General features: G+C 37.5%; 4 protein-coding genes across 6 annotated transcripts; 3 read left to right on the top strand and 1 right to left on the bottom strand.

Annotated features, from left to right (window-relative positions):
• The first annotated feature begins 31,286 nt into the window (after window positions 1–31,286).
• On the top strand, window positions 31,287–35,260 carry LOC133815907 (probable bifunctional methylthioribulose-1-phosphate dehydratase/enolase-phosphatase E1 2). The gene is made up of 10 exons (XM_062248674.1): window positions 31,287–31,807; window positions 31,902–32,025; window positions 32,352–32,441; window positions 32,797–32,979; window positions 33,172–33,327; window positions 33,529–33,678; window positions 33,746–33,847; window positions 34,309–34,418; window positions 34,516–34,630; window positions 35,029–35,260. The coding sequence occupies exons 2-9, from the start codon at window positions 31,939–31,941 to the stop codon at window positions 34,538–34,540; spliced, it is 903 nt and encodes a 300-aa protein (XP_062104658.1). The 5' UTR covers window positions 31,287–31,807; window positions 31,902–31,938; the 3' UTR covers window positions 34,541–34,630; window positions 35,029–35,260.
• A 15,219-nt stretch (window positions 35,261–50,479) lies between these two features.
• On the top strand, window positions 50,480–51,213 carry LOC133814026 (early nodulin-like protein 3). Its single transcript, XM_062247045.1, has 2 exons — window positions 50,480–50,663; window positions 50,750–51,213. The coding sequence occupies exons 1-2, from the start codon at window positions 50,480–50,482 to the stop codon at window positions 51,211–51,213; spliced, it is 648 nt and encodes a 215-aa protein (XP_062103029.1).
• Window positions 51,214–51,818: 605 nt separating this feature from the next.
• LOC133817469 (switch 2) lies at window positions 51,819–56,732 on the top strand. The gene is made up of 8 exons (XM_062249998.1): window positions 51,819–52,286; window positions 52,408–52,514; window positions 52,766–53,693; window positions 54,176–54,423; window positions 55,083–55,209; window positions 55,283–55,558; window positions 55,638–55,881; window positions 56,155–56,732. The coding sequence occupies exons 1-8, from the start codon at window positions 51,897–51,899 to the stop codon at window positions 56,496–56,498; spliced, it is 2,664 nt and encodes an 887-aa protein (XP_062105982.1). The 5' UTR covers window positions 51,819–51,896; the 3' UTR covers window positions 56,499–56,732.
• Window positions 56,733–57,058: 326 nt separating this feature from the next.
• Window positions 57,059–60,804, bottom strand: LOC133817470 (uncharacterized). 3 transcript variants are annotated; one of them, XM_062250001.1, is made up of 11 exons: window positions 60,330–60,802; window positions 60,180–60,239; window positions 59,918–60,085; window positions 59,706–59,772; window positions 59,113–59,318; window positions 58,908–59,015; window positions 58,780–58,813; window positions 58,292–58,407; window positions 57,765–57,806; window positions 57,494–57,565; window positions 57,059–57,399 (listed from the first exon to the last, which is right to left on the bottom strand). In XM_062250001.1, the coding sequence occupies exons 1-11, from the start codon at window positions 60,531–60,533 to the stop codon at window positions 57,358–57,360; spliced, it is 1,119 nt and encodes a 372-aa protein (XP_062105985.1). In that variant the 5' UTR covers window positions 60,534–60,802; the 3' UTR covers window positions 57,059–57,357. The 3 variants fall into 3 exon arrangements, with proteins under 3 accessions (XP_062105985.1, XP_062105983.1, XP_062105986.1); XM_062249999.1 differs by having other exon boundaries at window positions 59,113–59,321; window positions 60,330–60,800; XM_062250002.1 differs by lacking the exon at window positions 58,908–59,015 and having other exon boundaries at window positions 59,113–59,321; window positions 60,330–60,804.
• Between the last annotated feature and the right edge of the window lie 11,285 nt (window positions 60,805–72,089).

Below are 72,089 nucleotides of genomic sequence, written 5' to 3'. Positions count from 1 at the left end.
CCCCACTTGAATTATTTAAAAAATATTTTTCATCGAGCAGTAACCTAAGAACAATAAGATTGAGCATAAATAAAGGTATCTTTCGACTTGAACCTTTGCATAGTGAATGCAATTTAGAATATACTAGAGTGACATGTAGTCTTGAACTCTATCTCTAACATTGAACCACACACAATCTTTCTAGGGTGTAGTCCAAAAGCCCATGCTTTAATGTCCATGCACGTCTATCCCAGTATAGTGAACGCTCTAGAAATTTGCCCAAAATTTCATAGGAAGCGGCCCCACTTCCACATTCACGTAGGTGAGTCTATCAAGAGTACTTCTGTAGCTCGGTACTCCACTCCACATAGAGTATAGATCTCATTAAGAGTTTCTATTAACTCATCCTTATGTCGCTTCAGAAATTCATGCTTCAAGTTAACTTTAAGTAATAGCATGATCTATCTCATATCACATCATAACTTGTTATTACCCATTGAACCTATTTCTTGGGATCTCCAGTCTATAGGTCGGGTTACCATAACATGTGATTAATCATTCTAAGGGAAATAGTCCCATTCCTTTTGATGTTTTAAGGACTTTCTCTCTAGCTAATCCTTTCGTCAAAGGATCAGCTAAATTTTCATCAGTGCGTATATGATCCACTCTTACAGCTCCAGTAGAGAGGAACTCTCTAACAGTACTGTGCTTACGTCGTATCTGACGTCTTTTACCGTTGTAATAACGATTCTGAATTTTTTCAATAGCCGTGGTACTATCACAATGGATCAACACAGCTGGTATCGGTTTTTCCCATAAAGGGATCTCAGTTAGCAGGCCTCTCAACCATCCTGCTTCTTCACTAGCAGAAGCTAGTGCTATCATTTCTGACTCCATTGTAGAATGAGCCAGAATAGTCTGTTTTTTAGACTTCCATGAAACAGTTCCACCAACTATGCTAAAAATATAGCCGCTGGTTGCCTTGGAGTCATCTGACAAGGTGTTCCAGTCAGCATCGTTGTATCCTTCAAGGACAGCAGGAAACTTATGATAATGCAATCCAAGGTTCATAGTTCTCTTAAGGTACCTGTACGCCCTGATTTTCCACGGGCTGATTAGCAGGCCGAGCTTTGGACTAATCATGGTTAGTCCATAGGCATCCCCTAGGTCGGAGCTCCTGTCTTGAGATCGCCCCCAATTGCTCGAGGAATCCTCAAGGACTCGCCAAGACTCCCAAGACTGGAGCAAGGAATCAGAAGGCCGAAGGTCAGGTCAGATGCACAGCTCATGGTACGAGCTAGATATGGAGGCTACGGCCCCTTGTAAAGTCAACACACGCAAGATAAACGTGCATATATCTGACATCACGTGTCCGATATCTCCCTGACTTCTCGGACACGCTGCAGGAACGTGCGCATTCAGACACCCACGGCTGGGTTGGGCCGTGCGGCCCATTATCTCCTTACCTATCGATTTGACCATACTTATGTGTCAGGTTTAGGAATTAATCATGAATGTCACAGAGTTGATATGACAAATAAGAAGGTCACGGGATGACCTCCTTACCAACTTCCAGGTGCCTTCTCCTATAAATATGGAGACCCTGGGAGTTGATAAGGGTTGGAAAACAATAGTCTCTAGAGAGATATACTTTGTAACCAAATACCCAGAATATATCAATAATATTGACTAGTGGAGTAGAAGGATTTTAACCTTTGAACCACTTAAAAATGTGCCTTGAGTCACCTATTTCATCCTCTAAGATCTTATATCTTTTACGGTTCTACATTCAGCACTAATCCCCTTCTCTCCTTCTCTTAATTACCTGTTGGCGAAGAACCGCGTCAACAATTTGGTGCTTTCATCGAGAGCAAGTTCGATTAGTGCTGCTACAAACATCCAACTATGGTGACTACTCGATCCAGGCATGGCAACGAGACAGAACAACATGATGGGCAGGAGGCTCATCATACCACCATCCCTGATGAACAAATTCCTGAAGTCCAGCAGCGGCCAGGAAAGCAGCCGGTGGGCCAAGACGATACTGGTAGTTCGGCGCCCCGGCCATCTAATCCGAACCCGTGTTATTATACTGCGGTGGAGATGGAGAACGCTCAGCTGAGGAGCCAGTTAGCAACTACTAGTCGGCAAATCCAAGATATCTTGGCCCGATTACCCCCTCTCACAACCAACGTTAACGTTGGAGAGAGGCAAGGTGAGGCTCCTAACTCTCGTCGGGGTAGTCGGTCCAGGCATAGCCGTTCAGGTAGACTTCCAGCAGCCAACTCCACCCCTTCATCGCACCATCGAGACGCAAACTTCGGGGAAATGCATGGGACCAGACAACAGCAATACAACCATTCGGTTAGGACGTCGACTCCTAGCTCTCAGCCATCCACGAGGACGCCCAGGAGAGCTCGAGGAAATTCCCGGAGGAGATCCGAGGAGGGCCCAAGACGTCAGCCCATCCCCGAAGACCGTCCTGCGCCTCGTCCAGATCGCCCGGCACAGGACCAGCAAGCTGGCAGGGCCGAAAGGCCCCCACCAAATTTGATCCGTCCAGACGGAACCAGGATCGCTTCTCCAGTCAGGCATCCTCCATCTCCGATCAGATATCCGTCTCCTCCTCGGCCCGTCCGAGACATCCCAGCTTACGGGAGTAGTAGGAGAAACCCACCATCAGCGGGACCTTCCCGGCGTAGTAGGGTGCCGGAAGAAAGCCCAGGTCCTCACCACCAAAGACGGACTCCAAGTCTATCCGGCAGGAGTCATTGGACCGGTAGTCGCCGGAGTGATCTCTCTGGAGGAGACCTACGTCAGCGACTAAGTTTGGCACAAAGCCACCAGACCACCCAGGGAGGCGACCTTCGAGATCACCTCAACTCTCACAGAGAGGATCGGGCTAGAGATGGTAGTCAGGCTCGCTCGAGGGGGGCCCGATCTGAAGTACGTAACAGAGGGAATGTCCCAAATAACCTATCTCAAGATAGGAGGGGCAATAACCTACCTAATATGTACAATGGATCCGGAGCTGTTAAACAGCCCCGGAATAACCAAGGATCTCAGGATCAAACCCTCGAGCGCCTAACTCAGATGGAGGAACTGATGAGGAAGCTCCTGTCAGAAAAGGAAAAAGACGAATATGATTCGGGAGAAGAGATGGAACTCTTCGCCCCCAACATAGCAGTGACGGCATACCCATCTGGTTTCCGTATGCCTCACTTATCAAAGTTCAACGGGGACGGAGATCCGTCGGACCATTTAGGGATGTTCAACTGTTGGAAAAAACTTATACAGGATCTTTATTTATTTTCATGTATATCTAATATTAAACAAATTAATACGAGATAGCCTAAAACATGTTTCTAAAATTGAATTCAAAGAGAAACAAATAATATAATACTTACAGTATACGCAGCGGAATTAAGAGTCCTTCCTTCAGTTTCTCTAACTCTTGTATCCTCTCTGTCGCTGAGTATTATCAAGAAACTGAACCGATCTTCTATTTTCTTCACGATCTTCCAATGTATCCTTAGAACCACCTAGACTAGTGTGGGCAATTCTCAACACATGAGATAGATATAGAGAGAAGAAGAGAAAATAACAAAGTGGCTTAGAAAAGGACTTGTGTTTAGAGAGAATATAAAACTATCAGAAAATCTGACTTGTGACTTATCTGTCGTCTCTAAAATCTTCTCTCTAAGCACTCCTTTTATAGACTCAATTAGGCCATTTAATTTAATTAAATAATCAATAAAATAACAGCCATTTTGAAGCCCTAGGTCGAAATTATCATGGGCTATAGGCCCGTGAAATTTCCAATTTGATTATAAGCCCATTGAACTTAAAATCAAGGCCTGTATTATTTTCTATTGATTTAATTAATTAAATAATTATTTAAATCCTTTATCAAATTAATTATTTCTAATTTGAACCTTGATTTAAATTTATTTATTAATTTAGATACCAATTTATCTTAATTAATAAATCTGCCATAATTTCTCTTTTCTTCTCAAAATTACACAACTCTGTGAAACTATCCAAAATTGACCTGGTCAACTTTGATAATTCTAATTGATAATTAAATCAATTAATTGAGACTATCTAGATGATTTTATCCAAGGTACAATGGGGACCATGGGCCTATGAAATCAAGCTCTAATAAGTTATCATAAATCTAACAAATAAATTTACTAACTTATTAATTCCTCGTGACTCCACTATAGACTCGGAATTGCACTCTTGAATTCATAGAACGCTCTATAACAAATATAGATACGCTATTAATTATCCATTGTTACAACCATAATTGTCACTCAATCCTCTATAGACGGTCTACAATGAGATAGGACTAAAATACCGTTTTACCCCTCATTGTATTTTATCCTTAAAACACTTAGTTCCTTGTAAATGATATTTCAGTAAACTAATTTAATTACTGAAATGAGATCTCTATCATTTAACACCTTGAACCAAACTAAAAGGAAACCATCGTTTCACTTCTTCATCAGAAGCTATAGATGTTCATATCTATGATTAACACTCCCACTCAATTATACTACCGAGTTCCCAAGATGTAAGTATGGGCTAGTCCGTAGGGTAAGCTGGTAACGAACAAGTCAAAGAACTCAAATAATACAATCAGTTAGAATACTAACCACTCAGAATTGAGATTGAATTGACCTATGGTCAACTATATGATATGACTAGAATAGATAATAACGGTATGTTTACTTATCTTATCAACTGTCAATATCGGTCCTGTCCGATGTAACAAATACATCCGATCTTATCTACTTTGCTAATGTTCTGGAAAGAACATAACACTGTAATGTGTAAGTAGATCATATCGTAGATTGGCAAGTCAGTGTAAATCCGGTGCACTGACTAATCTTAGGACTAACTTATTTTTGAATATATAATCATATTTATATTCCACTGTGATTACGTCACTATAAATAAGATTAGATATATGCTTGGGATTTAATAGAGATTTATATTAAACAAATAATCATGAAAATAAAACATGTGAGCAAAGTGATTGACCAAGTCAAAAAATGATTTTTATTCTTTTATTGATAATAAAATGAGATTACAAAGAATTTGGGTTTTAATTAGGGCATAAAACCCCAACATCAACACCCTAATGATGGCCCATAACATTGGCCCGGAGCTGAGATGCTTGATCTTCCCTTCCACACTGACCGGACCTGCCAAACAGTGGTTCAAGCAAAGTAAAAGACAGTCAATCAGCTCCTGGAAGACCTTCTCAGCTGACTTCAAAAGGGCATTCAGCGCCTCCCAGGCCGCCCGTGTTCAGGCCGACTCCCTGGCCAATGTGAGACAGCAGCCCGGCGAGACGCTGAAGGCCTACCTGAGCAGATTCGCGAACTTCGCTGCCCGAGCTAGGGACGCGGATGATAGCTCCAAGCTCATGGCCATGAGAACCGGAATCCTTGTCGGAGGAGACCTATGGAAGGATATACAGAGGAAGGGAGTCAGCTCGGTTAACGAATTCCTTAACAGAGCCCAAGAATGGATAAACTTGGAAGAAGCAGAAGCCTCAGCCGCAGGAACCAGCCAGGTTCCCGAGCAGCCCGCTGGAGTAGGGACGGAGGTCGTGGCAGCGACCCCAGGCGTCATACAGAACAACCAGCCGGGTGGAGGCAAAAGAAAGGGTAATGGCGAAAACAATCAGCACGACCAAAAGAAGAATAAGTCTGTAGACAAGTTCAAGCCCGTGTTCGCTACATATACCGAACTCACCCAGTCCAGGGAAAGTATCTTCCTGGCCAACTCTACTCGGGTCCCCTGGAAGAGGCCGGAACCATTGAAACACCACAAGGGAAAGAGAGACACTTCCAAGTTCTGCCGTTTTCATAACGACGTCGGCCACAATACCGACGATTGCAGGCATCTCAAAGATGAGATAGAGACTCTCATCCGAGCAGGCCCCTTGGCTCAATACTCACGGAACAGGGTCCCAGCGAGTCGGCCTGCTCCAGACGTCCCAGCCAGTCAGCCCGGGACTCGGATAGATCAGGACGTCCCTCCTCCCATGATCGGAGGAGAGATATCCACCATCTCTGGAGGTCCGCACATGGCTGGCACGAGCAGAGGCACCCAGAAGAGATACATGAACGAACTAAAAGTTCACAATGGAGTGGAGTTCGTCCCGGAGTAGCGTCAGTCAAAACAGCAGCGATTAGAGAAGCAACCGATCACTTTTACGGAGGAAGATGCAGGCCATGTCCAGTTCCCTCATAATGACCCCTTGGTTGTAGCAGTCCAGCTTGCCAACCGGAAAGTAAGAAGGGTGCTGGTGGACAACGGGAGTTCGGTGAACCTTTTATTCCGATCCACCTTAGAGAAGATGGGTCTGACTGTCGCCGATCTAAAGGCAACCTCCATGATTATAATGCCCCAAATTTCCTAATAAGGTTTAGGACCTTGATTAGGAGGCCAAGAGGGCCATAATTGATTTATTATAATATTTAATGATTACATGCATATTTACGTGAATTATATTATTATATGATGGTGAATGCATGCATATGGGAGAATTTATTATTGTGAGGGTATTTTGGTAATTTGGCCACTGTGGGCGTAATTGTATATCTTGGGTGCATGATTGTGATTAATTAATATAGCCACATTATAAGGTGGATTGGTTCGAGCTATTCGACATGAGACGATCATGAGATGTAAGTGTTCGGTCTAGTCATAACGGGTTTAAGCTCGAGGCTCGGGGTGAGTCTCGGGGTGATATTAATGATTAAAGCGTTACCGGGGACTTTAGGGTGACGGGATATGAATTATTGGTGTTTGAGGATATTGAGATTAGCGGGAATTGGGAAGCGTTAATTATGATTAACGGGTTAAGCCAAAAGTACCAATTTTACCCCTAGAATGGTTTTAGAGGCTTAAGATGACACAAGGGTAATTTGGTCATTTTAGGGGTGGATATATATGGTTTTAGATGGCTGTAAAACAGAACCAAAAACAGAGTTCTCCTCCTCTTCAACCCGTACACCATCCTTCACCATCTTCTCTTTGGTGTTCTTGAGGCCATCTTGGGGTTTTGAGCTAGGAAATCAAAGGTGGTAGCTAGGGGACTTATTACAACCATTAAAGGGGGTTCAAAGCTGTGTTTGAGGTGAGTTTTAGCCTTTGAACTCAGGTGATACTCTGTTTTCTTCTCTGGTTTTCAGCTTTGATTTCTTACTAAAAGTTTGGATTCAAAGGGGTTTTGATGGATTATAAGATTGGGTTTTGATGAGGGGAGGTTATGGGTGTTGTCTAGGGGTTTAATTGTATGTTAGGAGGAGGTTTTATGAAGGTTTGAAGGACTGGTTTGAGAAGATATCGCATAGGGGAAAACTGGTTCGTTCATGGTCGGTTGCTGGTTTGGGCTGAGCGCCGCGGCGCAGCAGGGGAGCGCCGCGGCCCTTGGCGTCTGACAGAGGGGGAGCCCTCTCTGTTTGAGGGCGCGCCGTGGCGCAGCAGGGGAGGGCCGTGACCCTTAAGGCCATTTTGACCAAAAACATGTTTTCTAGCTTGGGGATTCAAGCCATAGGCCTCGGGGTTGAACCTAGTACCCGGTTAAGTGGGGATTGGTGTTCCGGAGGATAGATATTGATTGGGGAACTTATATTGATCATTTTTATTGATGATACCTTATATTTGGTTATGACTAGGTGACCGCTAAAGGACTAAAAGTTGATCGTTCTCAAGGGTCGTTCTTTTAATCGTTCTAGCTCAAATTTGAGGTAAGAAAACTGCACCCTGTGTATATGTGACATGCATGGCTATTAATGATGCATGTTGGTTGATTATTGAGTATGACATGCATAGCTATTATTGATGCATGTCGGTTGATTATTATGTATGACATGCATGGCTATTCTTGATGCATGCTGGTTGACTATTATACGTGACATGCATGGCTGTTATTGGTGCATGTTGGATTGCTGGATATATTGCATATGATGCTTGATGAACATGTGGTTAGGACTTGCTTTGTATACTAGGTATGGCATTGTTCAGAGCTTGAGCCTCTGTGGTTGTATATGGTCTTAATTGTACTGGCATCTGTTTAGAAAGCATGCTAAATACCTTGTCTATGGATATTGGACATATGATATATGTTTGGTGGCATGGCTTACCTGTGTATGGCGCTGACTTATTAGTCAGAATTGACAATGGTGTCAGATCCGTCTGTGAAGCTGTGACTTATTAGTTAAGTTCACCACGGGCTGAGCACTGGTCGTGTTTTACCGACCCAAGGGTCAGAAGTGGCAGTGCGTTGTGAACGTCGGGCCGATTAAAGATTAGATCTAATCGAGGTCGGCATTGAATGACTCATATGGGGTATTAATGCTGGACCGACCGGAAGGATCAAACTTATGAGAGGATCACTTGTTAGTTAAGCCCTGGTGACCCTATCGTCACATGGCGCTAGAAGGAGCGATGCTCATTATTGTGACTTTTGGCTATTGTCACCTATTTGCTTGGACTGATAGTCCTGAATGGTTATTATGATCGTTGTTGAGACCATGTCACGCTTTATTGTGTTTTCTTGCTGGGCTTTGGCTCACGGGTGCTACGTGGTGCAGGTAAAGGCAAGAGGAAGCTGGACCATCCTTGAGTTGTGATAACTCTATAAAATATAGTTATTTTACCACTTTTTATGTGCTAATTGTTGCTTAATTCTTGAGTTTTTAATTGATTTATTAAGTTTTTAAGTAATGTTGAAATTATTAGGTTTATTTTAATTTTATAGATTTTTGTGTATTTTTATTGTTATATTATTGTAAAATGTTATGGCTTAATTGTTTAAAATTAATATTGTTAAGTTAGAGTAAAAAGATGCAATTTTGAGATGTTTAAGTAAATTAAATTTTAATTAATATTTTCATTGAACTTTTGTTGTATATTTTCATTATTGAAAATATTTAATTTATATTTATTTTGTAGGGAATTTATGGTATTTTTGAGCTTTGAAAAATGAGAGAAAAGTGGTACTTTTGGGAGAAAATATAGAAAAGTTGGCATTTTGGAAACACTTTCAGCCCAGCCACCTTGGGCCCTGCCAGGCCCACTCAGCCCAAGCTCCAGCTTGCCCAGCCGCCTGATGCTCCCTTCCCAGCCGTGCTTCCCCCTGCACTCCAGCCACGTGACCAAGCAGCTCCCCAACCCAGCATATAGCATCAATCACTCTCCATCTCATTTCAGCAAAGCAACTTCAAGGCCCAAGCCTGGGCTCGATTCCAACGCCTGGCAGCAGTTGCACTCCAACGTATCACACTCCCAATACCTTCGGACCAGCAAGCCCAATTTGCCTCTCAGCCCAATCAGGCCCAACACCATCCCATGCCTAAACTAGCTGCCAAATAGCCACAAAAATGCCAAAAATCATGTTTTTCATTCCCAATAGTTTTCACTTAAATATCAATTCACTTTTCCCTATTTTTCTTACCTAAATAAACATTCCTAATTTATTTTTTTTACCCTAGCTTTTCACTAATCTTTTACCCAACCAAACATTTCATCTTTCCAATACCCTTACACTTACTCTATTTATCCTACCACTTCCCAACACAATTAAATTAATCAATTTATTTATTTTAATTTGATTAATTTAATCTCCACATTTTGCCTATAAATAAAGTCTTGTAAGACCATTTGGGGGGCTCTTTTTCTTCATCTTTTCAACCTCTTCTACACTCCATATTTCTCTCTTCTTTTCACTATTTTCTATCTACCATTTTCATCTTTTGAAGAGCATGTCAAGTATGTTATTTTGTAATTTTTATCTAGTTATGAGCTTCTAATCTTTTTCAAAGGTTATTAAGATGATGATGAAGCAAAATGTAACTAGATAGTATTTTTTATTTGTATGTTGATTTCCCATTTGTGTAACATTGTTTATGGATTTTTCTATCAATGATATGCATTTTTCATCTATTATTGAGTGTTAAAGCATATTACACTTAGTTCTTCATTATGCAAAATATGATATTCTTTGATTAAATGTTTTTCATTAAATTGTTCACATCTAATTCTTAGAGCATAAGTATCATATTTTGCCTAAACATAATCTCTTTGATTTTTTTTAGTTTCATTAGGTTGTAACACAACTAATGCTTAGAAATTATATCTTATATAAGTGAAGAAAAATCCTACCTTTTTGAAAGAGTAACTTGTGCTTGAATAAGAAAATATATTTTGAAAAAAAGTATAGTGTGATTTATTTCAACTATATCTAAACTTGGGAATCAATATACCTATAAATACTATTGAACTTGCATTTTGTGGATTCTAACATCTTAATAATCTTATTTTACTTATCTCATTTGAAAACCATTTTTCTATTTAATCATTAATCTTTTTATTACTTGTCTTTTATTTTTCTAAAACAAAATCTCATCAAATATTTGGAACTAGGTTAGAATATTATTGCTTTGTTTGAAATAGTTTCTTTTGATGTTAGTCAACTCCCATGGGTTCGACCTCGTACTTACATGAACATTATATTCTGAAACGATTCGTGCACTTGCGAGTTTAATTATTAAAACACCCTCTTTTGGGATCAACAAGTTGGAGAGCTTAGGTGATGACGTGTACATATGCGGCTGCTCGTCCGCCACGGCCGAGGTTTAAAGTGGAACTAGGGTTGAACCCTGTTTTGCCGCTTAGAACGGCCTGTTGTAAATATTTTCTGTAATAAACTCTGAAACTTTATTTTCCGGATCCCAATGTATATATTAAACGTTCTAGTGAAACGTTACATCTTAACCAAAATGTTTAATCCCTAAATCGCTAACCATACCTAGATCACGTTTTTGGCCAAACGACTCGATTAGCGAGTTTAGCACTGTTTACAAGGCACACCGTAACGGTCCCTGGAGTTTGGGGCGTTACAATGATGCTGTATGGCTTTTCGGGAGAAGGATCGACAGCGATAGGGACGATCGAGCTGGTGATCACCCTAAGAGAAGAATCTCGGACAGTCTCTAAACTACTCGAGTTCGTGGTCATTGACTGCTCCGCGGCCTACAACGCCATTTTGGGCCGACCTACGCTCATAGCTTTCGAGGCTATCACTTCCATTCGACACCTCGCCATGAAATTCCCCACTTCAACAGGAATCTGCACCATCAAGGGCGATCAGCTCGCTGCCAGGGAATGCTACAGCATTTCCATGAAGGGAAAATCTAAACCCGGGTAGTTGGCTATGGCCATTCTGAGTGAAGAGGAATCCCAGGAGCCCTTGGCGACTCCTGAGATTGAAAAAACTCAAAACACCAAAGGGGAAAGTGTCGCCCTTAGTGAGGACATTGACCCCCGAATAGGCGAAGACAGGTCCGAGCTCCAGGCTATTGAGGAGCTAGAGGAGGTGAACCTTGATCCACAAAATCCATCGCGGACGTTCAAGCTCGGGAAAAACCTCTGTAGCAAGAGGAAGACGGAGCTGACTACGTTTCTCCGGGCTAATTTAGATGTATTCGCATGGTCGCACGAAGACATGGTAGGGATCAGCCCGAGTGTCATCATGCACACGCTCCATCTGGACAAAAGTGTTCCTGCCAAGTCTCAGAAGCAAAGACGTCTAGGAACAACCCGAGCTGAAGCCCTTGAAGAAGAAGTGGCCCGACTCAAAAAATGTGGTTTCATCCGTGAAGCCAAATTTCCTATTTGGGTCGCCAACCCCGTGCTAGTTCCAAAGCCCAACGGGAAATGGAGAACCTGCATTGATTTCTCCGATCTGAATAAAGCCTGCCCCAAGGATTGTTTTCCACTCCCAAGGATCGATCAACTGGTGGATGCCACGGCAGGGCACGAGCTCATGTCCTTTATGGACGCGTACTCAGGGTATAATCAGATCGCGATGAATCCGGCGAACCAAGAACACACCAGCTTCATGACCCTGACTAATCTCTATTGCTACAAGGTCATGCCGTTCGGTCTGAAGAACGCCGGAGCTACCTACCAAAGGCTAGTAAACAGAATGTTCGTGGACCAGATCGGGAAAAACATGGAAGTGTATGTCGATGACATGCTTGTCAAGTCAAAGACTGCCGACAACCATATTTCCGACCTGGGAGAATGTTTTAAAATACTACGAGAATATGGCATGAGGCTCAACCCCCAGAAATGTACTTTTGGTGTCGCATCTGGGAAATTCCTGGGGTACAAAGTTAATACCCGAGGAATTGAAGCAAACCCTGACAAGATCAGGTCGCTGCTCGAGCTTCCTTCGCCTAGCTCGCGGAAAGATGTCCAGGGCTTGACAGGAAGGGTGGCCGCACTGAACCGGTTTATTTCCAAGTCAACCGACAAGTGTTTGCCCTTCTACAACCTGCTTCGGGGAAACAAGAAGTTTGAATGGACAGTGGAATGCGAAAGCGCATTCCTCGACCTGAAGGCACATCTGGCTGAACCGCCCGTGCTATCCAAGCCCAAGGCAGGAGAGCCTCTTTTTCTCTACCTAGCCGTCACTGAGGACGCGGCTAGCGCCGTACTAGTACGAGAAAAGGACCAAGTGCAGAAGCCAGTCTATTACATCAACAAGAGACTCCTCGGGGCAGAGTCATGATACCCACTGATGGAAAAACTGGCATTCTGTCTAATCACGGCCTCGCGAAAGCTCAGGCCGTACTTCCAATCTCACTCGGTACACGTCATGACCGATCAACCTCTAAGGCAGGTTTTGCAAAAGCCTGAAGCATCGGGACGTTTGTTAAAGTGGGCGGTCGAACTCAGTCAGTTCGAGATTGTCTATACTCCACGAACTGCCATAAAGAGTCAGGCCTTGGCCGACTTTGTGGCAAAGTGCACGGGATTCCAGGAGAATCTAGCGGAGGACTCATCTCAGCTCACCTCGCCCCAATCATTGTGGAAGATCTTTGTAGATGGTTCATCCAACGAAAATGGCTCCGGGGCTGGAATCATTCTGATATCCCCCGAGTGACATAGGTTCCACTCGGCGTTAAGGTTCGGGTTCAAGGCCTCCAACAACGAGGCGGAATACGAAGCTTTGCTGGCCAGCCTAAGGATAGCCAGGGAGTTAAAGGCGAGCTCTGTCCAGTGCTTCAGTGACTCCCAGCTCACGGTTAACCAGGTCTTGGGCGAGTATCAGGCACGAGGACCCAAGACGGCCGCCTATCTGGCGAAGGTAAAAGCCGAGCTGTCCGCGTTGGGGCGAGGATCGATCGAACAAATACCTCGAGAACAGAACACCAATGCAGATGCTCTGGCCAAGCTCACCACCTCGGGAGAGACAGAGACCCTGAGGCTGGTGCCAATAAAATTCTTGGGAAAACCAAGTATAGAAGGGTATCGGGCAGAGGTCGAGATGATCGACGCCAGGGCGACCTGGATAACCCCCATTCTCGAGTATCTCGTCGATGGCAAGCTTCCTGAGGGACGTAACGACGCGCGGCGAGTCCTATATCAAGCTCCGAGATATACGACAGTTGATGGAGTGTTGTACCGACGTGGGCACTCTATACCTCTCCTCCAGTGCGTTCTTCCAAGTGAAGCGAAGGTCGTCCTGCAGGAAATTCACAAAGGATTCTGCGGAGACCACACTAGGGGGCAGAGCCTGGCCTTAAAAGTTCTCAGGCAAGGGTATTACTGGCCGACTCTGTCCAAAGACTCGATTTCATACGTAAAGAGCTGCGACAAGTGCCAGCGATTCGCTGCAGTTGCCCGAGCTCCTCCAGTCGAGTTGAAAATGATCTCGGCCCCTTGGCCGTTCGCCGTTTGGGGGATAGATTTAGTAGGCATCCTGCCTACCGGAAAGGGCGGGGTCCATTACGCCGTGGTCGCCATCGACTATGTAATGACCCACTACTCTAGACTATTTGGACCATTAACGAAACTATACATAAAATCCTTAAAAGAACTTACATTTGCGAAAATACCATAATTTTATTAAGTAACTTATAAAAATAAGAGTTACTTACAAAGTAAATACCAAAACGAATATGGGATCCCATTGTCTTTAAAATAAAAACATAATTTAAAATAATAAGACATTACATAATTAGTGCGGAAAATACATGTAAAAAGACATAAAACCGAAACTACATCCTCGAATCGAATAACGCTCGGCCCCTTGACTCCATTCACCATCGATACACATCCTCTAAGCGTCACGAACCTTTCCGCCTCTAAAGCTTATTTTCCTGCACATAAAACAAAAGGAATGAGCCTAATGCCCAGCAAGGAAAATCTAACACATAGTCATATACATAATTTCATAAGAAAACATAAAGACTTAACATAATACATATAACATACACTTATTATAATGGCCATTATTACTTGGGGTCCCATAGACTAAACAAGCATATGCCCATGGGATTAGTGGGGTCCTACTAGCTAAGTAGGTCATATGCCCATAACCCATTTGGGGTCTTGTTAGTCATATGGGTCATATGCCCAAGCCTACAAACATATATACATATCATAACACATTTAATAACATAAAACATATAGATAACATAAGCACATAACATATTGATTCTAGCCTATTTTCCTTACCAAAGTTACCGGGATATAATGGACTGAGTTGGGACTTTTTGGAACACTCCTAAAACCATAAGAAAGAGTGAGTCTAAAGAAAGGAGATGAAATGAAAGAGATGGAAAGACTAAACCATAAAAAAAACATACTTACCGACTTATATGCTTAAGAACTTGGATTCCCTAACCAAAATAAGAATGAGGTTAGGGGACTGAGTAGAAGGTTTTGAGAAAGGAAATAACATGAAATAAATGAAATAGAGTTTCGGGTTTACCTCAAAGATTTGCAAGATCAATCTAACCTCCACCGAAATACTATAGAACTCACTTCCCAAAGTGTTTGATAAGCTTATGATGTTTAAGCTTATAGTTTTTCCCAAACCCAATGTTTACACTCTCACACTCACTTAACACTAGCAGCTTCTGAACTTAGAGCAAATGGTGAATAATGGCTGGGTACTAGGTCCTATTTATAGAGTTTGGGAATGAAAGTATCTTGATTTTACTTGAATAAAAATAATGGCTTTTTTTTTAGGTGAAAATCATTTGAATAATCGTTCAGCAGAGGCTGAAGACTCGTTCAAAAGATGCTGGACTTATGGAGGAGTTTGAATGGCTGAAAGGAAAAGAATTCAAAAGTATTTGAATTTAGGCTGGAGGAGGCGATATATCGCCCCCTATAGGCGATATATCGCCTGGACCATTGTTCCCGAGGCGACCGTGCATCGATTCGTGTTTTCCGTATCTACGTGCTGCGATATATCGCCCCCTATAGCTGCGATATATCGGCACACGCTGAATATTTAAACACGAAATTACACATTTTTAGCTAAGTTTGAATGGAGTAAACAGCCTTGACTAAGCCCTCAACGTACTCAAAGCTGTTGACTGACCCTATAACATTCAAACTTTACTCTTTATTAAATTTAATCCTAAAAAATACTTAATCCTTAATCACCATTCATAACATGTGCTTAAAATCCTATTGGTTGATGTCTAAACCTTATAGTATAATAAATATAATCCTTAATATCAGTCATATTAATCAAACCTTAGGTTATACTTAATATTCTTAAACTATAGATTAAACTTAGAAAATCTATAAGTACTACTATGAGTGTCCAAATAATTCCCGGTCTGAACCAAAAATCCATAGTAACAAAGATAACACTAAACATACTATAACACTACTAAACAATTAGCTAAGTAAAGTTCTTGGACTCTACAGACTACTTCACTAAGTGGGCTGAGGCAGAGACGTTGGCAACGATCACGTCTAAAAAGGTACTAGACTTCGTGATTAAAAGCATCATCTGTCGCTTCGGCCTGCCCAAGAAGATCGTCTCCGATAACGGCACTCAGTTCGACAACGACCTGTTCACGGAATTCTGTGACAGGCATGGGATTGTGAAAAGTTTCTCCTCTGTAGCCTACCCTCAGGCTAACGGCCAGGTCGAGGCTGTCAACAAGACTTTAAAGGCGAGCCTCAAGAAAAGATTAGATGAAGCAAAGGGAGTCTGGCCGGAACAGCTCCCCTAGGTCCTATGGGCATACCGGACCTCGCATCGGACTCCTACGGGTCATACTCCTTTCTCCCTAACCTTCGGGAGTGAAGCAGTCCTCCCCATGGAAGTTAAGGTTCTGTCGCATAGAGTCCAGTCCTACGACCAAGACCGGAACCATGAGCTCCTATGCCATTCCCTAGACCTCGTTGATGAAAGGCGAGAGGATTCGCAACTCCAGCTCGCCCATTATCAACAGAAGATCACTCGCTATTTCAACTCCAAGGTAAAAAAACGTGCCTTTAGCGTTGGCGACTTGGTCCTAAGGAGAGTTTTCCTGGTCGGGAAAGATCCCAAAGATGGAGTTTTGGGACCAAACTGGGAAGGACCATACCAGGTCATTGAAGTCATCAAGGAGGGAACTTACAAGCTAGCTCGACTTGATGGAGGGGCGGTCCCGCGAACTTGGAACGCCATCCACTTAAAAAGATATTACCAGTGATCCACTTGTAAGGCTTGGAAAGCCACTTTCTATGTATTAATAAAAATCAGCCTTTTACACATATTTGTAAGTGTAATCTTAAAAGTAACCACGAAAGACCCTTTCCTAGTTACTTGGGGGGCATATGGTACCTGGATATAACCAGATCTCCTTAACGACTTAGATGTTGATTCTTATCGATTGACCGTGGTTTTCTTAAAAACGCGAGATATTGATAAGGGTTAACACTAACTAAGTCCTATCCTGGTTTTAACTGGGTCATAAAACTTAGAAGTTGATTTAAATTCGTTGATCGTTGTTCTTCTTAAAGAGCTCGAGATATGGATAAAAAATTAACACGAACTAAGTTTTCTAAATAAGTTCCTGGTTTTAACCGTGTCATAAAAAACTTAGAAGTTGATTTAAATCCATTGATCGTTGTTCTTCTTAAAGAGCTCGAGATATGGATAAAAAATTAACACGAACTAAGTTTTCTGAATAAGTTCCTGGTTTTAACCGGGTCATAAAAAACTTAGAAGTTGATTTAAATCCGTTGATCGTTGTTCTTCTTAAAGAGCTCGAGATATGGATAAAAAATTAACACGAACTAAGTTATCTAAATAAGTTCCTGGTTTTAACCAAGTCAGAAAACTTAGAAGTTGATCTAAATCCGTTGATCGTTGTTCTTCTTAAAGAGCTCGAGATATGGATAAAAAATTAACACGAACTAAGTTTTCTAAATAAGTTCCTGGTTTTAACCAGGTCATAAAACTTAGAAGTTAATGTAAATCCATGTTTCGTTGCTCTTCTTAAATAGCTCGAGATACGGATAAAAGTTAACACAGACTAAGTTTTCTAAATAAGTTCCTGGTTTTAACTGGGTCATAAAACTTAGAAGTTGATTATCTATTTATCGCTGTTCTTTCCAAAGAGCTCGAGATATAAATAGCGGTTAACACGAACTAAGTTTATCAAAAAGATACATATATTGTAGCCAAAAGCATGGAAAATATAAGTTAAAGGTGCAAGGCAGATTGTCTCGAGGTGAAAACACCTCATGAAAAGGTTACACAAAATAGTTCAAAATATTCAAAGGCAAATAAAAAAAAAAAGAGAAAAAGCGCCCTAAGCTCCGTCAGTCGGCCCTTTGGAGGTCGCCGTTTCACCCTGCTCCGCCACACCAGAGGCTTCCCCAGTCTCCGAAGGCGGCGCCTCTTTGTCAAGGCGAGCTTGGAACTTCACCAACAAGCGCGCCCAGAGATTCGGTGGCATGAAAGAGAAGTCAGCTTCCGGGTTGTGGGCCCAACAGTGATAGAACAGATCCTGCATGGACTGCTCTGAGGTGGTCCGTTCTTCCTCCAGGGCAGCCTGGGCGGCCTGGATCTCAGTCTTCGCTGCCTCGAGGTCTGCCTGCGAGGTAGTAAGGGAGGTCTCAAGCTCCTGGACCTTCGAGCAGGTCTTCTCCAAGTCGACCTGAGCCTTCTCTAACTCGACCTTCGAGGTCGCCAAGGCATCCTTAGTCGCCTTAACCTCCTGAAGGGTGGCCTGGTGCTCGGTCCTCATGTCATCGAGCTGAGTTCTGGCCCTGATGATGCTCCAGTGAAGGGCGACGACACCCTACGAGGGATGAAAGATAAATTGGCTCAGAGGAAAAATAAGGCAAAGTGTAATGGTAAAAGCTTTAAAAGAAAAAGGGCAGTTTACCGTTAGGGTCATGCTCATTGAAGAGTCCATAACGTCAACCGGGCTCATTGACTCAATAGTCCGGAGTTCCTTCTCGGTGAACTTGTAGATGTGGTTAACGGCGTAGCTCGCCGATTCGTACATCTGCCCCCGGAAGGCCTTTGGGATCTTCTCCAGGTCCTGAGGGTTTGCTGGGATGCGCACATCGGAGGCCGCCACGGCCGGGGTCCCGAGCTCCGATCCTCCGACCTGAGTAGCGGCCAGAGCTCGCTGAGTCGGTGGGGGCATTTTTCCTGCTCCGGCAGCAGGAAGGATCGCCCCCACGACCTGGGCTATCGGGGTTTTCTCCTTCTCCTTTGGCGGAGATCTGGTGGAGGCCCCAGCAGTGCTCTTGGAACCCCGGAGCCTTTTTTGTCTTGGCCCGGCTGAGGGGTTCCCCCCGAAGACTACGCCCCGCAAGCTATCCTCGGGCTGAGACATCTCTTCTGTAAAACAAAAAACGTGGTTATTACAAGTTAGCAATCATACAGAGATAAAGACAGAAGGTTAAATCTAAAAAAGTGTACAAATTCTAAGGGAACCCTACCCCCCGAGCTGGAAGAACCTAAGACGATTATTTCCCGAACTGGCGCAGGTTCTGGCTCCGGGTCCGATTCCGGGCTAGATTCCCCTACGTACTGCCTAAGCCCCGGAGCATAGGTACCCCTCTGGAGTGATGACCATGTTCATAAGTTTGTCCCATACTCCTGGAAAAGGATCGACCTAAAGGCTAGGGTGTTATCTACTACTACGGTGCCCCTAGGCCGACTCTCTTGGTGATCCAGCACGAGCCGGTCGACACAATGGAGCAGAAGTGTGTTCAGGTCCGGATTGCTCCTGTGACGATGGACGAGTTGCCTAGGATTGAACCTAGCCAGCTGGGGGTCTGCAGCGGCCCTATCTAGACTCCTAAACAAGTAAGGGTTACCTTGGCCAGAAGGACCCGCAGCTGCTCCGGATTGGATCCTCTCCTCGCCCATCCTCTGGGCGACCTCCAAGGTCCTCTTCCTGCTCCTCACGAGCGGAACTTCGTCGCCCTCGTCCTCCTCGTCTTCATCTTCCGCGACCTCCTCCACGTTGACAGGTCTGGTGTCCCGGGCTGGGGGCGCCCCCCGGGGCCTCTTGAGGTTCAAGGTTTGATTTGGAAAAATCATCTTGTAGAACACCATCGTCTCGTCCGTCACGAGCGCGCAATAATCCTTCTCACTGGGGGGCAAGCCTGCCAGTGTTTCATACTGTGCCCCGAGGGTCACAGATTTCTCTGTTCTCGCGAAGATGGCTGCGTAATGAATTTAAGTCAGAAGGGGGTGCAGGAGGAGTTAAAGTGATAATTAAACACACGGGCTAGGGTCAGGGAGCACTTACGAGGACGAGTGAAGTAGTGGTGCTCGTAGTTTCGGAAACCAGTCGACATGAAGAACAGGTCCTTGAAGTCATTAGGATGGCTGGGCAGCTCGATGACCCCCGCCATGTTGGGAAAACGGGTTAAATAGTAAAACCCGTCGCCTCGCCCCTGCTGGTCCGGGCTGGCTTTGAGGCAAAAGAAATATAGAATATCCGCAGGAGTGGGGACCTCCCACTCATGCTTCCGGAATAAGTACTTCAACCCTGCCAGCAGACGGTAGGAGTTGGGGGGGAGCTGAAATGGGGCCAACCCCATGAAGTTTAAGAAATCAGCGAAGTACTGATCCAGGGGAAGGAAGGCCCCTGCCTTAAAATGTTCACCGCTCCAGGCCGCGAACGACTTGTCGAGCGGCGAGCAGCTCCGCTCGCCCTCCGCAGCAGGACAGGCTATGATGGAGGCTTTCCCCAGCGCGATGTTGTGAGTGAGGAAGAGTTTATTAATCTTCGTCTGATCAATTATCTTTGAGACGATTCTCTCTGCTTCAAAGAATGCATCAGGGGCCACCTCGACCTCCTTCTCCACTGCCGGCCCGAAGCGGGGGATCGGGGAGCTAGGCATCACCGCCTTTCCTTTTTCCTGCTGGGAGGTCGAGCTTCCAACGTTCTTCTGGGGGAGGTTCTTTTTTGGAGCCATCTGGTTGCCTAGCGAACAAAAGAAAACACTTTATAAAAGGCGACCCAAGCAGGAGGAAGCAATTATTATTTTCCCGAGCTGAGGTAAGCCCAGCTCGTGGAGAGTGGAACCATGCGGTTCAGTGAACACGCGCGTATACTCCCAACAGATCCCAGATTACTCGGAATCCGTGTGTCAGGAGATTCATAATAGAATTTTCCTTGGGGGGAAAATTTCAATAGGCCTAAAATTACAAAACAGCTTATGAGGCGTGTTCCCTAAGCTACCCGGTTTTGTACCCAAAATTCCCAAAACTCCTATCCAGAAATTTTCCCAGAAAAAGTATCCTGAAACCCATACTCTAAAGCGATTTCCTACGGCAAGTATACCCTAACCTAAAGAGGGGCTGTCACCCTCCATATCCACAAAACCCAGAAAACCCTTGCATGCGGCTACAGTGAAATTTTTTGCCTAAGCTACAGTAGCATGTTATCAAAATACACGGGGTCAGAAAACTTACTGTGTATGACTGGGAGGTAGACGAGGGTGTTGCGTTGGTAGGAGCTTCGTCGGTGTAGTAGCTTCCAAAGCTTCGGAGAAATCCGTGCGCCTAAGCTTCTTGAACGGTGAAAATGGCAACAACAATTTCGAATGAGGAAAAGGGGTTTCGTTCTTCTGGAATATGGAGAGGAAAGAGGAAAAGAGGTTTGAAAAATTTCGAATGAAAGGGTGACCCGTGCGTATGGTGGCCACCCCCTTTTTATATGCATAAAGGATCACGTGTAGAAGGCCCTTGGGTGGCCCTGATGAGGGATCCGAGGCCTTCCACTCGAAATACGAAACGACGGCTGGGCATAGGCTAGGCCATTAAATGCGGTTCTCGTAAAACGTACCGTCGCCACCCACGATGTGCCACGTACCAGGCGCCTGCATAAAGAGTGGAATGCGAAGAGTTTGTAGGGAAGTGTAAAAGCCCCTACTATGGTCTTATATATGACGACATATACCACGAGCAGGAGCTTGGGGGGCAAATGTACGCCCTGATTTTCCACGGGCTGATTAGCAGGCCGAGCTTTGGACTAATCATGGTTAGTCCATAGGCATCCCCCAGGTCAGAGCTCCTGTCTTGAGGTCGCCCCCAATTGCTCGAGGAATCCTCAAGGACTCGCCAAGACTCCCAAGACTGGAGCAAGGAATCGGAAGGCCGAAGGTCGGGTCAGATGCACAGCTCGTGGTACGAGCTAGATATGGAGGCTACGGCCCCTTGTAAAGTCAACACACGCAAGATAAACGTGCATATATCTGACATCACGTGTCCGATATCTCCCTGACTTCTCGGACACGCTGCAGGAACGTGCGCATTCAGACACCCACGGCTGGGTTGGGCCGTGCGGCCCATTATCTCCTTACCTATCGATTTGACCATACTTATGTGTCAGGTTTAGGAATTAATCATGAATGTCACAGAGTTGATATGACAAATAAGAAGGTCACGGGATGACCTCCTTACCAACTTCCAGGTGCCTTCTCCTATAAATATGGAGACCCTGGGAGTTGATAAGGGTTGGAAAACAATAGTCTCTAGAGAGATATACTTTGTAACCAAATACCCAGAATATATAAATAATATTGACTAGTGGAGTAGAAGGATTTTAACCTTTGAACCACTTAAAAACGTGCCTTGAGTCACCTATTTCATCCTCTAAGATCTTATATCTGTTACGGTTCTACATTCAGCACTAATCCCCTTCTCTCGTTCTCTTAATTACCTGTTGGCGAAGAACCGCGTCAACAGTACCTCATGACCCTTTCTATAGCATGCCAATGCTCAACACTAGGTCTCCTAGTAAACCTACACAGCAGTCCCACAACATAGGCAATGTCGGGTCTAGTACAATCAGTGGCATACCTAAGACTGCCAATGATGCTCGCATACTCTATTTGTCTTACACCATCACCAGTGTTCTTAAATAGCTTTACACTAGGATCATAGGGTGTACATGCAGGTTTACAGTTAAAGTAATTGTATTTCTTTAAAATATTCTCAATGTAATGAGATTGATCCAAAGAAATTCCCTTTTCAGACCTAGTGATCTTTATACCAAGGATCACATTCGCTTCTCCTAGATCTTTCATGTCAAAGTTTTCACATAGCACAGATTTCACATCATTTATGACATGCAAGTTCGAACCAAAAATAAGCAAGTCATCCACATATAAACATATGATGGTGCAAATGTCATTCTCAGATTTATAATAAATGTATTTGTCACTTTCATTCACTTTAAAACCATGTGAGATAACTAGATTGTCAAACTTTTCATGCCATTGCTTGGGTGTCTGTTTCAAACCATACAAAGATTTATCTAATTTGCACACTTTATGTTCTTGACCATGGATCACAAATCCCTCAGGTTGGTCCATGTAAACCTCTTCTTCTAATTCACCATTTAAAAAAGCAGCTTTAACATCCATTTGGTGCACAACAAGATCATGTAAAGAAGCTAAAACAATAAGCACACGAATAGATGTTATTCTTGTGACAGGTGAGTATGTGTCAAAGAAATCTACATTTTCTCTCTGTCTAAAACCTTTGGCAACAAGATGTGCCTTGTACTTATCAACAATACCATCAAGTTTCAATTTCTTTTTCAGAATCCATTTACATCCAATTGTCTTACATCCTGGAGGCAAATCAACCAAATGCCAGGTTTTGTTAGACTCAAGAGAGTCCATTTCATCATTAATGGCTTCTTGCCACAGGTCAGCATCTAATGAGGTCAAAGCTTCTTGGAGGTTCGAAGGATCCTCCTCTAAAGTATATGCACAAAAATCAGAACCAAAGTCTTTAGAAACTCTAGCTCTTTTACTTCTTCTAGGTTCAACTTCATTCCCCTCGTGATGCTCAATGTCCCTAATCACAGGCGTGTTACTAGATGATGCACCCCCACTATTTCTCAATTTAAATGGAAATCTATGTTCATAAAAATCAGCATCATTTGATTCCAAAATAACATGGTCTTTCAAATCAAAAAATCGATATGCTTTACTATTAACAGCATAGCCAATAAACACACATTCATATGCTCTACTAGCCAATTTTATCCTTTTAGGATAAGGAATTCTAACATATGCCAAACAACCCCAAGTTTTAAAATAAGAGATGTTTGGTTGTTTACTTTTCAAGATTTCATAAGGAGAAATTTTGCTTTTAGATTTTGGAACTCTATTAAATACCTAGCATACAGTCAATAATATTTCTCCCCACCAATAAGATGCAGCACTAGAATTAAGCAAAATAGCAACAATTGATTCAGTAAAAGTTCTATTCTTCCTTTCGGCTTTGCCATTCATTTCAGGTGAGTATGGTGCAATTCTTTCATGTATAATTCCATGCGAGTTATAAAAATCAACAAACATGCTAGAATAATATTCAATGCCTCTATCACTACGAAATCTCTTTATCTTTCTATTAAATTGATTTTCAATTTCAGTCACAAAAGATTTAAACATATCAAGAGCATCACTTTTATTTTTCATTAAGTACATATATGTAAAATCAGAACAGTCATCAATAAAAATGATAAAATAACGTTTTCCATTTCAGGTCAACGTTCCATCAAGTTCACAGATATCAAAATGAATTAAATCTACAGGCTCAGTTTCCCTAGCCTCAAATTTATGCGGTGTTTTTGTGATCTTAGCTTGGCTACAATAGTCACATTTTTCGAAGTCATTTAAAGATAATTTAGGAATTAAGCCTAAACTACTCATATTCTTGATTATGCGCTTGTTAACATGACAGAGTCTAGCATGCCAAGTATTAAAATTACACAACATATAAGCAGAAGCATTCACTTTATTAACATCAACATTCAATTTAAACATTCCCTCAGTTGCATACCCTTTCCCTACAAATATCCCATTCTTAGTTAAAGTAAACAAATTAGCCCCTATAGTCTGTGTAAACCCCGCCTTGTTGAGAAGGTAGCCCGAGACCAGATTCTTTCTCATCTCTGGAGTGTGCATGACTTCCTTAAGAATCACAGTTCTTCTAGAGGTAAACTTTAATTCCACATCTCCAATACCAACAACAATCGTAGTGTGTGAATCTCCCAGCATCTTATCCTCAGTAGCAGCAGTATATGTCTTAAACATATTTCGATCATAGCAAACATGGCGAGAAGCGCCAGTGTCTACCCACCACCCTTCTGATCCACCAACAAGGTTGATCTCAGATATCATAGCTGTGAAAGGCTCTTCAGTTGTCAGGTTAGCCTGCGGAGCAGAGCTTGGCCTGTTCCTGCACTTGCGTGCAATATGACCTGGTCTGTTGCAACAAAGCACAGAAATGGAGCAGGTTCATTCTTCTTCTTCTTCTTCTTATTATTATTATTATTATTAGGGGGGTGTTGCTGCTGCCTGTTTTGGTTCCTTTGATGGTTCCAATTCTGATTATTTTTCTAAGGTTGATTGTAGCGGTTTGAGTTCTGCTTTCGATTCTTGAAGTTTTTCCCATTGGGTTTCAGAATCGCAGTGGACTTTTTGTTAGTGTTGTTGATGCTGGATACAATAAGCACTTTTTCTTTCTGGTCTTGTTTACGAGCTTCCTCCTCAATACGAAGGCGAGTGATCAGACTTTCTAGTGAAAATTCTTTTGTTTTGTGCCTGAGAAATTTTTTAAAATCTTTCCACGCATGGGGCAGTTTGTCAATAATCACAGCAACTTGAAATTGTTCATCTAAAGACATACCTTCATAAATTATTTCATGAGCGATTTTCTGAAGTTCATGAGATTGGGCTTCCACTGGCTTGTCATCGGTCATCTGAAATTTGAGGTAGCGACTGATAGCGCACTTCTTGGTTCCAGCCTCCTCAGTGTCAAACTTCTTTTGCACTGCGTCCCAGATTTCCTTTGCATTTTTGTCAGAATTATAATAATCATAAGTCATCAGATAAACCATTGAGAATGAAATTTTTGCATAAAAAATCATTTTTGACCCAAGCCTCTAATGCCTTAGTTTGTTTGTCCTTTTCATCGTTGTCATCTTTTTCAGAGACAATAGGCTTATCAGTAGTCAGAGCAGTGTTAACCTTTTTCATTGTGAGAAAAAATAACATCCTCTATTTCCATCTTTTAAAATGGTTACCCTAAAAACGAAATGGTTTATTTATGTCAACAATACCAGAGTTATCATCGATAGTCATGGCAGAAACTTAAACGTCTTAAAATTGTTTAGATAGTTGCTGCAAAAATAAAAAAGGAACGAAATTACCGAATAATAATCTGGGTTGAGTCGCGGACTAGGTCGCTCTCTTTAAGATGTTCGCGACACTGCCCAAAAATGTGCAAGCAGACTATCAGCCCCGTCGTCCCCAGGATAAAACAGCCCAGTCAATACTGTATCGGACCTCCACTGCACCGTAGAGAACCGTCGTTTACCACACCCTTAATAATGCTACTGCTCGGAATCAATAAAACTCATTGCAATTTTTCATATCGAAAAATATTGAGAGTATGTCTTTTTGAAAAGTAATTGCCCTATTTTATAGAAAAGGTGGATCTTTTTTAACGGAAAAAAAAACGTTTTATTAAAACATGGGAGAGGAAGTTGGAATCCTGAAAAAGCTGAAGAGAAAAAGTCTTCAGTTTTACCAAATATTAATCACGTTTTTATTAAATAAAATAATACTTAATAAATACATTTTTTCAAAAAAATAATAAGGTGCACACCACACCAACAAGCTTAGCTCGGCTCGGTCGGACGGGCGGCGGCGGCCAGGTGAGCCTTTGTGTGACTCCTCCCTCTTCCACAAAAGTGGGTACCCCTTGGGGCACAACCTCAATGCTCAATTCCACTATCTATATACCCTTACAAATGAGTATTCTAAAAAAATGTGAGACTCTTCCTCTAGGGAGTCATTAAAGCACCTTTTCTATTTTTTTAACAATTCACACTTTATAAATAAGTTCCAACATATAGAAATGAACAAAGGGGGATGATAGTGTCTCACTTCACTTGACTTGTTATGATGATATTATAAAGAATGCCCATAAGGGAAAAAGAGGAGTCTTTGCATAAGCAGGGTTGCATTTTATGTAATTCTAGTTTTCTTGGGAAATTACAAGAATTTTCACTTTGAGTCAAGCTGTATTTCGAAACTACACTGTTTTTAGTGCAAGTCCAAAAACCCCACTAAATATTTTTGTGCATACAACATGCAAATTATCACACTATTATCACACTTGGAGAACATAATTCAAAGAGAAGATTAGTTCTGCTTGGTGTATAGAGACGTTTAGATTTGAGTCTTGCTTGGTTTATCTGCTTTAAACTTATGTTTTCTTGAACTTCTTTGGCTAGTTTTTTTTATGATGGAAGTTGAGGATCAAAATGAAGAAAATGCAACTAGTCAAGACAAGAAAATGCTTCCACCACCTGCGGGACTCTTTCAAAGTCGTGAAGAGCTTCTTAAACATGTGTGTGACTTTGCCTTAACACAGGGATATATGGTTTCCATCAAGGATTCTTCAAAGGACAGATATGTAACAATTGCTTGTGATAGAGGTGGGGTTTATCGTAAAAGGCTTAAAAAGGGGGAAAATATGCGGCAAAGGAAGAAGAATACTCGGCTAACGAATTGCCCTTTTGAAGTAGTGGGGAAAAAGGATGAAGATTTATGGATGTTGAGTGTTAAGAATGGAGAACACAATCACGAACCTTCAAAAGATATCTTTGACCACCCTTCTTGTCGTCGGTTTAGTGAAGAAGAGCTTACGTTGATAAGGGAAATGAGTGTAGCTGGTAAAAGGCCACGCCAAATTCTCAAGGCTTTGAAGCAAAGGAACCCGAATCTTGTATCTGAATCCAGAAATGTTTACAATGTTAAAGCTAAGATCCGTCGAGAAATGTTATCACCAGGTGAGAATTTTTCTGCTTTATTTTCTACAGGCATATTTAACTTCAGTTTCTTAATGTGAGATTAAAATTAAAATAAAATAAAAAATTTATTTTGAGATATAGTTTTAGTGATAAGACATACTAATTTAATTACTATAATGAGAGTATATAACTTGATTGAGATTTAACATATTGCTAAAAATAATTTTAGATAGATATTTTATTTTATCTTAAATTTTTAAAATAACATAATATATATATTTTTACAATATTTAGATAATTATTAGGGCTTTTTTCATTAATACATATATACAAAAGTTTTAATGCAAAAATACGGTAATTAAATAATTCATTCATTAATATATTCCTTTAAGATGTTTTGCAAAAATACGATTTGCACAATAGTACGCATTTGAAGCAAGTATTACAAACAATGTGAATCTTGGTCTAATTTGAAAGTGAATAAAGCATAGTCAAACATGTGTATATGTAGTATGTTTTGTTATTATTAATTTTTTTTTAGATTCCATGCCACATGAGTACCATGTATAGAACTTTATGTTCATTTATATATATACATATATATATATAAACTAAATCATATATATATATATATATTATCATAAATTATGAGTGTTGTGCAGGTAAAATTATGTGGGTATATGTTCAACACGTGGAGTAGCTGCATTTATAAAAAAAAAAACAAATATATAGTATGTATTGATATCATTGATCTTCTCATTTTCATGATTATATATATCACTTGAAATAAAGTTGAAGATCAACAATTCTATTAATATAATATTGGGGAAAATTTTATAATTGTGAAAATGTTAAATGTGTCAAATTGAAAACTTGGAAATGTCCATGTGAAGTTATGATGCTATTTTAATTAAATTAATTAATTATTCCTTCCTTTTTTTTAAATCTTTGTTTTGAAGAAATAAAATAAAGGAGGTTGCAACCTTCAATGCTTTTCTTCCCACCTTCAATATTTTTTCCCTCTAATTTTGAGTTGTGGTGATAAGTGTTATTTCTTAATCGGACTTGTTAATTGAAATTGTTGATACTACAAAAATGAAACTTTATATGGTTGTTTAAGGAGTTTCAATGGTTGCTTAACAGGTTACTTTATGAGTTGTTAATCAAGTTACTTTAATGACTGCGTAAGGAGATTCAAGGGTTGATTAATAGGTTGTTTTATGAGTTGATTAGGATATTTAAGGTTGTTTAACATATTGCTTAATATGTTGTTATATATAATTACTTCAGAATTTTCAAGGGTTGCTTAAGAGGTTGCTTTATAGATTGCTTATGAAGATTATGGGTTGTTTAGGAATTTCAAGAGTTGATTAACATGTTGCTTTATGAGGATTATGGGTAGTCTAAGGAGTTTCTAAGGTTGCTTAACAAATTGTTATCCAGGGTTGCTTAAAGAGTTTCAAGAGTTGCTTAATAAGTTAATTTAAGCGTTGTTTATCAAGTTGCTTTAAGAATTGTGTAAGGAGTTTCAAGGGTTGCTTAACAGTTTGTTATATGAGTTGCTTAACATGTTGCTTAATATGTTGTTATGTAGAATTGCTTCAGAATTTTCAAGGATTGCTTAAGAGTTTGTTTTATAGATTGTTTATGAGGATTACAGATTGCTTAGGAGTTTAGAGAGTTGCTTAACATGTTGTTTTGTGAGGATTATGGATTGCTTAAGTAGTTTCTAGGGTTGCATAATAAGTTGTTTATGAAGTTGCTTTAAGGATTGTGTAAGGAGCTTCAAGGGTTGCTTAACATGTTAATTTATGGGTTGCTTAACATGTGTGATTTATGTATTGCTTAATAAGTTATTACATAGAATTGCTTTATAATTTTCAAGGGTTGCTTTATAAAATGTTTATGAGAATTATGGGTTGCTTAAGAATTTTAATGGTTGCTAAACAAATTAAAAGAAACCTATACTATTTTATTAAGTTTATGAGGTAGCTGCAGCTCAGGTTGCTGTTGGTGTTCCATAGGAGCTTGCTGAGGTTGCATCTCATGTTGCTGAGGTTGCATATAAGGTTGCTGGTATGGTTGCTTAAGTTGATCCAAATAACTTTTTTTTTCATCATTGTTTATCAAATTGACAAATCAACCGAAACATCTAATAAAGCAACCAAAACAACCTTACGAGGTTGTTACGGTTAATTAAATTTATGTTTGTGTTAATATTTAATTGTAGCAACCTCATATATTATCATGTTGCTTTGATCTTATATTGATTGTTTTTTTTTTTTAAATCATCAGATTAATTATGTCTAACTTAAAAAAAAACAACCTAATCATAATTTTTAATAAGTTTTTATTTCAAAATTAATATTGTTATAATAACATTAGTTCTACAAGTATATAACTCTCATCATATATGTATATATATACAACTTTTTATAAAATGTGAAATCAATTTGATTCAATTCTCTCTTATAAATGGAACGCACTCATACTCATTTTAATCAAAAATAATATATATATATACATATGTGAGTACAATGAAAATGATGGCAATGCATTAATAAAGAGAATCAAACCCACAAACTCAATTGTGTTTATCTGGAGGCATTGATAAAAATGCATATCATCATATAACAAAGTTGGTAAGTGGTAGACAACAATGTTTAAATAAAAAAGTGTATTAGCTTTAAGTAGACCGTATTTTTGAAAATTTTAAATTAGTGAAATAGTATAATTGAAAAAAATACAATATAAATATAAAAGAGTAAAACTTGCACCGTAAAATTGAAATTTTATAGTAAATGTTAGTATACCAAGGAATTTCCCTAATTATTATTACTAAAGGCTAATTTTATTAACATGACACATTGACACTTAAAAAAATTATAATTTATTAGAGTATGGAATTCATTTTTATTTGGAAACATATGGAAGTTATTTCAAACTAAAAAGAATATACATGTAGTTTAACTACTAACTAAAATTAATTTAAACAAGTAAATATATATTTATACTATATATGGTCTCTGTATGAGTACAATACACATTCGCTGATGTGGGCTTATTCCAAGGCATAATACCATTTGTGGAATCGGCCACCCAACGACCGTTGATGTCTGGGCCCAAGAGGACTTGATGGACATTAAGAGGAGGAAATTGCACTTGTCCCTTTCCGCCAAGTACTTATTCACATTCATTTTATTTTTATTAGATTTATACCACTGTTTAAGCATATTTATATATGTACGCAATTACTTTCCTAAAACGGGTATGGAAATAATACAAATTAAAAATTAAGTATTTTGTTGAAATATGGTATTCATAGTAAGTATTTGTAATGATCAAAAATCCAAAGTTCCCTATCCTAACTAACATGATTTCATGCGACCAAAAAAAAAATTTAACTAACATTATTTCAAAATAAATTACATATATATTTTTTGATTCAATTTGTATTGTCAGTCACTGAAAAGTGAAAAGGTCAGCGTGAGGGAATGGGTGCATGGGAACGTTGTGCCATGCAACATCCCCGTTTTGTAAAAGATTGTAAATTGATTTGAATTTCGAACTTTTATGTTACAGGGAACAGAAAGTCATCCTCATCACCATTATCAGCCGTACTGGTATGTTCACGGGGTTAACAACATTGGAACAATTAGTGGTTCAGAATGGTGTTGAGGGGACGACATCCTCTCAGCCATATTTGGAGAGAAAGGCAGTGACTGATACAAAGGCTTTGGCAGTGGAGCTCTGCCGCCGCTTCTACACTCTGGGATGGCTTTCGGGAGCTAAAGGCAGCATTGCCATCAAAGTCCATGATGACTCGGTTCCTAAGCCTGCACAGCTCATTGTCACGTCTCCCTCTAGTATATACATATAATCTCTTTTTCTATTTTGTATACGTTTGACATATTATATCGACACAAACACATGCAAAACTATGTCTAATTATTCTATCAAATTGTGAATTTTTTAGTGTAGTGGGCTAAGATGTGTATGAGCTTTTAATGAGGTTTTTATTTACTTTTGAAGTGTAGAATGGGCATGTTTGTCAGTTCTGTTGATATTGCTATTTACAACGGACTCCACTTATTGACATCCAGGTGTTCAAAAGGAAAGAATGCTTTCAGAGGACATGTATGTGCTATCTTCAGATGGATTTATATTGTCATCGCCTTCTCTTAAGCCTTATCCTCATAAGCCCATTAAGTGTAGTGATTGTGGTCCTCTGGTCATCAAGGTAGGGTGTGTTTTTTTTGGGTGCGTGTGTATGTGTTGAAATTAAGGTTTTTAACTTATTGCATCTGAATTTCATCACAACTAGTCTAAATGGGCACCCTAATTTCAATCATATTGTACTGTGTTCTTCAACAATCTTGCCTTTCAAATTGTCCATATGGATCTCATTTCCACACGTTCTTTTGCTGAAGCAGTGGGATGTCATTTTGCAATTTATAGCTACATGAGAAATGTGCCTTTCTTAATGACAATATGCTGAAAATCTGGAATTTTTTTGTAGATAGAAAATCTCCTTTAATTGCTATTATCTGGTTTTTCTTTTCAATCAGCGACCCCATCTATCTTTTGTTCTTCAGGTGTTTGAGATGTGTAATGCAGGAGCTGTTGTTCACAGTCATGGGATGGAATCTTGTATTGCAACAATGATAAATCCATTCTCGAAGGAGTTTCGAGTAATCTCTTGCATGCTTTGTAACAGTGATCAATCCTTTTGCAGTCCATTTTTAAGTCATACATCATTGTCTAATATCTGCAGGAAATTTTCAGGTCACACATATGGAGATGATAAAAGGAATTCAAGGACATGGTTATTAATCATGATGAACTTGTGGTCCCGATAATTGAGAACACGGCACATGTAGTAAAGCTCATGGAGTCTTTTGTTGAAGCTGTACTATTTCTTCTGTCACAACTGTGCATATAATTTTGTTCTATGTTAATACCAATATCTTGTGAATACTTTTTATATGCACTAATGGAGTGATTTTAAATTATGAATGGGTACTTTACTGTGATGGATGAAACTAAGATCATATTATGTGTGGAGACTTTGCTTGGGAAAATGCAATTTTCATGGACCATACCATGTATTTGAAATATGTTGAACAGAATGAAAGAGTGAATATTTTGGCTATAAAAAGAAGTGGTCTTATTCAATAAGTATCGGATTATTAAATAATTTTGTCTGCTGAGACTGTTATAAATTGTGTTTTGCAGATTAGTGCGTACCCCAAAACAACAGCCGTGCTTGTTCGGAACCATGGAGTGTTTATATGGGGTGATTCATGGATTAGTACGAAAACTCAGGTTAGTTGGGAAGAATGGGTTATTTTAATTGTGTTGATAAAAATATAACATGGACATGGGATTTCATTTATCCGTAAATCACTGCTACTCAGTGACATACAATAATATAAGGTGCTCAACGAAAAGTCTCATTGTTAAGCGTGGGCACTACTAGAATTGATCTACCTAACTGGTACTTCATTGCATATTTGAGTTGTGACTTTCAATATTTATGCCCTTAAAAAAAATAGCGAGTAATTAGAAGGCCAATATGTTTAATTTACTATAGTTCCTTTGTATTGCTTATGTTTTGGCAAAATGTATAGCTGTTAGGCACTCATTCATTCATTCCTCTAATGCATAAGTTGCCATATAGGCTGAATGCTATCATTATCTTTTTGATGCTGCTATCAAGCTGCATCAGCTGGGGTTAGATTGGTCTACACCTAATCCTGGTCCTCTTCACAATACCAGTGGATCTTGGGAATGTAATGGGAATTTCAGCAGAGCTCTGAAGGCAGGGTTCCGGAGTTCAGATTACATGATTGAGCTCTCCGAAGTAAATGCATGGTGTTCTCTAACTCAAAGAAGTAATATAATTCTGTTCAGAGTTCATTATAGCTCTTGTTAAATTTCTCAAACTGATGTCTCTTTATTGAGGCGTGATAGAAATTTATTATTATCATTATATTTTTTAGATTGTCTTTTGTTGTATATCTTTTCTCTTATAATGTTCTGCGGTTTGGTGCAGCGTTGTGTACTTCTTGATATTGAAGGGACTGTAACTTCTATATCATTTGTTACTAATGTCCTCTTACCTTATGCCCGTGATAATGTGGGAAAGCATTTGGCTGCAACTTATGACAGCAAAGAAACCCAGAATGATATTAAGTTGCTACATTCGCAAGTATGATTCTTCAGTTTTTGAAATGTTAAACTGTCTAACAAGCTTTTTTTAGATCTCCTTACCTTCGCTTTCCTTCTTATTTCCCTTCGTTTCTTGAGGGCCCGGGGAGAGGAGAGTAAGTTTTAGAGTTTGGGAAGAGGAAGAGAGATACTATGTCTGGTGAAATTTAAAGTGAAAATAAGTTTTCTTTTACCTTGGCAGATTGAGAATGATTTGGAACAAGGTATTATTGGTGCTTTGCCCATTCCTTCGGACTATGTTGGGAAAGATTTGATTATTGCTTCTTTAGTTGCTAACATAGAAGCAATGACTCGGGCCAACATAAATTTTCCTTCCCTGAGACAACTGCAAGTAAGTTGCATATGGAAATTGTAATGTTCTTTTGGGCTATTGTTCTCAATAAACACTTGATGTGCAGGGTCACATATGGAAAATTGGGTTCCAAAGCAATCAGTTGGTGGGTGTTTTATTTGATGATGTTGCAGAAGCACTTGAAAGATGGCATGCTTTGGGATTTAAGGTATAGAAATTCGGATTCACAGTTCTTTCACTTTCTCTCATTTTCCCTTTTCTTATTTTGTCAAGGAAAATTTGTTTCTTTTTCTTTTTAATTAAGGAAATGTACAACAAAACCAAATTTACTTATTTTAATAAGAAAATGTCTTTTAAAGTAATAACAAATGGTTTTTGTCTGTTTACATTGTAAATTTCATCAATCAACTATTACCAATTATGGTTCAGTTACCCCAAAGAGCACACAATAATGGTGTTTTAGGAAAAATTATGCAATTATATTTGTGACACACTATACAATTATATGATCATTGTCACTAGTATCAGTAATAGTGTATATGATGTTATCTATACGGGTTTCTAGTATAATCTGATCAAGATCTACTCTATAGCATTTAAACAAATTTCTTATTGTAAATGGAAAAATATTAATACAGTGCTTCAATCATGGTGTTTCTCTTGTTTAAGGTGTACATATACTCAGGTGGTAATAGAGAAACACAGCAGCTACTGTTTGCGAATTCCAATTATGGAGACTTGAGAAAGTACTTATGTGGATATTTTGATACTTCAGTTGGGTAAGTCTTTTTTTCTCTTTATGCATTGGCATATTCTTACTTTTCTCAGAGTAAATTTCTTCTCTAATTATTGAATTCTCTAATTATTGAAGTGCAGAAACAAGAAAGAAACATGTAGTTAGAGATTTTGCGAACAGTGGGAGTAGATAAGCCTGCAGACATGTTGTTCATCACCGATGACTTCCAAGAAGCCGTGGCTGCAAGGACTGCAGGTAATTGTTTTCTTTTTTTTTTTTAATACTTATAGGACTTTTTGCATCTCAATTTCTTTTGAGTTTTTCTTTGGAAGTACTAGTAACAAGCAAGAGGAAGGAATTCTACAAATGAATTAATTAGTGTTAAAGTTGGTATATTTTAAGCATAAAACTTCAAATTCCAAATTGGCTAACAACTTAAAAGTGTCACCGTTTCATTAAGTCTATAGTTAGTTTGGTCTATAATTTAACTTTTCCTAGTATCTATTTTTATAATTATTTGCTCCAATTGCATAAGGAGCTTAATATTGATGTAAATATTATTACAATATTAGGAGATCTTTACCAAAATCAAACTCAACATTACTGCATCCATCTCAAACAGATTGCTAAGTATGTTATGGCTAATGTTTCAGGTTTGGAAGCAATAATATGTATGCGGCTAGGGAATGGACCCCTTCCAGAGAATCATGGATTTAGAACAATCGAGTCCTTACTAGAAATATGAAGTCTAAAATGCACATAATTTTGATTGAGGATTCTGATTATTTATTATATATATTTTTTAAGTTTGAAAATTGGGTATATAATCTTCTAGGCAATGGTGAAGGGTTAATTTACTTATGTTTGCAGTGTATCACTACAAGAAATGAGGTTTTTTGCTACAAAAGTTTTAGCTACCAAATTTGTTTTGTAGCAGTTAATTATCATTTGCTACTAAATTTTGGTAGCAAAATGATTTAGTAGTGAATTCTAATCATACAATACCAAATATTACTGCTACCAAATATTTTGGTAGCATATTTATATGTTCAGCTACCAATGTTCTTTGGTAGCTAATATTGTCGGCGCCAATGAATAAATTTGCTACTAAATTTTGGTAGCAAAATGATTTAGTGGCAAATTATAAGTAAATGATACCAAATACGTCTGCTACCAAAATATTTGGTAGCATATTTATATTGTCAGCTACCAATATATTTTGGTAGCTAAAATTAAATATTAGCACCAAATATAAAATTGATGCACTTTGTATGATTTTATCTTTGTTTTTTACCCATTTAGGTATCCATTCTTTGGTAGTAGATATAAATTTATTGCTACTAAATTATATCATATTTTGGCACTAGTAAATAAAATATTTCTAGTGGTAGTATTTTTGCTACAAAACTATTGGTAGAGAAAGTACACAATAAAAATTATAGTGTAAAAAATATATAAGAATACCAAACATAAAGTAATTAAATCTAGATTTGTGTTATGAACTCTCAACAAATTAATAATATTTTAATTCGTAAAATAATTTTATTTTTTAAAAAATAAGATCAAGGTAAAAAAACCAACTAAATGTATATGGACAAAATCAAAAGATAAAATTAAAAATATCATAAGTACAATAGCAAACTCAAAGGAAAATAAAATTAAGAAACTACATAAGTCATGTATAGGGATAACTTTCCTGAAACAAAGATATTGCATTGAACCTATGGCAAGCCTCAGTAAAAAAAAAACCAAAATGGGAAAAAGCCTCTTGGGGAAAAAAGAGCACTTGTCTTGCAAATAGTAACTATAAAACTATTCAAAATAAATAAAAAACTAGAACCACAAAACTCTTTGGATACAACTTTTGAAAATGAAACAATTGGAGAAGGAACTATAGTATTGCTCATTGGAATTAGTCGACCAATTCCATGAATTCGTCAGCCCACTCTACTCGAATTTGATCAATATTTTGTTTTGTGTAATCTTTCATCTTCTCATTGCACTGAAATAAATAAATGTAAGTAATAATGAATATTAGTCAATTGTATAATATAATAATAACAAAATATTCTATTTCAGTAGTATATATATATACATCTTACATGAATAGTTAACCAATTGATTGGTCTAGAATCCATGCAAAAGTCACACATATATCTCATTACATAATATCCGCACTTGATATTCGATGGTTGTTGAGGACACTGCACAAATTTATAAAATGTAAATGACAAGATAAAATGACTTTGATAATTTAAATTTTCAATACAATGTTATATTGTAATATTTTAAAGTAATTATCAAATGTAATATATATTATGTGATATTATTTTACAACTTACCTTTATAGATTTCCATATAACACCAGTCTCTTTTGGTTGCCTATTTTTGGAGGTATTGTAGTAATCAAAATCCCTAATAAACAAATAAAATATTTAATAATAAAGTTAAAGTAAAAATTAAATAAGACTAATCCATAGTACTATTTCACTTACATTGCCATTAGACTTTTAATTTCGTTGCGCGGGGGTAGTCTAATTGGATCAAGCCAATAACATGTATCACGCAATGGATCAATTATCACTAGCATCCAATGATATCTACTGACCATAAAATATGATATTGTATATAAATTAATATATTGATAATGTAATTAGTTAAATAAATAAATCTTACTCAATATGAATAGGAAGCAACCAAAATTATCCTGTTTTTGTGTCTTCCAAGTGATTTTTCATTGATATTGCATTTTGTGTTTGACACGAATCCAAAGCCAAAGTTGGATGAATGAAACGAAAATATTGTGCTCGATTTGTTTTTTCCAACTTTTGATGTAAGATCCTAAATATTACAATTGAATTTCTAAGACAAATAATGTTATTTTGTGCATGAGATTTAAGTGAAAGGTATTTCTTTTTTACCTGATCCAAAATGTTATACAAGGAGCTCCAATCTCTGTCATGGTGCCAAGGTGAATCACATCTTCAGGTGAAATAAATAAGTATTGATCATTATCTAAAATTTCTGGGTCCATGGGAATACGAAATGTGTGTGAAGGTTCATAAAGTCGAACAGCTAGTAATACAGCTTTTACACTCTTTGGAGCGTCCTTGGGCATCTCAAATTGAATTGGAGATTTTTGCACTTCCTTTAAACTTGCGGAGGATTTACTGAGAATTTGTGAAGAAGAGGGTTGATCTTTTCCTTTACATGGCTCCAGTTGCGGGGAAATGCTATACTGTTTATTCTGAAACAAAAGATAAAAATTAATAATTGATTAGAGAAAAAAAACATCATAAATTATATGTAATATTAGATTTAAAAATTAAAATTTCATAAAACCATTGATGGAGGTGTGATTTGTGACTCTAGTGCTCTTTATTCTAATAATCGACTTTGTTGTGATTCGTAGAACTTCTCTATATTTTCTTGAACAATTCTTGCAATGTTGTTATCTTGTTCATTTTTAAGATCTTCAACGATTTTCTCTAATTTCTTCAAACGCTCATCTTCAATCTCTTCACATTTGGATGATAATTGGGTTGACATCTTCTTTCCGGGTATAGGACCAAAACCTCGTAACCAACCATATTTTTCTTCACCTAAAACTTGCCTGTATATAGCAGCCTCATCCACTACTAGTAACAATCCACCTTCAAATTGAATGAGTTTCTCTTTTCGTAACTCTACCATTTCCTTCTACAATAACAACAAAATTATAGTGTAATAGTTTTACAAAAGTTAGAAGGTAAAAATTCATAATTTTTAAAAGTTGAACATACATATTTGTCCTCGGCTATTCTGTGGGTCCACTCATTCTTAATTGTACAATGAGTTTTTCGAAACATTTCAATCTCTCCAAACTTCATTGTTTCTTGTTGTACTTTGTCATCCATTGTTTGTTTTGATTTCTGTAATACATTTAAATAATTAATAACATTAAATATAATAAAATTACAATGATATTGTGTCAAAAATATGTTTATCTCCTCATGTAAATACTGAATAAATGACTTAGTTCCACCAGAATGCATAAAAGAAACACTTGATCTTTTTTTTTACCCTCCAATTGACTTTTTCTACAAAATACTTATCATGTTAGTGTTAAGAATTAAAAATTATGAAATGTGAACAAATTCAAGAAAAATATGATACCTTCCATTCTTCGTTAGAGAAACATTCATTGCACATCCGTTCCCAATCTTCGTCTATAAGCACCAACTTCACAGGTCGATTCTCTAACAGATTTTTACCTTCTTTGATGATTTTTTTGTATTGTGTATGACAATTGTTACGATAGTCTTTATATCGCTCTGAACAATAGTGATTGCAAATAGTTTCTAGATATGGATCTTTTTGAAAATCCATTTCGAATACGTCCTACACAAATAATTTCACAAAATTAATAAATCATTCAAAATTATAAAATAATTGTTTTGTGTAAAAATAATATTATAAAATAAATATACAAACGTAAAGATACCATGATACGAGCATATACAACTTTCTTATTTTCTGGGGGAATTTTGGCCCAACCGCTATATTGAAGTGGAGCATGATGGCATACTTTTACACCAACAGTGTTCGCAAATGTACTGGCATGTGTCCCATGAACTAGAAGTTTACCTTTTTTATAGTAAATCTTTAACTTACTTGCATCATCTTTTAATAAACGTCTGACACCGTCCCCACGAGTAGGGCCACGAGTTCTCTTCTTTGATTATGTACAATAATTATAATACTACTTGTAATCAAAACCATTTTCATTAAATTTTTAATGTATATATTATCATAAATTATACATGAACGCTTTGTACCTTCAAATGATTCATGTGTTTCATCATTTAATGGTGTTGCTGATTCATCATTTGGAGAACATGACAAAGGATAAGGAGACTGTGTAGATGATGAAGAGTTAATATGCGTCCTCTTACGACCAAACAACCTTATACTAGTTAATGGTGGATCAAGAGAATTCTTATTTGACATGATTAAAGAGCTGAAAATATGTAATTCAATTAGCGTATAATAAATTTGCATAATAAAAAATTTACAAAAATTAATAATAATAATAATAACACACTTTATGATTAATCACTTTCATCACTCAAAGTTGTTTCTTCGGAATCATCAAGTAAAGCTTCTTCATCAGTGTCATCACTATTTATTTCATTTTGAACTTCATCACTATGATCTATTTGAAGATCATTGAACAATCCATCACCACATTCTATATCTTCAATATCATCCCGAATAAGATTAGTATCACTTGTCGTTGAATCAAAATTTACGTCAATGTCATTCGACGATTCTTCTTGATATGCTTAAGAATTTATGATAATCGGATCTTCATCATCAACTTCACCATCCTTTGGCTTTGATGGTATGACTCATATATGATGATGATTTACTTTTTGCACCACTTTCCAATCTTTATTCTTTTTAAGGTCGTCCAAATAAAAAACTAAACTTACTTGATTGGCAATAACAAATGGTTCATCTTCAAACCATTATGAGCTGGTGTTTATACTAGTAAAATGATATTCTGTGTATATTCTATTTTCACTTTCATTGGTATTGTACCAAGAACATTTGAACAATATAACTTTGTTCCAATATAGGTAATGTACTTCCCAAATTTCATCAATGACATCGTAAAAATGACATATTTTCCCATCATATTCGGCTTCAACCTGAATACCATAGTTTTGAGTTAAACGTTTTTCATCTCGACTTTTTGTATGGTATCGAACTCCATTAACAATACAACCAGCATAAGTACAAACCAAATAATCTGGTTGCATTGCAATTGCATACAAATCTTCTTGTCCTTCACCAGATGATGTTTCATTCATTTTTTTTATTTGTGTTGACAATAACATATTGTACATGTAAGATAAAGGCGCATAATAAATTTAAAATATCAAACACTGACATTTTAAACTTACTTTATTTTCAAACCAAGTTGAAAATTCATTCTTTTGCACTTGATCGGTATCCAAAATTCCTTGAGATTGTAAGAATAATTTATGTTCTCTGTTTTCATAATAATTACTCTAAACGATTAATTTTATGCTAAAACAAAAATTTGTTTGAATTAGAAAGAAAAAAAAGCAATAAACTTACGTTAAGTATGGTTCTAACTCGGGAAAATTATTCAAAATGTACTATTGAACTTGGTTTCGTTGATCTTGAGTCAGTGTGATAGATGATTGTCTTCCAAATGGTCTTGTAGGCATGTTGAATATAGATATGGTTGATTGTTTTCTAATTCCAAGGTATTCTGGATTACGATCTGGACGATTAAAGCGTGTTTCTATTCCAGGAAGATACATTGAACAAAAATTTAAGGCCTCAGTAATAATGTATCCTTCAGCAATGGAACCTTCAGGTCGGGCTTTGTTCTTTACATATTTTTTCAAATGACCTAATTCCCTTAAAAATATTATATTCTTAATATATAGTAACACTGGCCGCATACTGTATGAGTTTGATAAATCACTGAATGGATTGAACCCGTCTGTTGCAAATCCCAACCTAACATTTCTAGATTCTTTTACAAAATCAGGATATTGTCGATCAAAATCCTTCCACACCTCTGCATCTGCCGGATGTTTAAGTACACCTTCTGTATCAATACATTCTTCCTTATGCCACCCTATATCAGATGATGTATGTCAAGACATAAAAAGCCACTGTAGGAGTGGAGTTATAGGAAAATATTGCATCTTTTTGTGTGGGATCTTCTTGCCTTTAGTTCCTTGGAATTTGTATCGTTCATGACCACATATAGGACATCTTTCAACATTTTTATTCTCTTTCTAAAATAAAGCGCAATCATACTCACATACATGAATGGTTTCATACCCTAAACCAAGATCACACAACATTTTCTTAGCCTCATAATAAGATCGTGGAATCTTATTGTCTTTGGGAAATGCTTTCCAAAGTAAGTCCAACAACAAGTCAAATGATATGTTGCTCCAACCACACATCACTTTAATGTGCATTAGATTAACAACAAATGTTAAGATTGAGAACATAGTGCATCCAAAATACAACTCCTTTTCTGCTTCTGCAAATAAGTCAGGTAGTGTATTCCTTTCATTGTTGTGGTCATTTGAATCTCCAAGGTTCACAAAATCACTCTTTCCATGATACTGATTAGCTATATCTTCTAATGCTGGTATCATATCGTCTTCTTCTTCATCATTGCTATCATATGATATCTTGTCTTCTTCAATGTTTGATTCTACTTCCTCTCGATATTCATTTACTTCTGTGATATCTTCCTCGTGAAACTCCCATGTAACATATTTAGTATAAAATCTCTTTACGAATATATGACACTCAACAGTCTCCAAGTCATGATGATATAAATTCATACGTAAAATGCATGGACATAAAATCTTATTTGCACCATTTAAGTGAAAAGTTGATAATTTAATAAAAACTCTTAAGTCCATCATAATACTCTGCAGATAATCTATTCTTCTTGAAAATCCAACTTTTATCCATCAATTTTCTATTATATTTTAAACAAGTAGATGGTGGATTATACTACAATAAAAAAGATATTTAACATTAACAATTTTTTTTACATTAAAAAATATATAAAATAAATAAATAAGCAAATATTTGAAGCAACATTTACAATTTTCTAAAAAAACTTTTATAAATTTGATGATATCAATCAACAAACCAAAATATATATAAAAAAAAAAACGAGAGTTGGGATTAAAGAATTTCCTCAAAAATAAAGAATAATTATCTTGTCCCGTAAAATTAAAGAAGGTGTGAATATTTCAGATCAAAGTCTATATGTTCTCAAGTTTTAGTGCTCTTTTGAACTTCATTTTTGAGGATCATAAGGAAGAAAGATATTGTAGTTCCCATGGTAATAACATTTAACTATTCCCTCTCATGAACCACATCTAATGTGTTTGTGTAATATTTTTTAATGTGTTTAGTTGTAGCTCATCTTCTAGATTTATGAAATTCTAGTTTCTATTCTGATTATAGATTGATGGTGTGTCTATTCTATCTCATTTAAGGAATGTTTAATTTGTGTGATTAAAATGTCAAATAAATGCATCTATATTTGGTGTTTCTAATATACCCAAAGATTACATGAGAAAACAAATAATGTATATTTTACCAATGATCTAGAATAAATCTCAAATGTGGCCATTTTGTGGAGGAAGATTTTAATTCGGATCTCTTAGTCAACGTTGTGAGCTATTATGTTAGTCTACACTACAAGAAAAGACAACGCACTGGATATGGACACTTAAAAAAAAAACCTATTTAAAAATAATAGGAGAATTGCGCTAGGTGTAAAATTATTAGCATTTTTTTTGGTAAATTATATCTCCCGCCACTGCCTTCCTGATGCCTCTAGAAGTCTAGAAATCTTAATCTTTTGTAGTCAGACTCCAAACTTCAAAACATTAATTTAGTATTTGTATTTTGTAAACCTGTCATATGCCAATGTTTTAGGAGTAGCAATTTTTCACCTGCTTTATCCGTAAGTAATATAGATGATTGCTATCATTTTTTTAATATATCATGTTGATCATTAAATATATAATATATTATATGTTACTTAATACAACCATATAATATTTTAAGCATAACTGTCTCAATTTGAGTTATGTATGCTTTATGAGATTCGTATGATGGTACTGGTTTAATTTTTTTAATGTTCTAGTTTTGGTGTCAACATGACAGCACATATAATGACAAGAATATTTTTATGAATTTTAGATATAAATTTTTGCTATTTTTATGACTGATGATATATCTTTTCTATATAAAAAATGTGTAGACATTGGTGTTTTGTATGATTGAGCAGATGTGAAGGACATTGTTTTCTCAATAAAAATGAGTGAGTGACAGATGAGAGCAACAACCCAGATTTCCTAAGGATATATATGGAGGAATATGTTTAGCATGAATGAGCAAGATTGATGTGATGTTTTTTTTTTTATAATACTCTAGTTGCAGTGAAGAATGTAATGACCCAACTATTTCTAAGACCTTGGACCATTAAATCTACTATACATAGCTACTATTTTGGGAAAGAAACATAAGAAATAATATAACTTTATTAAATCTCGAAATATTGTATCAAATACATAATAATAGAAAATATGGCATGGGCACCCATTGTTTAAAACATAAAAGATCATTTTAAACTAAAGAAAATTGTTTACAAAACTAAATGCGGAAAAACATGATATAAAATACTAAAAATAAATAACTTCATCATCGATCGACACGCAGTCCACACATTCCATTCATCCTCAACACACAAGCCAAGATACCAAGAATCTTTCCGCCTCCGTATCTAGTTTCCTGCATCACACTAAAAAAAAGGAATGAGCCTAATGCCCAACAAGGAAAAACTACTAACACCATAAACATACACATAAAATCATATCATAACATAGCTATAAACATATCATAACATATACTAAAAACATATTATAACATATACTATAAACATATTACAACATATTCCATATAAGACTATACTAATAATGGCCATTATGACATGTGATAAATCATCTACGTCCCATGTCTAATATTTGAGGTAGGTTAGATCACATGTAGTGTATGATAACCCATCTACGTCCCCTGTCTAATATTTGAGGTAGGGTAAATCATAACATAACATATTAAAACATAAACTTATAATAACATATTATACATAACATAACATAAAAGCATAACATATCATTCAAACATACAAGATCTAGCCTATTTTCCTTACAAAAACCGAGATATGAGAACAAATGCAAACCTTCAAGACGAAACTTACCAAGAAAGATCTTTAAGTTTCAAGAGTCTAATCAAAACCAATATCACAAGTTAGGATCTGAATAAAAGGACTAAAGAAACTAAAGAGTTTTAAAGGATTGAACTTAAAGAATAAGAGTACCTTAGTTGACCTTATGGATTTGTCTAACTCCAATACCGAAATATACTAAACCTCACTTCCCAAGTATTTTATAAAGCTTAAGAATGACAAAGTTTTTTTCCTTTCCTACCCAAGTGTATCACTCTTATGTTCTCACTAACACCTTGGAGTATGATCACAGTTGAAGAGTGAGGAGAAGGGCTGGGTTCTAAGTCCTATTTATAGAGTTCTAGTAATAAAAATCTTCTTTTTGGTTTTGAATAAAAATAATGAATTTAATTGAAAATATTTGAATATTCTTCAGTCAAAGGCTTAGGACTTGGTCAAATTGTTTAGAGAGAGGTTGAAGGAGTCAAAGCTTGATTTTTAAAATTAAAAACAAATAGAATCCTAACTTCTAACTCCCTAAATCTCGTAACTCTAAACTCACATGCAGTAAAATCACCATAACTGGAGCTATAAGACTCCGATTTAGACCATCTTTATACATTTACATCTATTTAATTATCTAAATAACAACCTAATCCACAAATAAATAAAATTATGTCAAATGTCATGCTCCTTACATATTTTGATGAAGACTAAGTCTTATATTTCCCTTATTTTATCATTAAAATAACAATTCCTTAATAATCATGCGTCATAATCCTTTTGCCTCTTTCTAAACGTTAGGAATAACCATGCTCATAACAAGTGTCATATTCTTATTGGCTCTATCTAAACCTTAGGTTATAATAATTATCATATTAATAACCAGCAATATTAATCAAACCTTATGTTATAATTAATATTCTTTAACTATAGGTTAAACTTATAAAATCCATAACTATTGCTAGAAGTTTCCAACTAAGTCCCGGTTTGAACCAAAATCCACAAAATCTAACATACTACAAACTAATACTAGATATTGCTACTACTACTACTATCTAACTATCTAAGTAATATTCTGGGACTCTACAAAGATGCTACAGACAAATAGGTACTACTATAGTTGATTGTATTGTTTAATATGAGAATAATTTGGATAAACACAATTTAGGATTAATGGGTTCCAATCTATAAGGGTGTGTGAGTGTTTTCTTTTTCTATTTAACCGTATGTGATAAAATAACATAACACTTTTGTGGTAAAATGGAAAAATGAAAAAAGAGAACAAATATTTGCATGGAAATCTATTGCTTGAATTAAAGAATTAATTCAAAATTTGACACTGATTTTGCATGTTTATGTTGAGAATGAGCATCAGATAATTTACTTTACAAGGAATATAATTAGTCGATTGTGTTGTATGATCTACTAGAATAACATACACTTTGCCTCAATTGATATTATTTGTGCAAGTAATAATCATTGCATTATGACACCAAATTTGTACACCAATGCTCATATATATCATCAAGCAATTATATATGTCAGACACATTAGAGGTTTATAGGTAAGCCACTTTACAAATATATTGCTTTAACACAATGCATATCATTAAATATAAGTGTGGAAATTCACATACCTTTTTCTAAATTATTTCCCCAATAAATGTTCAAGAAAGAATGACTACATGCATAAAAAAAAATTAAGATTAGCAACTTGAAGATTCAACACACTAAAGAGTGAAAAAAATAGAACATATATAATTTAATTTTTTGAGTTATATAAATATATATTTAATGATATTCAATTTAAGAAAAAGGATATGTTCATGATCGATGTTTGTGATCTCATATGCATTGTTTTAGTGAAATAAGATAGTAAATTCAAACCTTTATTTCGTTACCAGCTCCTCTATATATATTGCAGTGAATATAACCAGCTCCTTTTACTTCTAAACATAAGAACTCTAAACATAAAAACAAATAAGAATGAAGAGTAAAATAAGTAAAAAAAAATTTAAGGAAGATATTTAATATATATTTAGGCATTTATTAGATATCATTCGTATCTATCATTTCAATTTGAAATTGAAATTTCAAAATATTTATTATTTAATAATGCCTACATTTCCTAGATTTGTGCTTATATTATATATATATATATTGTATTTTTAAATCAAAATAAATTGAAATTTGAATTTCAAAATATTGTTTGTTAATCTCTATATTTATGCTTTTACGTATATATTTTTTTGAGTAAATTAAGTTTTAAAATTTTATTTGTAATTTTATAATTAATGATTATAGTTATCTTTACTATTTTGTTATTTTTAATAATTAGATTTATTTGGATAATAAGTAATGTTTTAAAAAAATTATCCAATAGAATTAGTTTTTTTTTTACTTATCAAACCACTTCACACGTTAGAGATAGCCTCTCCCACTTTATAAGGTTATAAGGTTGTGATTCTTTTGCTAATATACTTCAGCTATGATTTCTATTTAAATTCATCATCAGAGTCTAATGTTTTTTTTTATATATATATATATATATATTGAGGATGGTTAATATTATTTCTATAATCTTGAGATTTTGTTCGGAAGACTTTCACAACCCTTGTATAATCAAGTTTCACTTCTTCTTTTTGATTGTTGGCTACGATTTATTTTTTCAAGTTTTTGTTTGGTCTAAAGACAATATTGTAAACTTTTCTTTGTATTATAACAAGCCTTTCAGTTTGTAGGATGCAATATTCTTCCTAAGGCATGTGTACGTATAGACCTAGAAGATGCTTTAACTCAACTTGTTAAGCCAACTTTATTATGTGATATATTTTTTTCAAAAGGAATACTAGCTACTGGATTTGGAGGAAGAGGAATTCCCGACGATGAGCCTATTTCAACCAAGGTACTCTTTTGTGGGGATGATTTTACTGTCTTATATATACTGCACCAATTTTTTTTGTTATAAAAGTTATATGGGTTGTTTCCCAGGGTAAATCATAAATTTTTCTCACTCTTGAAATGACAATTGATTATGCTATCTATTATGGAGGCTTTGTACTTCTACTCTGTAAAGATCAACTCAATTTGTGTCCTCATCTTAAAAGGTTGTTGTTTCTCACTCTTCAACTAATGTTTCTACTTAATCAAAATGCTTCTCTTTATTTACTAAGTTGTTTAGTTGTCTCATTAATTTTTGTTTTCAATTATGGTTCTATATTTTAGGGAACACACATATTATGATTGATCTTGGAAATAAAAAACAACAATGAGATGAATTGAGCCTTCAAGTACAAGTATAACAAGAGTTTAATGTGGAGCAATTAGTGAATCTATCTCGATGTTGAGTAGATATTACTACTAAGTTCTTTTGTAAATACCAAACAAATGTAAAAAATTTGATTTGTGTAAGTGAAATTAGTTTGGATTATGTTTTAGATACAGATTGTGTATTATATATTTTAATTAGTTTGTATCCTGGTTTATTAATTTTATAAAATTAAATTTGAAATTTTATTAATGTTTATTTAATATAATAATATAGAAAGAATTAGAAATGCTATAATAATATAACAAAATAAGTAAATATATATATAAAATGAATATATTTTGTTAAAAAAGATCTTTTAATTTGTATTAATTTTGCTACCAATTTTAGTAGCAAAATTAATGTATTTTTAGCACGCAAAATTTATTTGCTACTAAATTTATCATTGTTTGCCTACCAAACTTTGGTAGTAAAATAGCTTTGTTGAATTTAAAATAAAATTAATTTTAATGACAATTTTTTCGGCTACCAATTTAAAAGCATTTTGCTACCAAATTGTAGTAGCAAAACAATTTTAGTAGTTCTCAAAAGTAATTATTTTGTTACTAGATTTAACATTTTATGCTACAAAAATTTTAGTAGCAAATAAGAACTATTAGAGCTACAAAAAATTTTGGTAGCAAAATACATTTAGCGACAAGGTTTTAGCTAAGGAGTAGCTACCAAAAATTTTCGGTAGCAAAAAAATATTAGCTACCAAAAATATATTATTTGCTACTAATATTTTTGTAGCTAAAAGTCTTCTTTTTTGTAGTAGAGCAGAAGAGAATATAGTTTGGTTTCTTTAAACTCTTTTGTTATTGTTAAAAAAATAAATTCACATTTAAGCTGAAAATCATTAAATAAAATAATCAGAATTACAAAAGAAATTATTAACCTTCTCTAGTCAAAAGCCTCCAATTATTGATAGATGTACAACCCCACCATTTTGGATTGAAATTTGCCACAGCCTAAGCGTTATTTTTTCTTAACATTTTCATCGTCTTACATGTTTGTTATACCCAGATTTCGAGCCATAGCAAATATGACCTCGAAAGCTGAGTTCGCATTAAATGGTCTCGTGAGGGTTAGGGTATGCTCTACGATTGTAAATCGGAGCCTGCAAAGTATGATACAGACCTCGAATATGGTGACCTCGAAATGATCTCGATCTCGAAAGATAGCTCTGAGAGCCCCTCATCTTCAGGAACAACCTCGGAGCAGGGATCTCGAGCTCGATATGCTATCTCGAAAGCAATGTTAGCTCGGGAGATGTCAGTGGCTCGCACAATGACGTGAAACCTTAGATGCTGAAGCCTTGGAGATACGCTATGATCACTTTGAATATCTACAGGTATTGTAGATACGGGATGTAATCCTCATTTATTGATGTAAATCCCCAAGAATCGTGGGATATTATTTAGTCAGTTATGCGTTTCCTGATCTTTGGGGAACGTTTCCTTATATATCTGATTATTGGCATTTAAAGTCATTTATTTTTATTCACAAAAGAGTAACTACCCAAAATATGTGGGATAGTATTCTGCATCCTTCTCTATAAATAGAGAAGTCATGCACCATTGTAAAGGACCGAATTTCTGATTCTTGAGAGAAAACTCTGGAAAATTCATGCTAGAGAATTGTTCAGAGATAATCTTGAGATTAATAACAGAGACTCGTGGACTAGGCAGATTTAACTGCTGAACCACGTAAAAACCGTGTGTCTGATTCGTTTGTTTGTTTTAGCTATTGTCTTTAATTGTTTACGTGCTCTCTTATTTTATCTGTTGACGAAAAACGGCGTCAACAATGTTCATATCCAACTCACAGTTATACTAACACCAAAAATTAAGGTAAGAAGAAAAACAAAAGTAATATCTCATATCCAACTTACAGTTACACAACCAAAAATAAGAAAATAGAATCTAAGAGTATCTTCAATGAAGTGCCAAAAAATAGTACATTGTTTTATTTAGTACATTTTAGAAAAATTATTACTTCAATGTTTTTCTTGAAAGTGTGTCAAATTTAGTACAAGATATAATATGTATCCAACCTACAATTACACAACCAAAAATAAAAAAATAGAATCTAAGAGTATCTTCAATGAAGTGCCAAAAAATAGTACAATGTTATATTTAGTACATTTTAGAAAAATTATTACTTCAATGTTTTTCTTGAAAGTATACCAAATTTGGTACAAGATATAATATGTATTAAATTTGGCACAACAGTAGACTTTTTTATTTACCATATTGACACTAGTTTATACATTAACAATTAATAACTACTTATTTTACAATAATTTTTTTTTTTTTAAAATGGTTACTTTTTGTATATTAAAATTGTTTTTTTAGTTAATTTGCATATATAGTGAGTTGGAGCACAATTGCAAGCCAAATATATTCTTTTTTTTTTTTGTGCTAAATTTGTCAGAAAATTTACATTCGGAGATGTTCTAATATGTCCATATATACAATACAATCCACATAGTTACAAAAGAAAGAAAGAAGTATTTATACTCTACTATAAAACTATTTGTTTCAATTAAGTAAAACAAAAAAGCAATATTGAATAAACTCGTGTTTTTGTTGGTTGGTTTTGTTCTTATTTTAAAAGAAACTAACCCAACGTTTTTTATGGGATGTTTTATACGTTTATGAACGTTAAATTTTTACTGAATGATATCTTTTAGGCTGTGTTGTGTTGTAAATCTGTAAAGGGAGGTTTATGGAAACGTATGCTTAATCAATTTCCATCACTAATAAATATATAATACTAATATTTTTTTTTGCTTATTTTACAACGGTCATTTTCACATTTACTCTCTATATATATTCACGTAGCTAATTACTCATCACTCAGTTCAGTTCCTCATCTCAAGCCTCTTCTTATATTTTTCAGTTCCTCATATATCGCTCTCTCATCTCTATCTCTCTCTCATATCTCAAATCTCTCTCTGATATTTAAAAAGTTCATTATAATTTTCTAACAACATATATATGATGGGATCATCAAAGCACGGATTTTCTCATGTGTTTCTGATAATCGCCACTATCCTACAGATTCTAAGTGTTTGTCAAGCGTACCAGTTCTTTGTTGGTGGAAAAGATGGTTGGGTTTCGAACCCTTCCGAGAATTTCAATCACTGGGCTGAGAGAAACAGATTTCGAGTCAATGACACCCTCTGTAACTCTCTCTATATCTCTTAATTTCACTCTCTCTCTATATATATATATTATGTAATATCTATGGTTTTGTTTTTATTGGCGCAGTTTTCAAGTACAAACAAGGGACAGACTCAGTTTTGGTCGTAAAGCCAGACGATTACAACACATGCAACACGGCCACGCCGTTACTGTCCTTGGCAGACGGCGGTTCGGTGTTCACGTTCGACCGGTCCGGTCCGTTTTTCTTCATAAGCGGTAACGCCCAGAACTGCCAGAAGGGTCAGAAACTTATCGTTGTGGTTATGGCTGTCAGAAACAATAAGCCACAACCCGCTGCGTCAGCTCCAGCTCCTGCCTCATCATCATCATCAGTAGTGCCCCAGCCGCCCACTGCTGCTCCGCCATCTGGGGCTCAGAGCCCCGGAGGGGAGTCGCCGAGTGTCGACCCGTCGAAGTTGGATGCTCCGGCACCAGCTCCGAATGCGAGTTCGGGTTATTCGGGTGGTTTGTTTGGGTTGGTTGTGTATGCTGGCTTGGGAATGAGTTTGAGTTTTGTTTTGGGTTATTAGAATGATATATTATTATGTTTAAGTTTGTGGTGAGTGGAGAATGGTTTTAGTTTTAGTTTCAGTTTTAGTATTTGATTCTATATTTGAGTGATCTGAATTTCAAACAGATTATTAGAGTGTTAATTTGTTTATGTTGTTTAGCATGGTGTAATCTCTGTTTTATTTTGTTTATGAGATATTTCTCCTATCGTTATGAGATATTTTCTTTTGCTTATTACTATATTAAAATATTAATTAAAAATTTAGATTCTGATTATTTTTTATATTTTTTTATTAGAAAATTGGTAGTGAAATTAAATTCACACATTTAAAAATTGATAATTTATATATTCATATTTCATTTTCAAGATAGTTTACATATTTCTTAATTTTAATTTTAATAATAATAATATTCAATTTTAATATTTTATTTTATCAAATTGTGTAGTAACACATAAATTTGTAACTATTAAAATACTAAACTCAAAATCATATATTATATTTTATCAATGTGGTACTAAGAAAATAATTAGTTATTGCTATTACCAAGTCAAATTTAGCTTTTCCACGTGTCACGATTATATTTTATTTTATTTTTCGGATTTCAGAGAACGGAAATCACGATTCGCTAATTTCCAAAAACAAGAACGGTTTTCCCACGAAAAAAATTCTCGCCGTTCCCAAACCTGAAACCCCCAATTCTCATGTCACTCCAAGCCTTTAAAGAAACGCTTAAGCCTTGCTCAAATTCATCGTCTTCCACCTCCATTGAAGCTCACCCAAGGACCTTCACTTCCCACGACTTTGGCTCCTCAATTTCTAGAAAACCCCCCAAAAGCTCTCTTTCTCAACAACTTTCGCGCCTCCAAGATCCCATCTCTCCACCCCCACTTCAACCACGGACCCAACCCAAGTTATCCCAGAATCCTAAAGGTGGTCACTGTGAAGACGACGATGAAGATGAAGAAGAAGAGAAGGAAAAACCAGGACCAGAAGCGTTTCTGAGGTCTGAAGTGAGTAAATTTCAGTTTGATAATACGGGACCTTATGAACCGTTGGTCTTGACCTCAGAGGGCGAGATTCCTGTTGTTCAGGTGAGTTCACGCTTCCACTATATGCAAAATGTATATGTATAAAACTTGAGTTCATGCTGTTTTTTCATATTGATTATTGTATACTAGTGTAATTGCGGAATAATGCGATCTTTCTTTGCAGGTTCCTGCATCCATAAACTGTAGGTTACTTGAACATCAAAGGGAGGGAGTTAAGTTTTTATATAATTTATACAAGAACAACCATGGAGGTATTCTTGGAGATGACATGTATGTGTATCTATCTAATTGAACTCGTGTCTAGTATTTCCGAGGCTTATGAATATCGTCAATGTTTTTCTCATAACGTGATAATTTTAGTTGGAATTCTTTGTATGATAATGGGTTTTCTGACTGGTGCTTTATTATGTTTTTTTTTTTGTGTGTGTAAAAACTGTCCGTTTGATATGCTAACCCAGAATGGGGATTTTGGTGGGGTGATTAACTTCACTGCTGACTGCTTGTCTTTAACATTGGAACAGGGGATTAGGGAAAACTATTCAAACAATTGCATTTTTGGCTGCTATCTATGAGAAAGATGGAGATAATGTTGACCCTGCAACATCTAAGAACAATCAATTAGGACAGAAAGGCCCTGTACTGATAGTTTGCCCTTCTTCGGTTATCCGCAATTGGGAGAATGAATTCTCTAAGTGGGCGAGTTTTAGTGTTTCTGCTTACCATGGTGCAAACCGTGATCTAGTATTTGAAAAATTAGAAGCATGCGTAGTTGAAGTACTTATTACCAGCTTTGACACATACAGAATACAAGGACGCACCTTATCAAATGTGAAATGGGAGATTGTGATTGTTGATGAAGCACACAAGTTGAAGAATGACAAATCAAAGCTATATGAAGCATGTCTTGGAATTAAAACACTAAAACGATTTGGTCTTACTGGAACTGTAATGCAAAACAAAATTATGGAATTGTTTAACCTCTTCGACTGGGTTGCACCAGGAGCTTTGGGAACACGTGAACACTTCCGTGAATTTTATGATGAACCCCTTAAGCATGGTCAAAGAGCAACTGCTCCTGAAAGATTTGTGAAGGTAGCTGATAAGCGGAAACAGCACCTAGTGTCTGTTCTTCATAAATATATGTTAAGAAGGACAAAAGAGGAGACGATTGGGCATCTCATGATGGGGAAGGAGGATAATGTTGTGTTCTGTGCCATGAGTGACTTGCAGAAACGGGCATACACAAGAATGTTACAGCTACCTGACATCCAGTGCCTAATAAATAAGGATCTTCCATGTAGTTGTGGAAGTCCTCTCACTCAAGCTTCATGTTGCAAAAGGATTGTACGAAATGGATTAATTTGGCCCTACCTTCACAAAGACAATCCTGATGGTTGTGATTCTTGCCCCTATTGTATTGTTCTTCCTTGCCTCGTCAAGCTCCAACAGGTATGAATTTTAGAAGTTTGTAATTGTACTTTACTTTTTAGTATAATGATAGAATTCATATTAGCAACAGTGATAAACTGGTAAACTAAAGACTAGAACATGAAAGAAACACATGCATGGTGATGAAAATTAAAGATAAACTCTGGAAAGCTTTTTTTTTCCCTAACAAGAGTGGGTTTTTGTACTTACCTTGAATCCTTGTGAAGTTTATAATATTCTCGGTCTATTTTAGGCTCGATTTCCACTCACTATTGAAATCAATACTAGTTTTTTTACTTTGTTGCTGGGTTTGAAAAAAATTGTAGAATAATTAAAGCAAAAGAATTACTAGAACTCTCTATCTCGTTCCAAAGAGTAAAGTAAAAATATTTTATCTGCTTACCTTATGAAAGGGGACAATTTTTCCAATCGTGGTCTGGTCACTTTCTATTGTAAAGTAATTATTGTATTTTGGCATGTTTCAATTCGGAGATGGTTTGCAGGTAAGTAATCACCTGGAGTTGATCAAGCCTAATCCTAGAGATGACCCAGATAAGCAAAAGAGAGATGCAAAATTTGCCTCTGCTGTGTTTGGCCCAGACATAGATATGGTGGGAGGGAGCACCCAGAATGAAAGTTTTATGGGCCTTAGTGATGTTAAACATTGTGGCAAAATGCGAGCACTAGAGAAGTTAATGTCTTCTTGGATTATACGGGGTGACAAAGTTCTTTTGTTCAGTTACTCTGTCAGGTGACACTTGCAAACTTTGCTGCATATGCAAAATACGGTTACTCTTTTTTTATTTTATTATTATTATTATTATCTTTCACAGTTCACACACACAATAAGTAAACTTCCTTTCATATCCACATGTGAGTGGTGTTCCAAGGGGTATTGCTTATTTTCTTTCTCCGGGTAGTTGGACTAATTATTAATTATGGGATCCCTCGAACAAAAATTATAGTGAGCAAGCACATCCAATGATTACAAAATCAACTTCTCTGAGTGTACAAGGATTGAACTGCCCAAGTGTCATTTAGGTCTATAAAATGTAATTATGTGGGTTGTTTTAAGATTATGAGAAGGTAGCATATAACCAATTCTTCCCCAGTTTCATGAGAAATTTTAGATGAGAAAAGGAAGGTTCTAGGAAAACTTTTGGTGGGAACTTAAGCAGGATTGTGGAGTCTTAGCCATTTCAATTCAGTTGCAAATTGTCGATATTGAAAAAATAAAATACATATAGCATAACTTCAATGATTAGAGGTGACTGTTTTGGAACTTCCTTTCTCATTTATTCTTCTTGCATGTATTCATCAAATGAATGAATTGCATAAATCTTCAATCTATGCCATTTAATGATTTCGGTACATCTTTTTTCCTTACCTGAGTTTATTTTATTTTATTAGGATGCTGAACATACTGGAAAAGTTTCTTATACGTAAAGGCTACTCCTTTTCACGACTTGATGGTTCCACGCCAACCAACTTGCGCCAGCATCTTGTTGATGACTTTAACTCAAGTCCAAGCAAACAGGTTAGTTTTTCATTTCAAGAGATGATTAAATAAACTTGTGTTTTTCCTGCTACCTGACACTATATCTTTTTAGGTGTTCCTTATATCAACTCGAGCTGGAGGTCTTGGATTGAATCTTGTAAGTGCTAATCGAGTGGTTATATTTGATCCAAACTGGAATCCTGCTCAAGACTTGCAAGCTCAAGACAGGTCTTTTCGATTTGGGCAGAAGCGGCATGTGATGGTTTTCCGTCTCCTTGCAGCTGGTTCTTTGGAAGAACTTGTTTACTCACGTCAGGTCTACAAACAGCAGCTAGCAAACATTGCTGTCTCTGGAAAAATGGAAAAGCGCTATTTTGAAGGTGTCCAGGTAGAAACAAAGGAAGTTTTAGCTTTTAGTATTCAATCATTAAATTTTGTTAATTTCACCATGTTGTTTCCATTTTCAGGATTGCAAAGAATTTCAAGGGGAACTTTTTGGGATTTGTAACTTGTTCCGCGATCTTTCTAATAAGCTCTTTACCAGCGAAATCATTGAGTTACATGACAAGGAAAGAGAGGACTACCATAGCCATAGTAGAAAGCAAGAATTAACCAATTCTTCAGAAACATCTGGTCCTATGTCATCATCCTATGTCACCATTAAGAAAACGTCCAAGAAAGCATTGAGTAACCCAGCACTTGAAGATCTGGGTAAGTTATTTTGTGCTCTTTGCCATCATTTTCCTTTTTTAATGTTTTACATTTTTTTTTTAATATGTTTCCATGATTTTCAGTTTGATCTGATTGTTGATTTATACAATCTCTCCCTATGTGTAAAGAGAAGTTATCCTAGCTCATTATTTCCACAAACTTTGCAGTCACAGTTTGAATTAGAAGTTATAATATTTTACATGGATGATGAAATAAGAATTAAGACATTTTCTAGAAGATATTGTTGCTTAACTCTGTTTCATAATATTTCAGGTGTTGTTTATGCTCATCGCAATGAAGACATTGTCAACTATGGTCCTGGAATCCAAGAGAAGCTGGAAGAGGGTATTTCTCAAAATGGTAACCCAACACCTCCATCCATGCCTGTTGTTGTTCATAGAAATGGATTAGATGCCATAGATATCAATGAAAATGTTTCTTCAACTACAAACCGAAAAATAATTCAATATAGTCTTCTTGCTCGGTTTGCGGGTATGGGAGAGCTAGAGTTCAGCAAGTGGATATTATCTGCAACTCCTTCAGAGAGAGAAAAAGTGCTTCAAGACTACAAGAGGAGGAAGGAGAAGATACCCATTTGTGGGTTGAAGAAAAGGTAGAATGTAACTACAGCTTCTGTAAATAATAGTGTACATATTGATCTGTGGTAGAGAATAGGTAAAATAGTGATGAAAAGAATGTGCATGATTCAGAACAGCATTGAGCATTCCCTAATTTCGTTTAGATGAATATATATGCAGTCATTCCTTTTCCAAAGTTCAGAAGAAAAAAATTGGCATCATGTACGAGTAATCAGTAATGTCATTAATAGATCGTCGTCCTCATTTTCGGAATCCAAGGGTATTTCAGTCTTTCTCTTCATTTTCAATCTCTTCGCTGGATGTGGTTGATCATTGGCGTGTTCAACTTCATGCTGTGTGAGAACCAAAGATTACTGAGAGAAAATTGTGGAAAGAGTTTAATAGAATTTGAACTAAAATTGGAAGTTAATCAAATGTAGAGGAGGATATCTTAAATGAATATAGATTTAAATGTGAAAAGTGATGGGAATTCCAACTTGGAAATTTCTCTTTGTTGATACTATTAGAATAAGTCTAAAAAAATATTAATATATTTATTTAAAACAATAACAAAAATAAAACTGAATATAATATAAAAATGAACTTCTAAATGTAAATATAATTTTATATTAACTTGTGTAATTTACCGATTATTATATGGTAATGGCACCTTACAAGCTAAAATAATGTCACATATTGATCAGTGTTTCGGCAGTTTAAACAAAGCTCTTTGGTCTTGTGCAAAATTCGGGCCTCTGTATTTTTTTTTCCTCATCATATAAAATTTAACTTTTATTACTAGCTGGGAAATTTAAGGCAGCCCTTTATACAAGATTTTGGCATTTCTTCATCCCAGTTGTGCCGAGCACTGGCCGAGAGAGGAAGGTCACAATGGTCACTATCTTCTCTGCATCTTGAATCTTGAAACCGGTTTTGAAGGCTGAAAACCAAATAGCAGCAACGAAAAAGCCATCGTCACCATTTCAAATCACCAAAATTATAATGTTCACTTGTTAGTGTTGCACACAAATTACCTGAGATGGGGTTTGATTTCTTGAACTGGGTTTTAAATTGTCAGCTCGCTCAACAATAGAACCTGTAAAAGCCTGTAAGAAAGAGACAGATACCTAATGAATATCCTAAAAAAGGAATGACTATTTACTGTAAAGGCTATTTTTTTATTCAGTTCACTCAAAATTAACAAAAGATTACCGAGGCATTTACTGTAAAGGAATGACTATTTACTGTAAAGGCTATTTTTTTATTCAGTTCACTCAAAATTAACAAAAGATTACCGAGGCATACCTTTTGGCTATCGAACTTCGGTTTTGAAGTTTCAACAAGAGTCTGTAAAACAAATATAAGGTCAAATCAAGCACCTTCAACTAATAATAATAATTAGAGAGGCTTTTTTTTTGCTATATAATAGAGGAAAAGAACATACTCTAATGCACATCATATCAAAGGTAAGAGATGATAACTAATATATCAAACCAAAGATAGACCACAAATAAGTTAAAATGTGAATGCTTTAAATTTTGACATGTGAACATATTAAGTGATGTAATCTAGTTACAAAAGAATATGTTCTGCCTTCCAATCAAGGACTTGGCATGATCCCCATTTAAAAAAAAACTGAGCAAACTACTTGCCGTGTCATCTCTATATGATAACATACATGAAAAAAATAGTTAAAAAATATATATAAATAAATTAAAAAAATTGTAGTATCAGCACTTGATTTCCAGAGTTAATAAGAAAGCACGTATACAAAGATTTTTTGAAATAGAAAAGCAAGAACACTACGAAGGTTAGAAATATGTCATAAATACCTCATTTATTGGAGAATTAAAAGCTTGGAGGTTATTTTTAACTTCAGGAGGCATCAATGTCTTCTCCGTAGACTTTTTGACATTATGATCGAAAGTAATACCATGTGATGATCCATCTGAACAAGATATAGGAGAACAATTAAGCTGAATAGCAGCTTCAAGATTACATCACAGTTTTTGGTGGATGTTGACATGTAAACCAACCTAACTTTCTCCAAATTAAAGTCTGATCTTACATAATAAATATGTTGAGACGAGAGTAGAAGCTTTCTGAATAACTAACGTAATATAATACTTGAGACAAAATATAATGGAGTTAGCCTTTATCTTTATGTAAACGTTTTGTAAGACTTCTAGAATGGACACGTTGGATACACATACACACAGTTAAGGTAAACATTAAAATACAAGCAAACCATCAGACACTTGGGCAAGTTATGATCATCCAAATCCACAAGAAAATCTATGTAACAGGGTAAACAACTAACCTTTAGGTATCGGTTGAACTGCCAAACCTGTACACTGTTAGACAAATTTATTAGTGTAAGTTACTGTATATTAACAAAAAAATAAAACAACAATAAGTCATAACACCAAAAAAAGGTTTATAAAATACAGGCAACTCTGGGTGATCATATTGCTGCTTATCATCATCAAGATTAGCAGCTTTAGTCATTGTCTTTGTATTCTTTGTCTGATTCATAGGTTTTCTGGACTCCGGCTTCTATATAATTAAGAAAAAAAAGTTTGCATCAAGTAAAAGGCAGATATAAATGCAGTCAGTTACTCAATTTCTAAAGCCATAAGTTCTAGACACATACCTCAGGATTTTTAGTCTCATTAAGAGATAATTTATCTGAGAAACTATCCAAATCAGCTTTAGTTGGCTCGTCTTCATCATCCTCGTCATCTTCTTCAGCTGCAAGTTCTTCTTTCTCAAGTTCATCGAATCGGGACATAATACGTGCAAATTCTTCATCATCAATTTTAGCCTTTTTGTTGTCTACTTCAGAAAAACTTGAAGAAACTTCTATAAGCAGTCCAGAAAAGAAGTATCAATGTCTCAATTATGTTTCTGATAAGCAATTAATAAAAGATTCATTAAAATGAGTTAATTAAAAGATAAGACACTAAATCAATAAGTTTCAAATAGATTTATCAATTAAAACACAAGAAGCTGATACAGAATGTAGCTTATTAGAACTGGAATTTTCATGCAAAGTAGCACACAGAAGCAATTGCTTTGTCAGTTGTCCTAAAAGCTTCAGTAAATAAGAAAAGGACCAAACAATGTACTTCAAAATAGTTCAGATACTCAAATTCTCCCCCAAATTTGTCAGCATTAGTCTAAAGTTATGATTTAAAGTTTTCTTTTTTATTTTTTTTAAAAAAAAACAGCAACAAACAAACCAACCTGGTTCAGAATCACTTTCAACAGAACTTTCCTCCACATAATCTTCTCTTATCTCTAGAATTCCCTCCTGAGTACATTTCAAACAGATAGCAATTAGATTGAATTGAGAACTACATTTCTACCACAGCAAACGGTACTTCGAATGTAAATAGCATTTGACACGTCCAAAGTGATAACTAAACAAATGCATTCAAAAAAATCCCAGAACAAACCTCAGCTTCAGAGGCAGTTCTGTCGAAAAATGAAGCCTCTAGTTTGAGGTCTTGCACCATGGCCCTCAAAGATTCGACTTGGGAGTCCAAGGTATCCCCTCTTCTTCTCAGAATATCCACGGTTTGCTTGGATGTCCTATCTGCATAGTACCCTTCTCCCAAAAGAACCTGCACGAACAAATTATAGTAACCCAGAACATGTATAAGAGAAAGAAAGTGGAAAAAAAACACTGCTTGGCAACTGAAAATTCAATTTCTGTACCATAAATTCATTGGTGTGTATCAAACGCCCAGGGAAAAAGGCTGCCTTACCAAATGGAACCTACAATAATAAAAAATAAGAAACCATAGAATCAAAATTCTAATCTTTTTTTTTCCTCAAGGAGAGAGAGGTGAGTATTAGGTTTCTTGCCATAATATCGTGGTGGAGCTGGTCGGGGAGTCTCTGGACGGTGCTGATGAGGTTGGCGTTATCGGAGACGAAGCCTCGGAGGCGGTCAAGCTCCTGCCGCTTCTCGGCGATCGTATCGTACACACGCTTCGCCGCCTTCTGCGCCTCTTCAGCTGCGAACAGAGACGACAGCGGCGTCACTGTCCCTTTCACGGAGCCTTCCATTTCTCCCGGAGAGAGAGAGAGAGAGAGAGAGCAGAGACGGTGGCAGCGGTGGGTTTGGGTTTTGGGTTTGGAGAGGGAAAGGAAAGCTTTTCCCAAGTAGTGTAACTTCGGTTATATGTTTCCTGTCGTTTAGAACGAAACGGCGGCTTGTTTCTTCTTTCTCTACGTTCACTCAACGCCAAACGACAAATAACATTTTTTTTTGACAAAAAAACGACACATAACTTTTGAACTGACTTGTCTCCGAAGTTTTTTTTTTTTCTTGATTTTTAAATTTTAAATGTTCTACATATAATTTGTCAAAAAAAAAAAATCATCTTGTCTTTGGCCCAGGTGGAGGCAAGATTTTAAATATGTATATACACATGTATTTGTTCCCAAAAACAGTGGTATTGGTCCCCAAAGTTGGTGGTACTACTACTTGCTCCTTTCGTGATGAGATCAGTCCCCCCTTCGTCCCGTGGGTGTTTTGGTGTGCTCTGTAAGATTGAGAATTGTAAATAAAATTAGGGAGCATGAGGTGGTTTTGGTCCCCCAAAGTGGTGGTGCTACTGTGGTTTCTGCTCCCTTCATGATGAGCGTCGTCACTCTTTCTCCTTATGGTGGTTCCCGGTGGGCTATGACAAGTTGTGAATTGTAAATAGAATTGAGAATCATTATCATGTTATGTACAATAATGTATACATCATTTATAACATATTATAAAATTAAAAAAAAAGTTCTACATATAATTGATAAATATTTACTCAAGTTATAATTATAAAAACTAAATTAAGTAATTTCACTATAAGTGCATAGAAAATTGAGACAAAAAGAACAGAGTTGAGCTCAATTGGTCCACACCTCTCTTATCGTGTGAAAAAATGAAAGGTAGTACTATCCTATCATTTATTAAAAAATAGAGAAATCATTTGAAATGAAAATGTTTTAAATTAAAGAAATTCACTCCAAATATTAAAAAAAAAAATTAAAGTTTTGATTTATATCAGAATTTTGTGTTAGCCCAAGAATGGTTGTTGTTGTCCATGTTTTCACCAAAGGACATGTGGCAATCAGAAACCGGTGCAAGTAGGACACGTGGCGAAGACGCGTGTCTCTTCAAGTGAGGCCATGCCCCGGGGGCCAGTCCTCGGAGGGTGGATATCTCAAATAAAGGTCACGTCCCTCAAATAAAGGTATGGCACGAACGTCTCTCTCTGAGGCCATGCTCCAAGGACTAGTTAGTAGTCCTCGAACTCTTTACAAGCAGTTGTCTTCCAGGTTAAGGACCTTGTCCTTAGGACCTAGAAGGCTAGCCAGGTGTCAGCCAGTGCAGGTTTGCAGCGTTAGGGAATCATCTGACAACTTTTTTGGTGATCCGTCCACAGTGTTGTCAATTGTACGACTCGAAAATTCGCACTCCCACTATGTCGTCTGACATAAAGATATGTGCGCACGCCCGACAATGTCAGGGGGATGTTCCCCATAAAGTAGGTAACTTTATGGAGTGGGCTCCACGTATCTTGCCTAGGTCATGGTCTCTAGTTAATGCAGCCTAATGAATTAAAGTGGTATTAATACCCCAATAATAGGGAGAATGTGTATTAATGATAGATAATTAACATTAATGACCCCAACCTCTATAAATAGGGCTGGGAGTCTCATTGTAAAGGGTTAGATTTTTTAGAGAGAAAAACCTTGTATTCTGAGCAATATAAACGTTGCCTGAGAAAACTCCATTGGAGCTTGCCCTAATAAGCTTCCAATCTCCTTAATAGGATGAACCATGTAAAATCATTGTGTTCTTATTTATTCCTTTCTTTAATCTCTCATCTTTAAGTTGATAGCGAAAAAGGCAGTCAACATTTTGGTGCTTTCATTAAGAGCTTGAAGAAAGCATTCAGAACATTTACAGCCATGGTAACCACTCGAAGAGATATCATAGACGACGTAGTCCCTCCTACCAGAGTTGAAGGAGGGGAAACCAGTCAACAACCACCCAGGACCTGCTTGAGATAGTGGAGGATTATGACGAAAATGTCGAATATGACAGCGAAGATGACGGTGGCGACCAGGAGTATTATGAGGAAGAGTATCCTTAGCCCATGGATGCGGAGGAGACACTGTGGTGGTGCTTCGTGAACAAGTGGCCACCCCGCAGCAAAAGATTGATGCCCAAGAGGGTAACATCGTCGCCCTACAAGAGATGGTACTTTCCATGAAGGCCACTCTTGTAGCCCAAGGGCTACGAGTGGACCCCAATGGTAATGTACCAGCTGGGCACCCAACTGGCGTGCCACCTGCGCACCCTGTTAGAGTGCCACCTGTCAATGCAGCAGGAGTGCTCCCCGAGCACCCGACTGAAGAGATGCGAGATCCGCCAGTTGGAGTGCCCACCAAACATCCAGCTGGAGTTGGAACCCCAATGCCACCATAGGATCGTGGCAAAGGAAAAGTTGATGATAATCCTGCTCCAAAGCAGAAAAAGGCTCGTCAGGAACCCGATGACAACCAGATTCCCAAGAAAGTTGGAAAGGGTAATGACCCAAGAGCCCGAGGACACTGCTAGGCTGTCACCACCCTGGAGCTCGGGGCATTCCGCCCTGACACGCCAATACGGACCGCGCGAGGCCTGGAGGTGCTGTCCCCTCGGCGCCTCGCCAACCCCATAGGAACAACGATCCAGGGGTCTACCTGTAACGTCCCAAATTTCCTAATAAGGCTTATTGATTAGGGGGCCAAGATGGAAAATTATGGGATTATGTGATTATGTGATATTTATGTGTATCATTATGTGATTATGTGAGTTATATTATAATATGACTTGTTACGCATGTTTAGGTGTATTAAATATGCATGTGGGCCCATTTCTGTTTAATTGAGCAATTTTCATAATTTGGCCAGTTATAGGTATATTTGGCATATATGTGGTATGTGTGTGATACTACATTACTATGTGAATATGTTTGGGTTACTCGGCACAAGACAATCATAGGGAGCAAGCTAGTGGGAAAGTCACAACGGGACCCATACTTGACTCGGAGTGAGTCAATGGGTATTTTGAGTATTTAGCACATTACCGGGGTATTGGGTAATAGGAATAAATATTTGATAATAAATTGGGAGTTAGTGAGATCTGGGGAAAATTATGGGAATTTTGACTATTTTACCCTGAGGGCGTTTTTGGGACCCCGAGCATTAGGATTTGCTTGAGGTTACTTAAGCTCGAAGTAACCTATTAGAATTATAAAAGAGCATTCAGAAAGTTATCTCTCCCTCTCATTTCCTTTTCGACACCCGATCACATTTTCGAAGGAAACTCGAGTTTTAGGACTCATATTCAAGCAAGGATTGAGGCATAGCGATTCTAGGAAAGATTAGAAGCTTATTTGCCAGATGATTTAGTTGGGAAACGACTCAATCAGAGGTAATCCAAGTTTTAAGTTTTTGAGTTTTTAATCTTTGACTGGATTTTACATTTTGATGAGTTTTTGGATGGATTGAGACTTGGGTTTTCATGGTTTTAGGAAATTAGGATGTTTGGGAACTTTGATTTTGGGATTTGGATGTGTTTGGATAGGTTTTTGGAGGATTTTAAATGAGAAAAACTGTAGGAAATGGTTGGTTTCGTGGTCAAGTCGCGACCTTGTTCTAGCAAGTCACGACCTGGATGAACCAGGAGCCAAGAGGGCTCTGCTTGGGGGGCACGCCACGACCCAAGAGGGGCCAAGTCACGGCCTGCACCCTGAAGCCCAGGCAAAGGCTCTCTGTCTTGGGGGCAAGTTGCGACCCTTAGGGCCAAGTCGCGACCGAACTGTGCATTTTTGCCTAGATTTGGTTTTTAATCGTGGGAACTTAACTCTAAGGGCCTAGGATCGTTCCTGCTACCCAGCTGAGTAGGATTCAGTATCTTGGAGGCTAGGATTTGGTCCAGAAGTATTTATTTACTCATTTTTTATGGGGTTTTATATTATGGTTGTGACTAGGTTATCACTAGGGGCTTGGAAACAGGATCGTGCTTGAGGGTCGTTTATTAGTAACCTGTGCTTGGACCAAAGGTAAGAAAATTGCACCCAGTATGTGATGTATGCGATACATGTGATTAGGGCATGACATGAATATTGAATATAGAATTTATCAGAGCTTGAGTCTCTGTAAATGTGCATGATCATAATTATGCTGGTGATTGTTAAGTAAGCATGTTGAATGCCCTATATTTGGATATTTGACATATGATATATGCATGGTTGCATTGCTTACTTGTGAGTGGCACTGACTCATTAGTCAGAAACGACATTGGTGCTAGTGCTGGTCATGAAGTCTTGACTTATTAGTCATGATCGGTAATAGTATTCAGCTCTGGTCGTATGAAATTGACCTACGAGTCAAGAGCGGCATTAGCGTATTGAACGCAGAGCCAAAATGATTAAATGCAATCAACATGAGCATTAAATGCTTGACCTACCCAATGGTCGAAGCAAACTAAAGCGCTTGTCTAGTCTAAATGCTAGTTACTTAGAGCCAGGGCTAAAAGGCTCAGGTGACTGAAATATCACATGGCTTAGAGAGTGACTCATTAGTCACTTACCCAGAGAGTGACTCATTAGTCACCTACCTAGAGAGTGACTCATTAGTCACCTACCCAGAGATAGACTCATTAGTCATCTATTCAGGGAGCAGATCCCCAGAGATAGACTCATTAGTCATCTATTTAGGGAGCAGATCCCCAGAGATAGACGCATTAGTCATCTATTTAAGGCGCAAGACCCCAAATTGACTTGACAGTCATCTACACAGGGCGCAGGACCCCATAATCATTTATTTTGACTTGCCTGCATGCATGCATAAGGTTATTACTGGTAGGCATGCTTATTATGATTTAGTGACATGTTATTATTTGCTTATGAGCATGTTAAGTTTTCTTGCTGAGCCTCAGCTCACAGGTGCTATGTGGTGCAGGTAAAAGCAAAAGAAAGTTGGACCATCCTTGAGTTGGAGAACTTATGTGATGATGTGTACATATGCGGCTGCTCGACCACCACGGCCGAGGGTTTAAAGAGGAACTAGGTTTAAACCCTAGTTTGTCGCTTAGGTCGACTGGTTGTAAATCTTTTTTTGTAATTAACCTTTATAATATATGTTGAGATCCCAATGTACAGTAAACGTTTTAGTGAAACATTGTATCTTTGACCAAAATTTTTAACCCTAAAATGCTAATCACATTTAGTTACTCGATTATGACCAAATGACTCATTTAGCGAGTTTAGCACTATTTAAAATGCACAGCGTAACAGTCCCTGGATAGTAAGGCATTACACTACCCGAGAAACGTCTCTATGAAACGAGAACATGGCATCAGTATCTCAGTAAATAATGAGAATCTTGAGTCCGACGGTGAAACCGAGGTGGCTCGTCTCGAGGGTAACGACGCATTCCGAGGTCAAGCTGACTGTAACGACCCAAAATTACTAATAAGGCTTAAGGGCCTTGATTAGTGTGCCGAGAGGGCATAATTGGAAGATATGTGAATTAATGGTAAAAATGCATGATTATGTGATATGCATGATCCTATGATTACATGGATATGTGAAATGCATGTTTATGAGTACTAGATAAGCATGCAGGCCTTGTTTAGCTTGTAAGGGAATAATTGTAATTTTGGCCCGTTAGGGCATAAATGTGATAAACTGTTGAGACCACATTATTATGTGGATATATTTATATATTTGTAGTATTCGGCACGAGGCGATCCTAGGGAGCAAGTAGCGGGAAAGTCACAACGGGACCCAATACCCGACTCGGGGCGAGTCAAGGGGTATTTTGGGTAATAGATATTTATCTGGGTTATTGAGTTATGAAAACAAATAATTGGAGATATATCTGAGGTTAGGAAGCTTAGGAGGGAATATTGAGGGATTTTATCATTTTTCCCTTGGGGACGTTTTTGGTACCCCGAGCTTTGGGATTGACTTAATTAACTAAGAGTGGATAAAACAAACTAAGGAAAACAGTAGAACTTGAGTAAACCGACTCGTTTCTCTCTCTCACTTCAGCTCCCTCTAGACTTTCCATTTATCAAGCTTACTCTGAGATCAAGGATGAATTATTGAGCTGGAATCTTGGGGGATATCTCAGTGGTAATCTAGAGGTTCAAAAGAGAATTTAGGTAAGCATTTAATTGTGGGTTCGCTAACTAAATTTTGTAGTCTTTGCTTGGTTCTAAGGATTTTTGGGTCTTGATATTGAAGATCAATTTGAGACTAAGGATTTGGGGTTAGCTCAGTGATAGTTAAAGGAATCAACCAGGAGTTGAGGTAAGCTTCGAATTACATTCTTGGTCATTAAATTCTATGTTTTCTTTGACTGGTTTGAGTGTTCTTGAGCTTGTGGGTTTAAAGATTGAAATGTTGTTTTGATGAGTTTCTAGACTAGATTTCTGTTGGGTTTTGCTGCTGGAAGCATGTTAGAGAGTTATGATAATTGAATTGTGTCATTGGGATGGTTTTGAGTGAGGTTTGAATGTTAAAAATTGAGGTTTTTTTGGGTTCGAGGGGTTGGGTCGCAGCACTCGAAGCAAGGAAGATCCAAGAAGGCTCTGAGGTAAGGGAGCGCCGCGGCGCCACAGGGGCAGGGCCGCGGCGCGTGTCTATGATCAGGGAGGCCTAGCCTCTGTTTCAGGGGGCGGGCCGCGACATGGGTCTTTAGGGCCACGGCCCTTAAGGGCACTTTTGGCCTTTTGGAGGTTTTAAGTGTGGGATCCTAGTCTAGGATGCTCGGGATCGATTCTACTACCGTGTTTGGTGGAATTCAACGTCCCGGAAGCTAGAACTTTAATCGGAAACCTTTTTACAATTATTGATGGAATCCTTTATCATGTTTGTGACTAGGTGTATGATTGGGCTCGGGTCAAGATCATGCTCGGGGGTCGTCTTTCTTAATCAAAGCACTTGGAATTAAAGGTAAGAAAACTACACCCATTTATGTGGATAGGTTGGGACTAAGTGTTCCCTATATTCGTATGCATTGTTGTATGATTGTGATAAACCATGTGAATATGTTGGGGACTAAGAGTTCCTGTAATTGTATAAATTTCATGAGGTGGTATTATGCCATGGGGACATGTGATAGATGGCCTAAGAGTGCCGGAATCAGTACTTGCGCACAGGGCGCAGCTCAGCCACTAGTAGCCGAGGACAGCTTATTAGTCACTGAGCTCGGTTAAGCTGGTCGGAGTCAGTGAATATAACACTGGGGGCGGCTTAAGTGAGCCGAGGACAGTGGGTTAATAGAGGGTGCGGCCTAAGGGCGCCAACCCTGAATATTATTTAATGGTTGCAATAAACTACTGATTATGAGCGTGGTTACTGTATTTGCCTGATAGATATCATATGTTGATTATCTGAATGACAAGTTGTTGGTTTGTTGATTGTTATCACTGAATAGGTGAATGTTATGAATAGTTGAGTACTTGGTTATGCTTTGTGGAATAATTGGTTATTGATATTGATCATGCTATGATATTATGTTTTCTTGCTGGGCCTCGGCTCACGGGTGCTATGTGGTGCAGGTATAGGCAAGGGTAAGATGAATTGACCATGGGTTGGAGAGCTCTGGGGGCGAGGTGTACACCATTAGCTGCTCGGCCGCCATGGCCGAGGGATTGTGCAGGGACGGAAACTTAAAATGTGTATTTTGCCATTAGAGTGGCTTAAATATTTATAACATTTGAAAATTCTGTAATTACGTCATTTAAACCCTGATTTGGGATCCCATGTACCAAACAATTATTTTAATAAAAATTAATTGTTTATAACCAAAATCTTTTAAACCTAACCTGTTTATGTCTTTAGATTCACGTCTTTATTTAAATGACTTGATTAGCAAGTCTCGCACTATTTCAAACACACAATGTAACGGTCTTGGTTATCCAAGGCGTTACACTGACCTACGGGACAACCTTAACGCTCGTAGATGTAATAAGACTAACGGGTGTGAGCCCACCAAGAAAGGTCTGTCAGACCTACGGGACAATCTTAACACCTGAAGAAGAGATAACCCGGCGCAGAGCGTCAACCGAGACCCCAACCTGCTCCGTGCGGAGTTAGAAAGTCTGAAGAGGATCATGCTAAGAATGGCAAGATGACAAGGCCACGAATCAGACTCGGAAGATGAAGAAGGGGAGCCCTGTGCTCCTCACATTATGGAGGCCCCTCTGCCGCAGGGCTTCAAGATGTCGACCATCCTGCCCTATGATGGTGGCTGGAACCTCACCAACCACCTTTCTAAGTTCAACAGATTGATGTCGGTGCATCGTGTCTCCGATGACACTAAATGTCATATGTTCCTGATCACTCTAACGGGATCGACAGATGAGTGGTTCAAGAAGCACCGGCCAGGATCCATTCAATCATGGAACCAACTATCGTCTGCCTTTCAAGACAATTCATAGGAGCTCGGAAGGTGAGCTTTGAGGTTAATGATTTGGCCAACATAAAACAAGGGCCCTTCGAGACCCTCAAGGCATACATCAAGCGCTTCAAGGAGGAGGTGTGAGAACCAAGAGGGTTGATGATGGCCAACACTTGATGGCCTGGTAGGCTAGCATCCGCGTGGGGTCCCCACTTTGGGATGACCTCCAGTGGAGGGGATGCCAACACATTGAAGAATTCATTCGTCAGGCACAAGAGTATATCAGCTAGGAGGATGCCCAGATTGGAGCGTTCAGAGGAGCCATTGCTTTCCCCGCTCTGACCACACCTGGCCCCGTGGCTTTGGGGATCTAGTATTCCCCTTACGCTCCTGTCCAACTAGGCTTAGGGGGAGTCCAGCCCATCCTAAGTGTCCCACCCATAGGTTTTAGTGTCGTGACGACTCCTGGATTCAATGTGGCTCCGACAGGATACAGAGTGGCGTCCACTGGATATAGTGCTTTTCAGCCTGCATTCAATGCTGGAGTTGCTGCTCCATCCCAGTTTGCTGCACCCAGTAGAACCCCCCGCGGTAGTAGACACGGAGGCAAGGGCAAAGGTCAGAAGCCTAAAGGAAATGGAAACACACAGATCGAGTAAGGAACTGCCTCTAGTGAGAAGTATGTCTCGCAGTACTCTGAGTATACTGAATTGGTAGACTCCCGAGATAATAACTTCATGGCCACGAAACAGTAGGTTCACTATCAAAAGCCATAACCCATCTAGAGGGACAGGGAAAGGCGAGATCCTGACAAGTTTTGTTGTTTTCACAACGACATAGGGCACCACACCAATGAGTGCCGCCAGCTGAAGGTTGAGATTGAAAACCTCATCAAGTTGGGACATTTCCACCAATATGCTAAGGGTGGAGCGCGTCAGGCACAAACCCCCGTGGCAGGAACACTTGTGTCGCTTGTTGCTCCGCAGATCCCAGGAGTCGCACCTGTGGCCCCGCAACATCCAGTGGTCTGAGGACCTCATCCAGTGAACGCACGAGTATGAACCATTTCAAGAGGGCCCCACCTGGGGGTTAACTCCTGAGGCTCACAAATCAAGTATACGCGAGCTTTAAATCATGACGGCGAGGTGATGGCTATGGCTCAGTTGTCTACCCAAATGCCCCGAATGACTGACCAAGTCATAACATTCTCCGAAGATGATGCTCGGAGAGTACACTTTTTGCACCACAACCCGTTGGTAATTAAGAGCTAAGTCTCCAAAAAATGGTGGTGTGGATCCTAGTGGATGATGGGAGTTCAGTGAACATCCTGTTTAAGTCAGTCTTCGAGAAAATAGGGTTGACCACTACAGATTTGTTCTCGTGTGCCTCGTCTCTTTACGGATTCTTGGGAGAAGTCCTCATCCTGATGGGGCAGATAAAGCTCCCTGTAACACTTGGGGAAGTGCCTCGCTAGGCCTCTAAGTACTGCACCTTTGTGGTGGTAGACTGTTCCTCGGCATATAACGCCATTATGGGACGGCCTGCTCTAGTAGAGTTTGGAGTCGTCACTTCCATCTGCCACCTGTGCATGAAGTTCCCCACGGAGGCGAGGATTGGTAATGTTCGCGGAGACCAGATAGAGGCGAGGTAGTGTTAAAATGTGTCTTCCCCCATGATGGTGGTAGAGGCAGCAGTCCGAGGCATTGGAAGTACAGGCGGTCCAGGAGATGGGGCCCGGTGAATTGGACTCGAGGGTTCAAGAGGAAAGGCCGTTGAACCGATTGTTAGAAAAAATATTGTTTTGCCTCAATGGAAATGATTATAATATTACAACTCTATGCAATATATTACAAATAAATAATGATTGATTGAATAAGATTACAACTCTATAACTGAAGATTACAAATAAACAAAGAAAAGGAAGAAGATGATGATGAAGAAGAGAATGGTGGAAATACAACTCAAAGCAAAATGTTACAAGTAAACTAAAATGTTTGAAATAAAGAAAAGAAGATTACAACCTTTGAACAAGAAATACAAGTAATAGGAACAAGATGATAAGTAGAAAACAATGCAATAGAAAGAAGAACATAAACATAAGCAATCTCTCACTTACACAACCTAAGTAAAGAGGATTGGGGATCACCAACTTGAACAAGGTATAAAACCTTTGTCCAAAAGCTTATTTCCCCCTAACTCAAGCACTAAGGGATCTCACTCAGATATTGGAAAAGCTTTATGGAATTATCAAGCCTCGAGGTGTTTCTAGCCAAGTGCTCTAGTGGATAGAAAAGTTGTGTCTTACAAGTGAGCTATAGGCTCCTATTTATAGAGTTTAGAGACACCCTTTGAATTTCAAATTCCACCAACTCTCATGGCTGTTACCAATGTCTAATTGGATTAATATGGAATTAAAAAAGAGATTTGGGAGTTATTTGGGTTTTTTTGAGCCGTTCAATAAATATTGAAAAAACTGAAAATTTGGTCAGTTTTTGGCCTGTGGCCGCGGCCACTAGTCTCTGACCCACAGGCCGCGGCCACTGAATGTTGGTGGCCGCAGCCACTGACCAAATTCAGCACAAAAATTGTGCTATTTTTCCAAACGGTTCCAAACCCTCCCAAATGATTTTGTAACTCCCAAAACACATTATTGGGGTTAAAATCATATCTCTAACAGCCATATCACATATGGCTTTTATGAAATTCATCTCAATATTGTGTAACAACAATTTACACAATAAAGGGTAATATTTGGAGGTTACAAATTTGTAACACCAAATATGTTACATTATTTGGATAAATCTCATATATCTAAATATTGTAACTCTTTATTATATGTTACAATATGTGACACACTTTGTCACATTTATTTAATCTAAAACATTATATTATAATATAATATAATTTTACATTATATTATAAAATAATATAACACCGATAGATGAGGTGGAGGAGGAAGTTCTTGATACCACCACCCCGATAAAAAAAAAGTTGGGGGAAGCTTGAATTCCGAAGTCCAAGAAGCATTGGTTGACTTCCTCCGAGAAAACCAAGACGTGTTTGCATGGTCACATTCCGACATGACTGGCAATGATCCAAACATCATCTGCCACGCCTTGAATGTCGATCCCAGCTTTGCTCCTATCTAGCAAAAGCAAAGGACGTTTG

The sequence above is a fragment of the Humulus lupulus genome, chromosome 2, assembly GCF_963169125.1.
Source record: "Humulus lupulus chromosome 2, drHumLupu1.1, whole genome shotgun sequence".
Classification (NCBI taxonomy): Eukaryota; Viridiplantae; Streptophyta; class Magnoliopsida; order Rosales; family Cannabaceae; genus Humulus; species Humulus lupulus.
Note: the sequence above shows the minus strand (reverse complement) of the source record. Positions and strands in the feature narration are given on the sequence as shown.

Bases quoted from the DNA above. Each gene is read 5' to 3' on its own strand.
- LOC133815907 (XM_062248674.1), top strand. From the start codon at position 31,939: ATGGTTATTAATCATGATGAACTTGTGGTCCCGATAATTGAGAACACG. The intron at 32,442-32,796 runs GTTAGTTGGGAA...GTTGCCATATAG, and splicing joins GGATTAGTACGAAAACTCAG to GCTGAATGCTATCATTATCT. The intron at 33,328-33,528 runs GTATGATTCTTC...TTACCTTGGCAG, and splicing joins TTAAGTTGCTACATTCGCAA to ATTGAGAATGATTTGGAACA.
- LOC133814026 (XM_062247045.1), top strand. From the start codon at position 50,480: ATGGGATCATCAAAGCACGGATTTTCTCATGTGTTTCTGATAATCGCC. The intron at 50,664-50,749 runs GTAACTCTCTCT...TTATTGGCGCAG, and splicing joins TCGAGTCAATGACACCCTCT to TTTTCAAGTACAAACAAGGG.
- LOC133817469 (XM_062249998.1), top strand. From the start codon at position 51,897: ATGTCACTCCAAGCCTTTAAAGAAACGCTTAAGCCTTGCTCAAATTCA. The intron at 55,210-55,282 runs GTTAGTTTTTCA...ATATCTTTTTAG, and splicing joins ACTCAAGTCCAAGCAAACAG to GTGTTCCTTATATCAACTCG. The intron at 55,882-56,154 runs GTAAGTTATTTT...ATAATATTTCAG, and splicing joins CCCAGCACTTGAAGATCTGG to GTGTTGTTTATGCTCATCGC.
- LOC133817470 (XM_062249999.1), bottom strand. From the start codon at position 60,533: ATGGAAGGCTCCGTGAAAGGGACAGTGACGCCGCTGTCGTCTCTGTTC. The intron at 59,322-59,705 runs GTTGGTTTGTTT...GACTGCTTATAG, and splicing joins TGAAAGTGATTCTGAACCAG to AAGTTTCTTCAAGTTTTTCT. The intron at 57,807-58,291 runs GTATTTATGACA...TTTGTTTTACAG, and splicing joins TTAATTCTCCAATAAATGAG to ACTCTTGTTGAAACTTCAAA.